General features: G+C 50.6%; 1 protein-coding gene across 3 annotated transcripts; it reads right to left on the bottom strand.

Annotated features, from left to right (window-relative positions):
* Positions 1-6,156: 6,156 nt before the first annotated feature.
* KIAA1755 lies at positions 6,157-55,734 on the bottom strand. Of its 3 annotated transcripts, none has more exons than XM_082746312.1 (14): positions 55,214-55,734; positions 44,105-44,302; positions 38,866-40,189; positions 38,080-38,268; positions 34,459-34,582; positions 32,388-32,481; positions 31,433-31,519; positions 30,024-30,140; positions 28,199-28,297; positions 27,111-27,259; positions 24,961-25,099; positions 23,411-23,533; positions 22,553-22,774; positions 6,157-7,848 (listed from the first exon to the last, which is right to left on the bottom strand). In XM_082746312.1, exons 1-14 carry the CDS (start codon positions 55,214-55,216, stop codon positions 7,834-7,836), a joined length of 2,883 nt encoding a protein of 960 aa, XP_082602438.1. In that variant the 5' UTR covers positions 55,217-55,734; the 3' UTR covers positions 6,157-7,833. The 3 variants fall into 3 exon arrangements, with proteins under 3 accessions (XP_082602438.1, XP_082602436.1, XP_082602437.1); XM_082746310.1 differs by lacking the exon at positions 6,157-7,848 and adding an exon at positions 15,272-18,591 and having other exon boundaries at positions 55,214-55,539; XM_082746311.1 differs by lacking the exons at positions 6,157-7,848; positions 38,080-38,268 and adding an exon at positions 15,272-18,591 and having other exon boundaries at positions 55,214-55,541.
* Between the last annotated feature and the right edge of the window lie 15,116 nt (positions 55,735-70,850).

The raw sequence follows: 70,850 nt of genomic DNA on the forward strand, positions 1-70,850 counted from the left end.
CTACTATAGTCCAGGCCCTGTGCTGGGTGTTTGGGATTCACTTAGAAGCACACCCGTCCCAATGCTCCTGGACACAGATAAGTCAAGACGCAGTTACTAAAAATGTGCAAATATGGCCAGCTCTGGGCTGGACCCAGAGGCCCAGAGGAGATGTGGGTGCCCAGAAAAGGTGCTAAACCCAACCTGGGGAGGAACATGATCAGGGAAGGCTTCCAGGAGGAGGCGATGCTAGAGTTGTGCATTGAAGTATGTGTAGGAGTTAGCCAGGCAGGCCAATGAGAACAGGAGGGACAAAGCCCTGGGAGAGTGTGCACGAGTGTGCAGTTTCCATAGGAAGCGGCTAGGAGGCCAGTCCTCATGAAGCAAGAGTAGGGAAAGATGAGGCAAGGGCCAACCTAAGAAGATCTTCCACTGGCCACCTCAGCCCTGATGTCCATGTTTCTGAGTTCCCCCAGAATCTTCTCTGACCCAGACTAGGGTCAGGAGATGCTGCAGGGATGCTGGGGACTGGGCCAAGGACACTCAGCAAAGATGGGGAAGCTGAAGGCCAGGCAGTTTCTCTGGAACTTTCTAGAACAGACCCCCGACCTCCTGGCACATGCATAGTTTAGGGGAGGCTCTTTTCTGAACCTGAATTTCCCATTTGGGGCTTCAACAGGCAGTAGGATGTTGATGTTTAGAGTTAGAATAGGTTGGAGTCAGTGAGGAACACTTATCCCTCATGGAGCTCCCAGTGCTGCGGGGGACTGAGCGACCACGCCTGTCCCCCTGGCTGGCACCTGTGGCTGCCTTGTCATCTGCAAAATGCTTCTGCAGTGTCCCACCTCCACAGATGTGCACATGCTGTGTACATCCATTCAATTGGGAGCCAACAAGACCCAAGAACCACACACCACAGGGATGGGGTGGTCATAGGAACAGCCTTGCATGGTCCCTGTCTTCCTGGAGCTTTGAACCTGGTTGGGGACACAGGTGCAAAAATCACCAGGGGGTTGCTGCAAAGAGACGTGGGCTCTTAAGGGAAAGGATGTGATTCTCTGAGAATAAAGAAACTTGACCTAAACCAAGGGTATCGGGAGGGCTTCCCTGAGGAGCTGACCGTCTGAGCTGAGACCTGGAGGAGGGAGTGGGACCACAAAGGCAGCAGGAGCAGCTGCCTGACGCTTCCCTGACCGAGGCCTCTCAGCCCGGGATGTCCTAGGTGAGGCGGGTCCTCTTCGGGACACCTGAGCAAGCAGATCCTCCGGGCTGGCCCCTGGTTTCCTCACAGCTGCAATGGTGTGAATGAGGCTCCGACTTCCAGCTGACTGTTGGCTCAAAGCATCCACCAAGAAGGGGAAACAACAGGTCTTCAGGCCTCTCCATGACCTCTGTCCATGTGATCAGGCGCTGCCTCCTTGCATCCTCCACAGTCAGATAATGACTGACCTGGGCTTATCAGCCCAACCTCCGGTTGCCTCCACATACAATGTCACATATGGGTTGCGAAACAACTGCCTAGTTCCCCAGAAGACTGTCTGTTCCAACTCCCAAGGCCCAGATGGCTGCTCTGGCCAGCCTGGGAAATGTCAGCCCCCGGGGGAATCTGACCTGCGGTCAGTGTTCTGAGGGCACTTCCAGAAATGGCTCCATTTCTGAAAAAAAAAAAAAGACCGTCTTTGGTGGTAGCAAACCTGCATCCTGGGCTCAGAACTGACAGCGCCTCGGAGTCTGTTCTTGGGCAATCTCTAATGGTACAGTGATCACAGCTTATCCTTCCGGGGCCTTCAAGCCTTCAGTGGGAGCTCCTTAATTTGACAAATATTTACTGAGTTTCTACTATGTGCCAGCTACTGTTCTAGGCACAAAGAGAGACAGTAGTAAACATTAAAAAAGCAAACAACAACAACAACCCACAAAAATCAAAACCCAAATTCCTGCCCTTATAGTGCTTACATTCGACTAAGGGTGTTCACTTCACAGAGGACACATAGACAAATGTACTACAACGCTGGTGGTGACAAGGGCTTTGCAGAAAAATACAGAAGGATAGAAGCTAGTAAACAAGACAGGGAGACGGAGAAAATATTATTCTCTTTAGAAGTAATGTTTGAGTAAAGATCTGAAGGAAGTATGAGAGGGAACGACATGGATATCTGGAGAAAAGATACACCAAGCAGAAGAAAAGCAAGTGCAAAGGTCCTGAGGCAACAATGTGTGTAACCTGTGGGGAATGGCAAAAGGCCAGTGTGGCTGGAGTCCAGTGATAGGGAGAGTGTGTTGAACATGCAGGAGTGCCTTTTGTCAGTGTATGTGTGTGTGTTTGGGAGAGAAACAGAGAGAAAGGAGAGAGAGAGAAACTTAGAGACTGTTTCCTTTCTTTCTTTTACCTCCCCCGCCCCATCTTGGCATCCTCAAGATTAAGAGGGGAAAAACACAGATGATTAAATGATTTAAATGTGCAAGTGAAATAACACCTCAGTGAGCACATTATGCAAATCTATGCAATTAACATCACAAATGAGGTGAAGCCACCAAGGCCAGGGAACTAATTTCTCTGGGGGCTCTGGCTCCATTCTTACCCCTCCCTGCCTGCCAGAAACTTCTCTGGGAGAACAGAAGAGGAGCGAGGGGATGCCCTGGGCCCTGGGTGTGTGCACCGTGGGACTTCACCTGCATTAGATTCCCCAGGCACCCCACACCTGTCAGAAGAGGTGACAGTTACTGCCCTATTTCTAGGAAGAGGAAATTGAAGCATAGAGAGAAGGAGATTAGGTCCCAGGCCTCCTGGGGGGTAAACGCAAGAGGTTTTTGTGGAGAATTTTCCTATTTGTCCCTCAGGAGGTTTGAGTTTCCGGGGTGGTGGGGGCGCTGCAGATTCTCCAGGCGTTTAAAGAAGGTGAAGTTTCTGGAAAGAGCCAAGAGAGTCATGCTCTAGGCTTTGTGGACCATACTGGATCGTGCCCTTGTGGTGTAAGCGGGCACGGTCGGGTGTGGTTGTGTTACAGTAAAGCCCGCTTACAAAACAGGCCGTGGCCCCACGTGAAGGCTCTCCTGGGCTTGTCACTCTAAGGCATCTGGTTTAGTCGGAACCTCCCCGGCCATGGAGCAGGGAGCCGCCGGACACCGTGTGACCCTGAACCAGTCCCTGGTCCCTCTGAATCTGCTTCTTCTTTTTTTCTTTTTCTTTTAAAGAATTTATTTCTTTATTTGAGAGAGAGACAGTGAGAGAGAACAGGAGCGAGGAGAAGGTCAGAGGGAGAAGCAGACTTCCCATGGAGCTGGGAGCCCGATATGTGACTCCATCCCAGGACTCCAGGATCATGACCTGAGCCGAAGGCAGTCGTCCAACCAACCGAGCCCCCTGAATCTGCTTCTTTACCTGAGCAATGAGCAGACATCCTAGGGGAGGGGGCAGCCCTCTGCAAAGCACTGTGTTCAGCACTATCTCTGCACTACAAACCACTCAGCAGTGGGTCCGTCACATAAAACGACCATTTCCTGAGGCTCCTGGGTTCTGTGGGTCAGGATTTCAGATCTAGCCCCATTAGGGACAGTTTGTCCTGATCTGTGATGTCAGCTGGGAATACTTGAATGCTGACTCAATGGCTGGAATCTGGAATTACCCAGAAGCAATCTGCACTTGCAGATCTAGCCATCAAGTGTAGCTGTCAGTGGGGGCTCAGGGAGGCTCTGGCCAGAAACCTCTATGTGGCCTTTCCCGGTGGCCTCTCTGTGTGGACTAGCTGCGGTTTCCTCACGGCATGGTGGCTGGCTTCCAAGAGAGCAAAGTGGAGGTTCATTTTTATGACTTCGCTTTGGAAGCCACGGAGCACCCCTTTGGCCACGCTCGGCGGGTCAAAAGAGTCACAAAGGGGAGGGACTATAGACAACCTCCTAGCCCCCCACTCCAGGAAGGAAAGTCAGAGGGATAGCTCCATGGGCGATGTCATGGTCATCTTTGGGAAACACAGTCTGCCACATACACGTGATGTGGCATCTGGGCCCGGGATCTCTTTCTCTGCTTCCAGGCAGCCCCAGCCCTGTCACCGGAAGCCCATTCTCCTCTGACCCCTCCCTCGGACCCAACTAAGACTTCTCCAGTCAAACTCAAGCCCATGATCCATCCTGGATCTCCTTCCAGAGCTGATCCTTGGGCTCTTCCTGCAGAGGGAAAAGTGGTTAAGCTTTTTTCTTACAAACAATGCAGGAAACAAAAGCAACCCCCCCACCCCACCCCCCACACACATCCGCCCTATGACCCTGGCATTTGCAGGAGGGTTGGCCAAACAGATAGGGAAATGTTGAGACAAAACCAGCTGGGAAATGCCTTCTCCAGCCAGAGGACACAATTCTGTGTTGAGGGCTGGAGCGGGGAGCGGGGAGCGGGGCTCCTGGCCTGGCCTGGAGAGCAGAGACTCTCAGACAGCGATTGGTCAAAATAGGGCCTCTGAATAGGGCCCGGAGCAAGGCAAGGTCACTGTGGTTCTGAGCTGCCTTCAGAGGGGGAAAGGATCATGGAAATCTGGGTCCCTGAGATTCTGGGGAAAGACGTGAGAGTCAGGCCAGCCCCCAGTTAGATAAACAACAGCTCCCTGGAATCAGATCTAGTAGATTCCCACCTTCTAGTCTGCTGGGGTCTGATCCTCCCTCCAGCATTGGGAGAAGCATCTGGGGGGCTCAGAGAAGGGGAAGGGCTCCCCGTACATCAGCAACAGAGCTGAGACTTGAACCCGGGCTCTGTGTCCTTCCACTGAGGTGGCCAAGCCGAGGCCTCTTAGGGCTCAGAATCTCTTATAAATGGATATGATTATAAATAATAACGTGAACTCCCATTCATGGAACCCCCAGGCGGAGCGCTACATGCCCCTCATTACCCAATCCCATGACAGTGCCGGAGGGTTAGGGGTTCTTCCTGACACTCCCGTCTTCTAGAGGAGGCAATGTGACTGACACAGGAAAGAGATGGTTGAGACGGGTGAGCCCCTGAGCCCAGCACCCACGCCCTCAGAGAGAGGGAAGTGGCCCGCTCTGACCTTGCTGGGCACTCGGGCGTAGTCCAGGCCCTTGCTCAGACACTTTGGCACTTCCTGCCCCAGGGTCATTAGCAACTAGAACCGCCAACACCCCCAGCTAGATGAGGCTATGTTAACAGGAGTTCCTGGGGGAGGAGGTGGTGTGGAACCAGGTGGCCCCTCCAGGCATCCCACTTCCGGCCATCCTATCTCGACCTCTTGGCAATTCGAGCCAGGATAATTGTCCCCATTTTAACAGATAGGCAAACTGAGGTCCAGAGAGAAAATCAGGGCACCCCTCTTCTGGATAGTTGAGGGTGGCAGGGGAGGGAGCAGAAGCTGCAGCCGGATCTTTGCGACATCCTGCCCACGTGGCTCCTTCCCCAGCGTGAGTAGGATGCCTAGGAATGATAGAAGAACAGAGGAGCCCCCAGCTCCTTCCCTGCAGACTTCAACTGATCAGATAGTTCCCATGACTCATCTCCACATCCCCACAGCCCCGGAGGCTGCTCTGGCTTCAGCCTTCCTACCAGTCCTGGGCAGTGAGGTAGCCACCAGGCCTGCCCCTCCCCTCCCCCACTCCTGGGATAGCATTGTCCTCCGAGGAAAGGCACCAGATGGGTGGGGCGATCATGTAATTTACTATCCAAACCAGAACACTTTGGGGAGCTATTAATAATTATGTGGGGAAAGGAGGCATTAACCTAGACTGTCTAAGACTTAATTAAAGTATTAAGTCTGACACAGAAGCACCGGCCACAAACTGGGGCGAAAGAGTTCATAGCAAGATATTTTTGAGAACACCTCAAGTCATACAGCGTGCCTGGGGATGGGGAGTTCAAATCTGCGTGCAGAGCTTTAGAGCACACCCTCTGAAATAAGACTGTCTGGGTTCACATCCTGGTTCGACTTCTTGAGGGCTGTTTGAGCTCAGGCCTTTTACCTAACCTCCCTGACCCTGGGTTTTCTCATCCATAAGATCAACCCACCCCCAAAGGACTGTTGTGAAGATGAACTCAGATAACATGCAGGTAAATCATCCATAACAATTTTGGCATAGATTACATGCTCAGAAAGTAAGAGGCCATTGTTGTATTATATGAATTTTATTGTTATTAACTAATGAGGCCAGGAACTGAAAGGAGTGGAGCTCAAGGTCTCGGATAGGGCCCTGCCCTATGCACAGTCCTGTGGGAATGAAGGCTTGAAGGACAGACCCAGAGCTGTGGAATTCGGAGATGTAGGAGGGCCTTTCTGACTTCGATGTGGGCATCACAGTGGGCTTCCTGGAGGAGGTGGCCCCTGGGCAGGGTCGCAGTCCAGATTCTTTGGAAGATTAAGGCCATAGGTCCTGTTTCTAAAGAGCTTCTGATGTCCGTTTGTCCCCATAGGAGCACCCAAAAAGATAGTTCACTGAAGTTCTGCTTTTTCTCTTCATGACAACTTCCATGCCGTATTAGAGATGTCAAGTATCAGAGTCTTTTCCCTCAAAAGTTCTTTTTGGGGTCCTTGGGCTCACATTTCATCAGCCTAATGTTTTGTCCCGGTTGCAAGCAACACAAGGCCCTAGAGCCAGCTGGAATGGAGCTCAAGAGAAAGAGTCTGGGCTCGCACAGCGGGGTGAAAGCGGGAAGCAGGTGAGCAGCCTGGCCTCGGAGGAGGGCTGGTGACTGGACCTGGGCCTAGGGCCCTCGCCGCCTCTGGGCCTCTCAGAGCTGGCTCTGGGCCCCTCAGTTGTAGTCACCGCCACCGAGGACTACTTTCCTGCCTTCTAGGGACACGTGACTCAGCGGCCTGCTGCCCTTCAAGTTATACAACACGCTCGATTCAGAACCTGCCCAGCATCTCGGATTCCCAAATTCAAGTCCTGGGGAAAGGCTCACTGGCGAGCTTGGGTCACATGTCTACTCCTCATCCAACTGGCTTCAGCAGCCCAGGCCCCAGGATTAGCAGGTTGGACTTCTGCTCTCAGAAGAGGAAGAAGGCTTTTGCAGGAGGAGTACACAGCCTGGGCAGAAGGCGTAGAGCTGGGGCAGCAGAGGCTTTGTGTGGAGGACACGGAGGGGCCGAGTTTGCATCAGCCTGGCTGTGGCTGGTTGAGGGGTGGCTGCTTCAGCCGCATTCCTGCGTCTGGGCTCAGTGGCCCTGACGTGGCCCAGAAAGGGAAGTCACCAGTGAATCAGCAACAGAACCAAAGCTCAAAGCCGGTTCCTCCCAACCCAGGCTTGAGTGTCTGGGGTGTGTGCGTTGGAGGGTGGGGGCGGAATGTGGGTAGAGGAGCAGGGAGAATGAAATCAAGAAATAACAGGCTTCACAGGAGCGATAATGACATTTTAACTTGAAAATTGCAAGGAGACAGGGCTGCGGAGGCGTATGCAAATTTCCATGCAGATGAGATGCAAATGAGCCTGCCTACTCTTGCCTGGCGCACCTGGATGTGGCTTGGTGACAAATCCTAACGGGCACCGCATGGCTGTGTGATTGATTATCAAGGCCAGCTGGGATGACAACTGCACTCCCTCCTTGCCCCCCACCTCCCCTGGAGCTGGGGGAGAGACCAGACTGTTTCTAGAGCGCCCTCTGACAGCAGACCCTGAGATGTGGCCGTACCTAGTTCCGGGACCCCAAATGTGGGGTACCGCTATTACTTTTATCGGCGCCAGCCTCCGTGGCAGACATCGTTAATCAACCGTTGAATTCTTCTTACTGAGTCAGCGGTGTGCTCTAGGCAGTCCCTACTAATTGATCAAAGTTGGCATTCATTCATTCATTCATTCATTCATCTAACAAATCTTGTGGAGTTCCTTCCCTGCGCCGAGGATATGTTGAACCGAGACTTTCAGTTCCTGCTATCCTGAAACTCACAGTTTAGAAAGGGATATGAGCATTAATAAAATATTACAAAACGGCAATTGAGATAGTGCTGTGATAGAGAAGTGCCTGGTTTTAAGACTTGTCCTCAGTGGCCAGGAAAGGCCCACCCTATGGCTGATATCTGAAGCATAAGGACTTAACCAATTGAAAAAGAAGGAGAAGAACATTCCAGGCCCTGACACAAGGAAGAACTTCTAAGCAGACATTGTCAACACTATACCTCCATTCCCATTCCGTATGATCGCTTTTTGTCTCTTTGCATCCCTTCTGTGACTTAAAAAAAAAAAGAAAAGAAAAGAAAGCTTTATTGAGGTATAATTCATATACCATACAATTCACCCAAAGTGTACAATCCAATAGTTCTTTATTGTACTCACAGATATACATAGTCAATTTCGGAACATCTTCATGACCTCCGAAAGGAACCTTTTCCTCCTCAAGGATTCATACCCTCCCACCCCACATGTTCAGCCCTAAGCAACCACTAAATTACTTTCTGTCTCTACTGATTTGCCTGTTCGGGACATTTCATATAAATGGAGTCATGTAACATATAATTTCTCCTGACTGCCTTCTTTTCCTTAACCTGAAGCTTCATCCCCGTGTAGCATGGATCAGTTCTTTTCCCTTTAGAAATTTTTTATCGTGATAAAAGGTATATAACATAAAATTTGCCATTTTAACTATTTTCAAGCGTACAATTCAGTGGCTTTAATTCCATTCACAAGGTGCAGTCATCACCACTATCTCCGTTTGCATCCCCCCGAACGGAAACTCTGTATGCATTAAAAAATAATTCCCCATTCCCTCTTCCTCCCAGACCCTGGGAATTTTTTTTTTTTTCCCCAGAGTAGACTCCATGCCCAGCACAGAGCCCAACATGGGGCTTGAACTCAGGACCCTGAGATCAAGACCTGAGCTGTTATCCAGAGTCAGATGTTCGACCAGCTGAGGCACCCATGTACCCCAGGCCCCATAACTTCTCACATACCTTATGTTTTTATGAATTTGCTTATGCTAGATATTTCGTAGAACAGAATCATACAATATTGGTCCTGTTTGTCTGGCTTATTTCACTTAACATACTGTTCTCAAGGATCATCCATGTCATAGCAGACATCAGAGCTTCATTCCTTTTATGGATGGATAATTTTCCGTCTTATGGACATACTATGTTTCTCCATTTATCTGTTGGTGGACACTTTGATTGTTTCCACTTTTTAGCTCTTATGAATGATGCTGCCGTGGGCATTGGTATACAAGTACCTGGCTGGGTCCCTATTTTCATTTCTTTGGGGTGTACACCGAGGAGTGGAATTGCTGGGTCATTTTATGTTGAGCCTTTAGAGGAATGCTCGAACTTTTCCACAGTAGTTGCATCATTTTACATTCCCGTCAGCAACACAAGGGCGTCAATTTCACTATGCCTTTACCAACATTTGTGATTTTCTGCTTTTTGGATGAGAGTCGTCCTAATAGGCATGAGATGATATTTTACTGTTTTTGATTTGCATTTCCCTAATGACTAATTATGTTGAGCATCTTTTCACATGTTCGCTGGCCATTTGTATATCTTTGGAGACATGTCTGTTTAATTTCTTTACCCATTTTAAAATTGGGTTGTTTATCTTTTGTTGTTCTTGTAGTTCTTCATAGATTTTATTATATATATATATATATATATATATATATATATATATATATTTATTTTTTATTTTTTTTTAGAGAGAGAGAATGTATGCAAGAGCCAGGGGTGGGAGGGCAGAGGGAGAGAGAGACTTTTAGGCAGGTTCCATGCCCAACACAAAGTCCAACATGAGGCTTGAGCTCATGACCCTGAGATCATGACCTGAGCGAAAATCAAGAGTTGATCGCTTAACCAACTGAGCTGCCCAAGCACCCCTGTAGTCCTTCACATATGTTAGATATTAAACCCTCAATATATATATGATTTGCAAATATTTTCTCCCATTCTGTAAGTTGGCTTTTTTCACTTTCCTAATAATGTCCTTTGATGTACAAAAGTTTTCATCCAGATAAAGTCAAACCTACCAATTTTTACTTTGTTTGCTCATATTTGAGCATCATATCTAAAAATCCACGGTGAAATCCAAGCTCATGAGGATTTACTCCTAAGTTTTCTTTTGAGAGTTTAATAGTTTTGGCTCTTACTTCTGGGTCATTGATCCACTTCCAGTTCATTTTTATATGGTGTGAAGTAGAGGTCCAACTTCCTTCTCTGACATGCAGAAATCTAGTTGTCCCAGTACTGCTTGCTGAATGGACTTGGCACCCTTGTTGAAAACCAATTGCCCGTAGATATATGGACTTATTTCTGGACTCTCAATTTTATTCCATCTGTCTGGATGTCTGTCTTTATGGCAATGCCATATTGTTTTGATTACTGTAGGTTTGTAGTAAGTTTTGAAATTGGGAACTGTGGGTTCTCCATCTTTGTCCTCTTTTTTTTTTTTTTTTTTCCCAAGTTGTTTTGGCTATTTGGGGCTGCTTGGAATTCAACCTGAATTTGAGGATCAGTTTTTCCATTTTTGCAAAAAAAAAAAAGGCTGTTGGAATTTTGATACAGATTACATTGAATCTGTAGATTGCTTTGGGTAGCGTTGACATTTTAACAATGTTAAATCTTCCTGTCTATGTACCTGAGATGTCTTTCCATGTTTTTAGGTCTTCTTTAATTTTTTCAGCAGTGTTTTAAAGTTTGCAGTGTATAAGTCTTTCACTTCCTTGGTTAAATTTATCCTTAGCTTTTATACTTTTAGATGCTATTGTAAATGGAATTGATTTCTTTTTTTTTTTTTAAGATTTATTTATTTATTTCAGAGAGAGGGAGAGTCGGGGTGGGGAGGAAGGAGGGAGAAGAGATAAGGTGGAGAGAGATAATCCTGAAGCAGACTTCCCACTGAGCGCAGAGTCTGATGCGGGGCTCAATCCCAGGACCCTGAGATCATGACCTGAGCCAAAATCAAGAGCTGACTGCTTAACCAGGTAAGTCACCTAGGTACCCTAATTTTCTGTTCAGATTATCCGTTGCTGATATATAAAAACACAGCTGATTTTTGTGTGTTGATCTTATATCCTGCAAATGTTAGCTCTAGTAGTTTTCTTGTGGGTTAGTTGGAATTTTCTGTATACAGGGTTATGTCATCTGTGAATAGAGGCCATTTTACTTCCTTTCCAATTTGGATCCCTTTTATTTCTTTTTCTTGTCTAATTGCTCTGGCTACAACCTCCAGTACAATGTTGAATAGTGCTGGTGAAAGCAGGCATCCTTGTCTTTTTCCTGATCTTCGGGGGAAAGCTTTCACTCTTGTACCGTTGAGTTTAATGTTGTGGGTTTTTCATAAATGCCATTTAGCAAGTTGAGTAATTTCCTCTCTCTGCCTGGTTTTATGACTATCTTTTATCATGAAAAGGTGTTTGATTTTGTCAAATGCCTTTCTGCATCAGAATGGTTATGTGGGTTTTTAACTTTCATTCTATTAATATGATATATTTCATTGATTTATTTCTTATGCTTAACTACCCTTGCATTCCTGAAGTGAATCTCAATTGGTCATGCTGTATAATCTTTTTTAATATATTGTTTGGTTTGCTAGTATTTTGTTGAGGATTTTTTATGTATATTCATAAGGTATATTGGTCTGTAATTTTCTTTTCTTGGGATGTCTTTTTTTTTTTTTTAAGATTTATTTGTTTATTTGACAGAGAAAGAGACAGCAAGAGCGGGAACACAAGCTGGGGGAGTGAGAGAGGAAGAAGCAGGCTTCCTGCCAAGGAGGGAGCTCGCCTGATGCAGGGCTCGATCCCAGGGCTCTGGGATCATGTCCTGAGCCTAAGGCAGATGCTTAATGACTGAACCACCCAGGCGCCCCACTTGGGATGTCTTTATCTGGTTCTGGTAATAGAACAGTGTTGGCTTCATAGGATAAGTTAGGAAGTGACTTCATTCATTTTTTTACAGCTAACTAATGTCCCATTGTTTGAATACACCACATTTTGTTTATCCATTCATTTGTTGATCAATATTTGGGTTGCTTCTACCTTTTGGTTATTATTAATAATTAATTCTAAATATTCATGTACTAATTTTTGCATGGACCCAGGTTTTCATTTCCCTTGGCTATCTTCCTCACAATGGAATTGCTGGGTCATATGGTATCTTCATGTTTAACCATTTAAGGACCTGGCAAACTGTTTTCTAAAGTAGCTGTGCCATTTTACGCTCCCACCAGCAGTGTATGAGGCTTCTAATTTCTCTACATCCTCGCCAACACTTGCTTTATTTGACTTTTTGATTCTATCCCTCCTAGTGGACGTGAGGTGGTCCCTCACTATTGTTTGGATTTGCATTTTCCTGATGGCTAATGACGTTGAGCATCTTTTTGTCTGTTTATTGGCATTTTTGTGTATCTTCTTTGGAGAAATGCTTATTCAGATCTTTTGCCCATTTTAAAATTATTTTATTATTATTATTATTATTACTATTTAGTTGTGAGCGCTTCCTACGTATTCTTTATACTCAATATTATCCTCATGGGACTGTACCTGCAAAGACTTCCAAAGACTGCCCTCGGGCTCCTGGGCCCTGCTTTGAGTAGCACCCTTTTGCAGAAAGCCCCATAGGCCTTGGCAGTATAAAATGCCCTGCAGGGTCCCCGTGTCACCAGGCAGAGGCTGACACTTGGTTTACAACTGCGCCTTGGCCTCCTTCCCTTTCTGTCCTGATTGCCTTTCAACAACTCATCTGCACCTGACCCTCATCTCCAGGTCTGCTTTTAAGGGAACTTGACCTTAGAAAGAGTTTGGAATGGTGGAGGAACCGAAATTGCAGTGTTGCCAGAAGTCAGAGAGAATGCGGAGATTGGGGGGGATGGTGAGGCTAAAGCCGTAGGCAGAGGCCTGACCACACAGAGCTTTGTGCATCACTGCGAGGGGTGGGTCTTTATCTGGAGAGCCACGGAGGGGTCACTGAGTGGTGTGAACCATGGCTGGACCTTATCTGACATTTTGTGAAAGTGCCTCTAGGTTCTGCGTGAAAGACACATGAAAGGGGCCCGAGTGGCTGCAGGGAGACCGTGGAGGAGACACAGGACAGCTGTCCAGGGGATCCAGGGGAGAGAGGGTGGAAGCTGGGATGAAGATAGGGAGTGTGGAGGGAGAGAGAAATGAAGGTTAGAGAGAGATAGGCAGGTGGATTTCCAGGCTATGGGGAAGTTCAAGGACAACTGGCGGGTTTCCAGCCTGAGCACTGGAGAGGTGCTCAGTGCACAGAGAGGGCGGTGGAATTGGGAGGGCAGAGCGGGAGTTCCATATGTGAGATGACACCAATTTACCATCAGCTGCTGGTCCCATCCCATTTCACAGTTGGAGCAAGTGAGGCCTGAGGAGTGCAGGGGTTCACCCAGGGTCCCTCATCACGCTCCGAACAGAAGGCGATGGGACTTTGGGAGTCCTGTTGCCTACCCAGAACACTTATTTCCAGAGGCCCCACTGGCTCCAGCCTCAGAAAGCCAGTTCTTTAGGTGGAAGGTTGTTAGGGTGGGGTTTTGAGGCTGATGGATTTATTCCAGGCTGGAGGCCAGTACACAGTCCCCAGAGGACAGAATGTCCCTGTTTTATGAGGGCAGCCTGTGCCCTGACTCCGACCAGCCACCCTGTCCGGGTCTGGCAGGCTAACTTGAGGGCAGGAGGGTGGGGGGGGGTGCCCACATCAGAGTGGCCGACAAGTTGGAGGCTTATCTGCGCTCCCAAATTTGCCATTAATCAGACCAGGGTCCAGATCCTGAGCTTTCCCCTCTTTGTCCTGTGACCCCTTTCCTTGTCATCTGAACTTGGTTAGGGCACCTCCTCTCGCCCGTCTTTATTCAGTCTTCTCATTTGTAACATGGGGACATCCCAAAGTATGACTTTTGTGCCCTCAGGATTGTAAGAGAACAGATGGATAAAAAAGTACCTTGTAAACTGTCAAGTGCCTTAACTTCTATTTCGGCTCAGTCTTACCTCTGCACCAAGCCACTGCCCAATGGGTTTCTAAGGCTTTGCTCCCTGACCAGACAGTCACCCCTCTGGAGAGGGAAAGAGGTCTGGGAGTTCGGGGATGCAGAGATCTTATCACTCTGGCCCGGGAGCCTTGATAAACCCATTGTGCTGGTGGAAAAACTGAGAGGTGGCCCTCTGCTCAGAGTCCTTAGGCTGTTAAGCTTAGCTTCAAAGGCAGGGCTCTCTGACTCTAAAGATGAGAAAATTCCTTATTCATTTAGTGACCTGATTGGACAGATAAGCCAGAGGGGAAGCAACCTGCCCAGCGTCATGTGGGCAGTCAGCAGCAGCGGGTAAATGCCGCTGGAGGTCCCTGCCTCTCGGGCCTTGCCCCTTCCACCACCTCGTGCCCACCAACCCCTCAAGCACGAGAAAGGAGCTCCCATCATGGTGAGCTAGACGCAGTCATGTCACTGGCAGACTTTCCACCAGCACGGAGGGACCCTGCACCTCCACTCCCCAGAGCGGCCTCTGAGGGGCTGAGGCTTGGCTGACACATAGCTCTGTGGTCACCTGTGGGGCGTCTCCTGGGGGAGACCACACGCCACAACCCCACCATGGGCAGGTTAGGGCAGAAGTCAATCAAAAAACTAATTAAGAAGTCCACACAATTCAAAGAGCAGGACGTTCTTTTGGAATCTCTTGGTGGCCTCTGGAGAAATTTCTTCCTTGATCGGCTGGATAGTGAAAGCATGGGCTGGCCGGGGTGGTGCCAGAGTACAATGCTGATGCTAGATACCACTCCTCAAGCACTTAGTATGCTCCAGGCACCTTTCCCAGCACTTTCCACATCAGAACTCATTTAGCACTGACAGCGAAGCTTGAGATCTGATTATCCTCATTGTATGGGGAAGGAAACCAAGGCACAGAAAGGTAGCATCACTTGGCCAAGGATGCACAGGTCTTGAGGCACAGAGCCCGGGCGGAAATTTGGTCTGTCCAGCTCCTGAGCCATGCGACTGACCACTTTGCCACACTGGCTCGCGGGCTACGGGAGACCGGAGGTGCCTCGCCCAGAGGACCAAGACCAGCCCAGCAGAGGCGGCTGGGGTACACAGCAGCGGCCAGGCTCAGCACGATTTCTGAGGGGACAAAGCGTGTGGCCTGTGCAGAAGCAGCAATCCGCCCAAACTGTCCCAAGATGAGTCCAAAATGTCAGCGTGGCCCCAAGTCCTGACTCTGCCACTTGCCGTGTGGCACTTCAAATGTCTGTTTCCTCCTCATTAAGATGGACTGAACTTGGTATTGGCCCCACAGGACTGTTGTGAAGGATCCAGGGAGCCCTGGAAAGCGTCTACTGTGCTTAGTCCCGAGGTAGGCACAAAGAAATTGCAGACGAAATGTTAGCTATTACTATTATTATTTATTATTTGCATATGTCATTATTCATCATTAGATTTCATTTCTGCATCCCCTCTCCCCACCATGCACTGCTGGATGTAGACGGGGTGTTGGGGGTTGGCTCTTTTTAGAGACAGAGGGATGCACAAGATGGCTTTGGGGAGCCCTCCCTTGTAAGGATTCTGGAACCATCCATCCCCCTCCCCATCCCCCCTCTTCCCTTGCAGCGTCTGTATTCTCGTCTCTCCAAAGTTAGTTTCCATCCTTGCACCCCAGGTGCCCTGGCTCCCTGCCTGTGGTCCCCACTGGTTGGATGCTGTTGCTATAGCAACAGCATTTCAAGAGCCTTCAGCCCCCCTCTGAGGCGACAGGCATGGATGGAGGTGGGCTCAGCAACTGCCTCCTGCATCCTCTGGCCAGTGTGGACGGAAGGCAGGAGAGTGGAACGTAAGAATGAAAGCTGGCCTGGGCTGGGGGGGCCAGCCCCGCTCGGACCCCAGCTCCAAGCGTTGCCCCACCATACCCCACCTCGCCTTGTCACAGGAGACACACCTGAGCTCTTGATTACAAAGGCAGATTCTAGCCCTGCCTTGGCTCCCAGGCCCTGATTTTAATTATCTGGGTGGGACCCCCTAGGAAGCTGCCTTTGATCAGCTCTGCTCAAGGCTCTGAGGCAGACAGGCCACAGAGCACATGTGAAAAAAATCTGGAGTCCTAGAAGATTGCTGAAGCCATCTTGGGCATTGAGGTTTGTGTTACTTTCTTTGCTGAGCCGTCTCCAAAGAAACACTCACCTTGTCCCCCTATGCATGCTCCAGTCCCGCCTCCCTCTCTTTCCAGAGCTGAGCTGAGTACCCACCCTCTGCCCAGAGTCAGGAAAATTCCAGGGCCAAGCCCCCAGAGGCCACCTTGTTAATGCATTCTAGATGGAGATGGGGGGGTTCACCCTTTCCCAGCAAAATGACCTTCAGTGGAGGTGCTAGCCAGGGTTACTCAGGGTGATGTGAAAGCCTGGCAGTCTTCTAGATACTCAAGAAGAGGGGTGCCTGGGTGGCTCAGTGGGTTAAGCCCTGCTTTCGGCTCAGGTCATGATCTCAGGGTCCTGGGATCAAGCCCCGTACTGGGCTCTCTGTTCAGCAGGGAGCCTGCTTCTCTCTCTCTCTCTCTGCCTGCCTCTCTGCCTACTTGTGACCTCTCTCTGTGTGTGTCAAATAAATAAATAGAATCTTTAGATACTCGAGAAGCAACAGGCAGGGCTAGGTAGAGAGAGATAGGTAAGGAGCTACATGATTAGGCTCACAGAAATTCCAGAAATGCTGAGGCCTAACAAAACCAGAAATAAGGGAACAAAGCAGACGACCCTGCCCTAGGCGTCAGAGGTGGGGAATCTTTTTATGACAGTCACATTGTGACCAGCAAAGAATAACTTGACCCCAAAGAAGAAGTAGGCTATTCAAGATGTTATCACCGGTCCTTACTCAAACCAAGACAGCACAAGAATGATAAGGCCACAGGGCCCCGATCAGTCCTAAATAAAAGAGTGTCAATGGGGACCCACATCGGCCTCCCTGTCAGGACCCCTCTCACTCCCGAGATTCCTTTGTCTGTGTTCTTGTTTAGTAAAACTCCACCTCATTACTCACTCTCCTTTGTCCCCAAAATTCATTCTTCAACTCCGTGGGACAAGAACTTCACTCCCCCGCTTCGCTGTGAGATCAGAGGGGCCCGTCCCCCTGCTGGATGGAGATGTGGTCTCCCCGCTCTCACCCACCCCAACCACCAGCACGAGGCTAAGACACTGGGCACTAGTAGCGTTGCCTAAAGCAGGGCAAGTGGGGTGGGGACCTGGGGTGGGGGGAGTGGAATTCATAGAGTCTGAAATGGGTAGGGGGGAGAGAAGACAGAACATCAGAGGGGGAGAGGGTTTTCTCTGGAGCTCCCAGGGAGAGGACCAGACCAGGAACCCTGGAGGGTGAGAGGATGGCCTTGTCGGTGGGAGGAGACCTTGAGAGCGAGCGAGCAAGAGAGCGAGCTTTCCCTGCCCTTCCTCCTTCTGGGATTCACTTTACCCCAGGCCCGCCCAGAGAATAAACCCGTCAGCCAGCACGGATTCACTTGACCACACACCCTTTATTCCTCCCACTCACCTCCCTTCTCCTCCACCACTGGTTCCTGAAATCACAGCCAAATAAACAGGCACCGGGATCCCCGTCCCGGATCAGAAGCTGAGCCCGAATCCCCCCCACTTCTGGCAACGAGGTCCCGTGGGCCCCCAGGGGCACCTTATGCACCCCTGCACTCCCGGTGGGTGTCTGGCTTGCCTGAGACTAAGACCTCTGAAAGGGTCTGTACCAACAGCTCTTTCCACCACGGGCCCCGGGGGTTGTGGAGTCGGTCCTGGGCTCCACCGTGTCCTGCTTTGCCCTCCATTCTCACTATTCTGATGGTGAGTCACGTCTTTCTAGAAGTTTCTGGGGCAGGGGAACAGGTTCAGCTTCTTCCCCTCTCCCAGCGTGGGTCAAACACACAGTGAGTGCTCACGAGCCCCAGCCGGGGCTCCCTCCTGTCGCTGGGCCCCTCCCCAGCCAGCCTGGAGGCCTGGTGCCATTGGTGGAGGTCCTAGTTAGAGGGAGGCAGGGGGACTCGTCTGGGGTGAGTCCTCCAGAGACGTCTGTGAGTCTGTCCCCTCCGAGGAGAAGCTGCCCCCAGTAGGCTGGGGGGTCTTGCTCTGCCTGAGGAGTCGCTGCCGGGAGAAGAGGGGGTCAAAGGGCTCAGGGGCTGGAAACCAAAAGGGCTCCTGGGGGCCTTTGCCTTCTTCAGCCTCTACGGCCCGACCAGCTTCCTGGGGCAGAAAGCCCACCTTCACATTTCTGTTCTGTCCCTCTCTGTGGGCCCGAGGCCAGCAGGGATTTGGTAAATGGTCCAGGCCCGGTAAGTCCGAAGGGGGCAGGCCCCACCTTCCTCTGGAAGCAACATCTCCATTCGGACCCTGGCCCTTGGGAGCTGCCCTTCTGACTTCCGGGGGTGCTGAGCGGGCCTTGGGCCCCTCTGGGCATGGGCAGTGGGCCAGGGCCTTCTTCAGAAGGGTCTGGATCTCCTCGTGCCTCACCCGGGCCTCCTCCCACAGGTCCTGGCCCAGGCCCTCCTGGCTCAGGGAGGCCACCTGCAGCCCCATGGCCGTGAGCTTCTCTGCAGGGAACTCCAAGGCCAGGCGCTGCCGGTAGCGGTCGAGGCGGCGCTGGTCCCTGGGGCTGGCCCTCTGGGCCTTGCCCAGCCTGAGCTGCCTCATCAGGTCCTGGCAGTCTGTGTGAAACCAGGTCATCTGGGGGCGACAAGAGAGGAAGTTGGGGTTCAGTCTAGGAGCAGGACATAGGATAGGGAGGCCCGTCTCCAAGCAGAGAGGAAGTACGGTTGGGATGAAGTCATAAGAAGCACCCAGTCAATGCCCTGGTTTCCTGTGCGTGGCCCTGAATGTCTCTGCTGCCAGCGAAGACAACGGGTCCCCTCTCTTCCCTGAGGTAAACACACCTGCCATCAGCTAACGGGCCTCAGCCCCCTTTGAAGCCTCAGGCATGGTCTCCTCCCCTCGGGGGCCCACAAAGACTCACCCCTTGCTGGGGCTCTGCCTTTCCTTCTCAAGAAAGGGAAGTGGTACTAGCGGATCATTCGGGTTCTCGGATGGTGGAAACACTGTCTTCACCCATTCTGAGTGGCACGGAGGGAGGCATCTCATGGGTATTTATTGAGCACCGACTGTTTGCCAAGCTCTGGGTAGCTCATGTATGATTGCACTGAATAGTACCAGCAGCCCATTTCACAGAGGGGGAAACCAAGGCTCAGACACATGAAATCACTTGCCCCAGGTCACGCGGCAAATCAGGAGGGACCTGGGACTTGAACTCAGATGCGTCCAGCTTTCCACAGATTTCTCTCTCAAGCCCGTCCTTGCACGAAGGAAACTGTTCCAGCAAGGGCAGTGCCCACACACTCACCAGCGAGACCACCAGCTGACCCAAGCCCAGGGTGGGGGTGTCCATTCCGCTGGGCTTCTGCCTCATTTTGGGATTCTACTGTCCCTACTTCACCCACAAAATGTCTGCAGGCTGCAAAGGAGCCAACACGTTCCCAGCAGCTCGTGAAAAACATAATCTTTCTCTCCATTAATTTAGAAGCCGACAGCGAGCTGTTAGCTGTGGGGATTGGAGAACCGTTTTCTCCAAGGAAACCATCTTTCCGCGGATTAAGGGAACTTGTCTTTAGATAAATGGCTTCATATTCGCGGCAGCACACGGAGCTCATGGCTGGGAAAGGGCTCCATAACTCTCTGTTAGTGGCACAATTGTTTTATTATTATTTAGTGCCAAAGCTGCCGGATGCACGCTCTCAGCCTGGGGCTGGGCCCAGCCCAGGGCTGTCTTGTCTGTCTGTCCGCCTGGCTGGGGCTCCATCTTCCAGGCTGGGCTGGGCAGGGATGGGCAGCACCTTTGCCATCATCTTACCAACCCTTTGGGGGTGTGGATCAGGATTCAGGCCCAGAGAGGAGCACGGGTCAAACAGCGAGATGGCCATGGTGGGATTCCAAGTCAGGCTCCCACCTCCTGTAGGATTTCCAGGCCTGTGGGGGGGGGGGGGGCGTGTGCGGGGGGGAGCTCTATCTTGCCACACGCCCCCCTCCCCCCCAGTCTTCCTTCCTCTGCCTCACTCCTCACTCTCCCTCTGGCCACTTGACCTCTATGGGGACCTGCCCCGTCCCAGGCACCTGGGAAGGATGAGGGCACAGTCCCGGGGCTCACCTCCCTGGGGGGTGATGAAGCCACAGGATCATTCCAGATCACAGTGAGCACCTTGAAATGAGACAAACAGGGTGACCAGAGAGATGGGCGGGGGAGGGGGGCAGACAGCCAGGCGGGAGGTGGGGGACATGTGAGCTGAGCCGAAGACAAGAAACCAGCAGGTCTCGAGGAAGAGCGAGTGAGAAGGCACAGAGTCGCTGTGAGTCTGCTCTACGGGGCTGATCTGGGCTGAAATTAGTAAGCAAGTGAGAGAAGCTGCCAGATGCCCTCAACCCGTGAGGCATTACCACCACTCCTACTGCTACTAATGATGATCCTATCGGTGTCGATAATAACAACACCAAATTAGAATACAGCCCCGGGGGCGGGGGAGGGGAGGGTTACTTACATTTCATTTCCTCCTCTCACTACCCAGCGAGGCTGGCCCCAGAGCCCGGGGACCTGGGTTGGAATCTCAGCTCTGCCACTTCCCCCTGTGTGACCCTGGAGGAGTTGTTTGACTTCTCTGTGTTTCCTCATGCATAAAATGGGCATAATCATAGCACCTGCCTCCAAAGGTGGGTGTGACAATAAGATGACACGTGAATGATAAGCAAGGCCACCACGTAACAGGAACTATAGAAGCATTGGTTACGATCACTGTTATGATTGTTATTCCTGACAAGGAGCTGAGACCCAGAGCAGTAGAGACCTCACTGAGGTCACACACGGCCTGTGCGGGCAGAAGCTGTCCCTGACTCTGAACCTCAGATGCGGCCACTGCTTGGCTCTCTCCTGTCAGCTGGGAGGAGGTCCCTTTGGTGCCACTGACCACATCCACATCCAGCGGCCCCACAGAGACAGAGAGTGGCCTGTCCTCCCTTTGCCCCAGGCGGGACTTGACCAGAGTCCCTCTTGCCGCCCTCCAAAGCATCCCGTGTTTTCTGTCTCCTGTGTACTGGGCCAGCCTGACAACTGGCCCTTCCCACACTCTGTGTGAGGGGGTGAGTCTGAGGGCACTGGGCCTGGGCCAGAACTGTGGGTTCTTGGCCCATCTGGGGTAGCCCGGGCTGTTCCCTTGTCCTCCTAAGCCTAGTTCTCCACCAAGAAAATGAGAGATTTGACTAAATGGATTTGGGAGAGGTGGGGGTGGGGGTCTTAAATCAAATCCTGCTTGGTCACTGGCCCACTAGGGAAACAGGAGCGAGAGACACTTCCGTCATTGGGCCTCCATTTACTCATCTGCAGAATGGAAACAATGTTGGCACCCCTCCCTCATAAAGATATGGTGAGATTAAGGGCACCTAGCTGGCTCAGTCAGTAGACCATGGGACCTGATCTCGGGGTGTGAGTTCGAACCCCACATTAAGCATAGAACCTACTTTAAAAAAATTAAATTAAAAAAGAACAAATAGAGATGATGAGATCAAGTCAAGCAAGGTTTGTGAAGCACTTGTCGGAGTGTCTGGCATGGAGTCCACAGTCACTAATGTGGACTCATCTCATAATAATCATATCACCATCATCATCATCATCACGCCTGTTGGAACAGGGGAATCTATTACCACCTGCCCCCGCATCTTTGGAGAAGAACAGAGAGTATCATGAATCCATCTGTGTTTAAATTCCAAATCTTCTTTTCCGCAGCTGTGTGGCCTTACACAAAGCCCTTTCCCTCTTGGGGCCTCAGTTTGCTCATCTGTAGAATGGGACCACTCAACCTTGCTTCACTGGATTACGAAGAGATGATGGACGCAAAGCAAAGGAGTTCTTCTTGCCTGTTACCCTAGCACTGCCACACTCCCATCCCCCAGAGGAGCCCTACCTTCTCCTCCCCACTCCTAGCCAAACTCTGGGTTCCTGGCAAAGACTGAGACCTCTGTTCTGAGGGTGCTCAGAGTAGCCTTTCGGGCCCACCTCTTCCAACGGCCCCTCCCTTCCCCAGCTCCCACCATCTGTGCAGGGCAAGGTGAGGCATGGGAAAGGCACTAGAATGGTTCCATGAGCTTGCTGTGTGACGTTGGCTAAATGACAGCCCTTCTCTGATCCTGTTTTCCCAGCTCCGCAACGGGGGGTGGGGCAAGATCAACGTTCTTAACCTGGTCTGACTACCTGCAGTCGTCCTAGTGAGCTCTCCATGGAGACGAAGTCTATGGCTTCGATTGGATTCTGGAAAACACCTGGAACCCTTCCCCTAATCCCAATGTTGGAGAAGCAGGTGATTCTGAGTGTCATCCGAGAGCTGACACTCGGGTCGCCAGGAGGCTGCCGGGTGTAGTGGGACAAGCTGAGGTCAGAGATCAGCCAGGACTGATTTATCGGGGTAACCTGTCCTCTCCCACCTGGCTCTCTTCCCACCTGGGGGAAGAAAATGCAGGTCATGCTCTCCTCCTACCCTACAGGGTTACAGAAGGAAGAGCCCAGGGCTGCACGGGGGCTGGTTGCTGTCCCCACCCCAGCTTGCAGCGGCAGAGGGCGGGGAGGGGTCCTGGCAGGCGGCCACAGGCTCACCTTCTTGCAGAAGAGATGCAGGTGGAGCAGCGTCTCCAGGTCCGTGCGCTGCCGCTCAGCTGCCATGTAGAAGTGGGTCAGCTTCGCCTGGAAGGCCCGCTGGGTGGAAGCGAAGGCTGCCAGCTCCGGGAACTCTGCTCCTCCCGCCGCGCTGCTTCCTCTGGCTGTGGCTCCCAGCTCAGCCACCTGCTTGGACAGCTCCAGGCCACGGCGGTACTGGGCCTGAGCGGGGAGAGGAGGGGGTCCACTCAGTTCCCATCCTAGCCGAGGCCTCCTCCAGAGGTCAAGAACCTCCACTGTCTGGCCGCTGGGTGGTGACACTTGCCAGACCTCTGTTGCCTCATCTGTAAAATGGGGCCAGGCCTCTGCCTCAGCAGCCCACTTGCCTCACTGGGACTCTGCTTAGAGTCATCTCCTTCTGGAAAACTTCCCTGACCCAGGGCCTGGGTTTGGGGCTCCTGCTGCATGTCCCCACATGTCTCCCCCAGTCCTTGCTGGCCTAGGAACTCCCTGAGAACTGAAAGGGGCTGAACTAGGGTCCAGTACATCAAGGATACAAATTCCTTGCCCCGACCTCCGAGTCTGACTGAATAGGTCTCAGGTGGGACTCTGGAATCTGCATTTAATGAAATCTTCCAGGGATTCTGAGAGAGGTTTTTTGGTCTAGTGATGATCCTGGAAGGCTTCCTGGAGGAGATAGCATCTAAGCTGAACCCTCTGTGATCTCAGCTGGTCTTCTCACTATCTCTGGAAGTTTCATTGTGCTCTCCAACCTCCACACCTTTGCCCCAGCCATGCCCTCCTCCTCCACTGCCCTCTCCATGTGCCCTGGTCCTGCTCCCAGTCTTAGGAACGCACTGCAGCCTGGAGAAAGAAGTCCTCAAACTCCATGTGTGCCTTCTCCACGGTCTCCAAGCTTCTGCCTTTGGGGGTCAGCGCTTGCAGGCACCGGCTCCCCTCCTGCTCCATCCAGTTGCTGACCTAGGGCAGGGGAGGGAAGTTTGGACATGGTGGGGGACCTGGGGGGATGTCTCTTAGCTGGTTCCCCAACTCCCTTGGAGATGAGGATCTTCTTGTCCTCAGTTTTTCAGTGGCTGGACCTGTGCCCACTGGCCTAGACTGACACCATCCCAGGTCTGGGCAGGAGCAACAGCTTGGGGAGGTTGGGTGCATTGTCACGTTCTTCAGCTACCTGAAGGGAAAGAGAGCCTGGGTGACTCAGTCAGTTAAGCATTTACCCCTGGCTCAGGTCATGATCACATAGCCCCAGGACTGAGCCCTGCCTTGGGCGCCCTGTTAGGCAGAAAGTCTACTTCTCCTTCTTCCTCTGCTTGTCCCCTTGATCCTTCTCTTTTGCTAACTCCCTCTCTTGCTCAAATAAATTAAGTTAAATTAATTACATTACATTAAATTAAATCAAAACAAATACCTAAAGGGGAGAATACTCCCCGAAGGGGACCCCAGAGGGCATCTGGCCTGGCCAACATCATGCACACTTGTTTGAACCAAGTCACAGGGTAGCAAATTTTGCTTCGTCTAACCACTTGCTGGCACCAATCATAGAAGAGGCGGCCTTGAGAGTAGTGAGCTCCCCACCCTCAGAGGTGTACAAACAGTGCCAAGAGGAAAAGCTGCCTTCTGTGGAGTAAGGTGCATAGGTGCTATGAAGTAAGGTGCTATGTACTCAGTGTATCAACTGGGCAATTCACTTCCCCTTTCTGGGCCTCAACTTATTCAGAGGAAAAATGGGGCAGACATGAGGAATCAGCAAGGGACAGCAGCTCTCCAACCCCTGAGCAAAAGTCCCCTTCTGATTCTGGGATGCCTTCAAGAGTATGTATTCACTCATTTTATCCTCAAAAAGCCCAGCACAGCAGGCACTTACATTATTCCCCACTGAACAGATGGGGAAACTGAGGCAGCGAACAGTGCAATAACCTGCCTAGGGTCATCATCAGTGGCTGGAGCCAGGATTAGCGCCCACGCTGTCTGCATGCTCCATAGCTCCAGCCTGGAGGGGTGCACTGGCTCGAGACCCCGGCAGTCAGAGCAGTGATGCCAGGGGCAGGCTCCGGGATCCCCAGGTGTGTGACCACAGGCAGGTGATGTCATGTTTCCCAGCCTCCACATCCTCATCAATGAGTGGGAGGAATCCCGGCATCCTCCCACATCCCTGGCAAGGGATGGGTTGGAAAATCCTGGTAGGTGCAGAGGCTCTGGCCCAGGGCTTGGCGGGGTAGGGCTTGGTGGTGGGCACCTAGAGAATGCCATGTCACGGTCATGTCACCGGAGGCCCGCCTGGCATTGAAGAATGGCCAGCCTTGTGTCCTTACGCCAGAGCAGAGTGCCTGCTGGGGCAGGACCTGGGGCAGGGTTTTCTCTGCAGGGAAGCCAGCCTCCCCTTTCACCTGGAGGATGGCAGCTTCCAGACGGCCCAGGCGGATCCGGAGCTCCAGCCTCCCCAGGAGATGGTTAGATGCACTGACTAGGACATGCAGCCGCTCATCCACGAGGCCGTACAAGGCGACAGCTTCAGCCAGATGGCTCCTGGGAGGCAGAAGAGGGGGAAAAAGGGGCCCCAGATGTTCCTCCCCACCAGTACCTGCCTGCAACCTCCCACCAATTCCATGGTTCTGGCCTGGGGATTCCAGCTGCTGAGTTGCTGTGTGACCTTTGATAGGTCCCTATACCTCTCTGGACCTCAGACTTGGCCTTCCAAGGGACTGGGAAGACCAGAGGACACAGCAGGAAAGCATATGACCCCTTCCCCTTCCCCGGGAGGATATGAAGTGGACTGGACAGATCTGGGTTCAAATCTTCACACACACCCCAAGCCGCGGAATCAGACTGAGTGCAGCGTGGACATCAGTGCTTTCTAAAGCTTCTTGGACAGTTCCGGGGGCAGCGAAGGCTGAGAAACAGCCCTCACACACTCAAACCTCCTAACACAGTGCCCAGCACACAGTGTGCGTTAGCGCTTATTACTTCTATTGTAAAGATGGTGAGTGGGCGTAACACACCCTCGTAGCCCAGCCTCCATTTTACAGATGGGAAAACTGCGGTCCAGAGAGAGGAACAGACTCTCATGCATGGCATTCTGTATTGAAACCTGGTGTGCAGCTTTTTAAATATTGACAAAGCCAGTGAGACATAAGTGAAGGGACGCAGACGGGAGTGAGGCGTGGTAACACTGCGGGGAGGGGAGGAACACCCCTCAAATCCTACCCCACCCTCTCCTGCCCTATGGGGTCTTAACTTGAGAAGGAAAAAGGAAAACAATGCTTTGGAAGGAAAGCCTGCTATCCTTGCTCTGGGCCTTCTCAACGGACGGCAGCTTCCCACAGATCGCTGCCCTTCCAGGAAGGGATGAGGGCCCAGGGTCGGTGGTGCTCCGGCTGGAAAATACCAGCCTGCCTGGATGGACCGAGAGAGGAAGGGGCGGGCGTGAGGGCGGACCGGGAGCTGCAGGGTCCTCCCCACAGAACAAGTAGGCCCAGAGGCTCATGTGGGACCACAGCGCCCCCTGGTGGAACTTCTGGGAGCCAACAGTCTGGAGAGGCCCACGGAGGACAGAGGAGCCAGGGTACCAGCCAGGGAGGTGGGGTCATGCTGGGAAGGACCGTGCGAGCCCCACCAAGCCGTGTGAGGGGCAGGGAGATGGCTCCAGCCCAGCACCAGGCCCCACATCAGCGTGAATCTGTCTGTGGCTGCAGTTCAAGGTGACAGGTTCAGGCTGCCTGGGTTGAAGTCCGGACCCCGGTACAGGTCAGCTGTGTGATCCTGGGAAAGTCACTCAACCTCCCTCTGGGCCTCAGGCCCCTCCTTTGTAAAGGGGGTAATGCTAGATTCCTCCTAGTGGGAATTAAACAAGTTAATATTTGCAAAGCCCTTAGGACAGGGCTGTGCTCATACTAAGTACTACTCAGGTGTTGGTTAAATAAACAAATGATTCTTGGAAGCTTGTGTAAACTTTGTAATTGTGTTTGTTCTAATGGAGATAAAATAGCTCCAATTACTGATGGATTTAATTACTGACTTGCACCCCCCACCCCGAAATGTAAGCAAACCAGTACTTTCCAGGAATATGTGTCTGTTGTTCTGTGGCTCTGACACCGCTGATGCCACCTAAGGTTCCCTGAGCGGGGCTGAGGAGCCCACCAGGGAAGGCGGGCCGTGCCATTAGAGCATTTCCCCGAGCCTCGGCCTCCCATCGGCCAAATGAGGATGGTACGGCCTTCACGAGGTTCTTCTGGGGAATAAACAAGATGGACCTTGAAGGGACACAGCCTAGTGTCTTAGAAAGTCAGAGAAAGTGCTCGAGGGTGACCAGAAGTGAGCAGGGGCTGTCTTTGGACACCTACCTGGGCTGAGGAGGGCCGGGGCTGAAGGAGAGGCAGCAAAGAAGGGACGGGGACCTTACCAAAGCCTCACCCCAGGATATGAGCCCTGCAAATGCCCCCATCCTAGATGTCCTTAGGGCCCCCTTGGTGGGTCCCCAGCTCCAAGTCCCCAGGGCCAGGGAACAAAGGTGGGTGAGGAAAACCCTGGCCGTTCATACCTGACATCGGGGTTGGAATCCAGCCTACCAGCTTCCTGCCGCAGCTTGGCCAGAGTGGCTCCCCCTTCCCGCTGGAGGCCCAGCAGGCCTGGGTCCCTCAGCACGGCCTCCATCAGCTCCTTGGACTTGCTCAGACACCTGGAGGCCTCCTGTCAGTGTAGGGAGGTGGCCTGAGGCGCAATCCCCACTCTCGCTCTACAGCCTTCCCAGGGCTCCCCACACCCAGATCGTGCCTGAGTCCCCCAGTTTGGTATTCAAGGTTCTGCAGAAAGTCCATCCTTTCTATCTCTAAAACATCTCCTCCAGCCATGCTTCCTCTCATCACCATGGCAACCTCACTGGTCCAACCGCCTCATCTCTGTGGGACACTCAGCCCAGCCTCTTCACTGGTCTCCCGGCAGCTCGCTGGCTCCCTCTGTTCTCCATATGGCAGCTGGAGGGATCTCAGAGGACCAAGGCGTTCATCCTGCTGCTCAGAACTCTCCGAGGCTTCTCTGGCAGCTTAGAGTCCCAGCCCAGCCCAACTCCTTGATCCAGCCTCCGAGGGGTTAGAAGATCCTCCTGTTGTTCTGTTCCTCTCCTACCCTGCTCCCACCGCTCTGTTCTACATCGGCCTCCATGCTCTTCTAGAACATACCAGAACAATCCCCCCTCAGCACCTTGGCGCATATTTGCCCTCCACCTGGCACAATCCCCCTCCTGTTCCCATCGCCGGCCCCTTGTCATTCTCAGGAGTCTGCTTAAATACCATCTCTTTACGGAGCCCCCCCCCCCCTTTCCCTATGGTTCTCGATCTTTCTTGGCCTTTGGCACACTTTGTAGCTACATATACATTTCTTTGTTTGCTTTTTAAAGGACTGCCTCTAGCACTGCACCCACGACACCCTCCAAAGGCAGGGACTAGTCCTTTTGCCCCAGGCTGGGGTCCCCAGGGAGTGATACACAGCAATTGGCCTATAAATATTAGTCCAGTAAATGAATGCAAAAGGGGGATGGTTGTGCCCAGCATGCTGTCCCCTTCACTGAGCCCCTTGGTCCACGGAATCTGGGGTACAGAGGGGCTTCCCCACCCCATGAACCTGGCTCACCTGCACCCCTCCAGGGGGCTCACTCTTCTCAATCTGGTTGATGGAAGCCTTTAGCAAGGAGGCGGCCCGGCGGAGGTCAGCAAGGAAAGGGTCCAACTTCTGCATGATGGAAGACCAGAGCCGGGGTGTCAGCCTGGACCCCCGAGGAGGGTGCCTGCCCACGCCAGGGGGACCCAGGGCGGGCATCAAGCAATGGTTCTCAAACTTGAGCTGCATCAGAATCACCTGGAGGGATGGTCAAAATCCAGACTGCTGAGCCCCACTCTTGAGTTCTTTATTGAATTCTTTCGGGTGGGGCCTGAGAAGGTACATCCCTAATAAGTTCCCAGGTGGTGCTGATACTGCTGGTCCAGGGACCACACTTTGAGAATCACTTGGGCTGGGAAGGAGAGAGGGAGAGGAAAGAAGACCCAAGGTATCCTCTGGGGGAAGGGGCAGGAGCAGATGTGGGAGGGCAGAGATAGGGGACATCCTCTGCTGGGTCCCCCTTCAGCCCAGCTCCACCACTGACAGGCTGTGAGACCTTGGGCAAGTTGCCTAACCTCTCTGTGCCTCTACTTCCTCCTCTATAAAATGGGTTCGCAGTCGTCCCTACCTTACAGGCTTGCAGGAGGATGAAACGGGTTCATGTGGGTGAGGCACTTAGTGTCTTAGCCATCATTATCATTAGTTTTATATTCTGGGACTATGGGCTAGATTTCATGAAAATAGAGTTCAAAGACCACTGGATTCATCAGAGGGGAACTGGGGAACGGTGAAATGAATAGGAAAGGAGATCGTTCAATATATACACCCTTCAGCAGCATTTTTGAATTTTGAACCCACTCTGCCTTTTCAAAAATGGGCACAGGCTCAACAGGAGAGGACCCAGGCCCCAAACAAGTAAACAAACCACTGCACGCGACAGTCAGTGGGGACCAGCGGTTCTCACAGGGGGGGTGATTTCGTCCCCCGGGGGACATCAGGCAATGCTTGGAGATGTTTTCAGTTGTTGTAATTTGCAAGGTGCCCCTGTCAGAGTGGGTAGTGGCCAGGGACAGTACAAATCATGCCACAATGCACAAGAGAGCTCCCCCCAAAAAGAAGAATTATCCAGTCCCAAATGTGAACAGTGCCAAGGATGAGCAGTAGGGAAAGTCGAGGGCGACATTTATGGGCACTGGTTTCCGTGCGATTTAAGCCTGGAATCTTCTGTGTGCTGTTGTGCTAGTCCCTCCCCACCACCACACACACACACCACCCTGTGTGTCCTCGTGTGTTAAACTGGACATGAAATGCCCCCTCCGCGGTTGTGCTGAGGAGAGGCTGAGATCCTGAGGGGAAGGAGCCCAGTGCGGGCTGTTTCCTGATTTTCCTCTCTCAGAAGGGAACATGTCTGCCTCCCCCGCCAGCCCCTGAGCTCTCTGAGTTGTGCAAGGCCCAGAACAAATGTCTGCTGATGTCTTTTCAGTTAACAACAGACACAGCCGTGTATACACCAGCCACTCTTCCAAGCTCTTTGCCCGCATTAACTCAATTAATCTTCACAACAGCCCCCTTGGAAACAGCTATCTTTACCGCCCCCTCCCCAATTTTGGACTAAAAGAAAAGGACTCAGAGAAGGCAGGTAACTTACTCAAGGTCACACAGCAGAGTGGGGAATGAAATCCAGGCACTTTGGGCCCAGAGCCTCAGCTCTTAATCACCACCCTCTGAACCCTCATCATAAACGTTTGTTGAATGTCTGGTTTGGAACCTGACAGGGTCGCTGGATCCCTGAAGCAAGAGTATGAAGGGAGGAAGAGGAGGAGCCTGGGTTGGGGGTAGAGGCTGTGAGGGCGGGCACCTGGAAGAATTGCACCCACTCGCAGTGGCAGTAGGGGAGGGAGCCCTCCAGGGCTGGGGGCAGCTGGCTGGGGTCCACGTGGTGGCCGAGAGCCTTCAGTGAGGTCACCACCTCTACCTGCAGATCAAAGAAGTCAGTCAGGAGGACTGGAGGATTCCAGGTGGGGACATATGTTTGAGAAGGGCCTGCCAGATCCCCGTCCCACCACTGCTCTACCCGTCACAGGGAAGGCTGGCCCTGGCTTTAAGAGTTGCTTTCTGGACCAAGGATCTTCTCTGGAAAGTCTGAGAAATCAACATTAAGAATGCAATCCTGGCCAAGAAATGGCACATCAAAGCACCTAACATACCCCATCTCTTAGCCTGTGCCCAGGCAGACATCACTAATCAATCACAGCACTGGCTCCCTCTAAGCCAGGCTCTTTCCCAGCACAGCTCTCCAGGCCATCACACAAATTGATTGATGCTGACTCTTTTCTTGTAACTTCTTTGGAATCCTTGTACTGTCCTCTGACAACCCACCAAGGTGCTGTCTCCTTCTTGGGGCTGATAAAAAAGTTCACCAAATCTGAAATGTCCTCTAAGACATGGAGGAGGGACGAAGTGGCTGCTTCTCCTGGGCACTAAAGATGAATGTTTATGCCAGGCCCAGCTCCAGATACCTAAGCTTGGGATCGGGTGGACTCAGTTTTTTTTGGACCCGTCTGTTCTCCTTGGTACTCAAAGTGTGGTCCACGGACCAGCAGCCTCAGCACCACCTAGGGGCTCCTAGAGATGCAGAATCCCACGCCCCATCCAGAACTCCTTCATTGGAACCTGCACTTTGACAAGGTCCCTCAAGGGATTCGCTGGTCCATAAAAGCATGAAATGCACATCCTGGCCCACAGTGTGTCTCTTTACAGATGAGGAGAAAGAGAAAGGAGGCTTTTAAAACCATTTCCAGAAACAAGGCAGAGGGCAGGGTGCCCACACCATGATTGTAATACATGCACCGATTAAAGAAAATGGCAGGCCTCTTTCCTGCAAAGCCCTAAATGATCTGAACCCGAGGTGCTGAGAAACCCAAGGGAGGGGGAAGGCAGGAAGATTGGGGCCGCAATACGCCTCTGTCTTGCTGCGTGGCCTTGGGCCTCAGTTTCCCCATCTGAAAAAAGGGAAGGAGGGGTCGAGGAGATGAAGCTTTTTAAATAGTCTTCATGCCACTGCAGGTCCGTCATGAGCCAGGAGCTGCTGGCATTGCCAGAGAGGGAGAACTGTATGGTTTGGAAGCACCTGTCGGAGAGGCTGGGGCTCAAAGTTGTAGCACCTGGCCTTGTACTTGCTGACCTCCACTAGGCTGACCTTGAACTTGTTAACCTTCCCTAGCTGCTGAATTCTGCACCCCAGCTCAGTTCAGCTCCCCCACTCACCTGGATGTCAGGCAGCATCCCCGGCTGGAGAGCAGCCTCCTCGTCCCCCAGGTAGAGCACAGCACCCATGGAGGCTGGGGCCAGAGCCTGTCAGAGAGAATCACTTCAGGGGGGCTCTGCCTAGACCTTCACTGAGCCCCCTGCTAAGATTCAGGCAAACAGGGTGGGTGGGGCTTGGTGGGGGGATGTGTAGGTGGGATGTTTGGAGGGTGAGTCATTGGGAGTCAATAGAATAGCAGGTCCAGGCTGTGTTACAAACGTCCTAGATGACCCATCCCCACTGGGCCTCAGTTTCCCCATTATAAAGTGAGGAGGGGAAGGAAGAAGAGATCAGACCATCAGGTAAGCACACGCCAACCTTCCACTTCCTCTGTTGCCTAACCCACTGACTTAGGAACCTCTTCCTCCGGCATTCTACGCTCATGAGGTTCAGGGGACCCAAGTCTAAGCCGATCAGTGTCCCGCATTCCCCTGGCCATGGAGATTGGTTGGGGGATGGCCGCCTGAGCTAAGGAGACAGAAGGAAACTTGCTGGGACCCCTGGGAAGAGAATCTCTCACTCTGTCCTACCGGATTTAAATGAAAGACTATGGGAAGTGAAAGCTGTTGGGAACCAGAGAGCCACCAAGGCAGGGAGCCTGGCTGAGAACAGCGCCCTCCCAGGAGAAACTGGCCAGAAGTGCAGAGACAGGAACCGGGTCTTGGAGACAATATTTGAGCCCCTGAATCAAGCCATACTTGGAAGTTGGATCTAATTTCCAGATTGTCAAGTCAAATGAACCAATGAACTCCCTCTCGCTTCAGGCCTCTTTGGGCTGGGATTTCTATACTGTAATTAAGAGTGTCTGCCTGGCGTTCCTGGTTCCAGTTCTCAGCCTCCTGGGCTCCATGAGCACCACAAGTCCCCTGGAGCTCCTAACACTTGCTAGGCTGAGGCTGTCCACTGCCCACTCACCTGGGTGGCCTGCAGGGCACTGACCAGACCAGGATGCGGGGGCTGTTTCCTGGCATCAATCACAACAGCCAGCCCCTTGGTTTTATCTTCAGGCCTGTGGGTGGTAAAGAGAGTTGGCAATCTTGCTGGATGAACCAGGCTTTCTAGGGGGAAGGACCTATGGGGGCGGGGAGACTGGCTGCCAGGAGCCTTGATTTATTGGTGAACTCTTCCTCCTACAAGACCAACTAACTGCCAACGCCCACCCCACTCCAGGAAGCCCTCCATGATCTCTCTCCAGGTGGAGTCCATTGCTTCCTCTTCGGTGTTCCCACAGTACCTCACACAGCTCTCTCTCACACCCTATAAGCCACTGTCCCCACTGCAGTGGACGAGTCGTCCAGCATTGAACCCATCCTTTCCCCGTGGGCAGAGCTCTCGCTTTCTTCAGGAATCCCACGTTTGGTTCGGGAATCCCATACCCTCCGTATAACAGGTCCCCCAGGGGCTGGTTTCCGATTGGTGGAGGCCAGCAACCATGGGGGCACTTCTGGGAAAGAAAGGCTCTCCTTTACCAGTTTCCTCCTAAGAGCTAGAAAACGGAGACCAAGAAAGTTACATTTCCTTATCAGTGAAGACATTTGGAACTGGGATTTGTTGCTCGCAGCCCGAACATCCTCAGTGGTTCCCGGTGTACGTTTCGGTGATGACCTTAGGATTTCCCAAACTGGCCCAGTTGTCAAAACTTGTTAAAATAATCGGTTCGTCACCCCCGCCCCTGCCCCATCCCCCCAGCAGATCCAGGGTGGGGCAGGGAGGCTGTTGGAAAAATAACCCCCCGGGGAACTCCAAGCCTGAAGTCCAGCCAGTTCACAGAAAAAATGGAGGCGGCCAGTGTGGTGGTGGACTTGTGGTACAGTGTCTGGAACCTGGACAAGATGTTCCATCTTGCTGAGAGTCCATTTTCCCATCTGTAATGGGGATCATAGTGCTGACCCCATGGGGCCGGCTGTGGTGAGGACTGATGAATTCATTGGAGTGAGGCACTCAGTGACTGTGCAGGGTAAGAGGAACATAAATGTCTGATTTTGTCATCACCCTAGAAGGGGAAACTGAGGCACAGAGTGGCAACATGGCAGACGGTGAGAAGAGGTCCCGCACCTCGCCTGCCTCCTGCTGTTCATGCTGGGAGAGCCGTTTGCTTCCACACAGGCCTGGCCACCAACCTGGGGGGCAGGCCCCGATGCGAGAAGCGTCTGAGTCTCTAGCGTGGCCTAGCGTGAAGCTGGGGCCAGGACTCCACAGTTTACATTGGTCCCCAGAGTCCACTTGGCTGTCCCTTTTTTTTAAGTGACACTCAGAGAGGGGAGGTTACTGCCCCAAGGTCACACAGCAAATTGGTGGGATTCCAGGACTCTGTCTAACACACTGACCACTTCTCAGCATGAAAAAAGTGCGTCCCATCTCCTCCTCAGGCCAGAACAGTCACACCACCTTGGAGAAGACAAAGAAAAATCTTAATGGCCAGCAAGTGGCCATGATAGCTCGCACGGGGTAGAGCGTATGGAGAAGGTTCCAAAGGGTTCCGCCAGTCCTTCCATCCCCTACCCCTAGCCACACAGCCTCTAGGTTGGGTTGGGGTCTCTAGCACAGTCCTGAACAAACACCACCTCTGAGACCCTCCTGGCTGGGGGCTGGAAGGCTAAGGAAAGGATGGAGGCTTTCCCCAGCCAGTCCAACCTGAAGTCACGCAGGTGCGGGAGTAGAGGTCTTAGAAATCAGCCTGGATCACCCACTAATCGTCATCAATCTACATCACCCCCGTTCTCTTCACCACACTGATGCTCCTAAGAGTTGCTCATCCATGCTCTGCTCCTCGCACGCCATCCATCTCCCGCAATGTGGGAACCCCCGATGGCAGGGACTAAGTCTGTCCTGCTCCCCACCTCCCCCCAGCATCTGGCTTGGGACTGGCTCTGGGAACAGACGACTGGGTGAAAGGGCACGGTGTCTGCCCATTCAGTGCCCAGCCCGGGACTCTGGGCCAAGAAGTCAAAAGGGGACAGAGTGGCCAGCTGGCCCAGCCCCTTACCTGGGGACAGTGCACAGGTAGGAAAGCAGCTTGGTGACTTCTGAGGTTGTGCACCACGGTGCCTCCCAGACCCCCTCAGTGGTTGACACCAGAAGCAGGGGCCTCCCTGCCCTGTCCCGACCACCTGGAGAAGGGAGGACACAGGTGAGCAGTGAGAACCCCAGGTCTCTCCACCTCGGATGTCCTTTCTCTCCTCCCTCGGCCACTCTGAACTCTGAGTCGGCCTTCAAGACCCAGCTCAATAGCCACTTCCTCAGAAAGCTGTCTTTGACTCCGCCCTCCATTCTGGACTCCCTTCTGCACAGGGCACTCTGGGACGTGCAGCTCAGGGACTCGACTTTGGAGGCACGTGGATGGGTTCAAGTATCAGCCCGGCACTGACTCACTGTGTGTCCTTGGGCTAGTCGCTGGGCCTCTGAGCCTGTTTCCTCATCTGTTAAATGGGGAGCTTACTAGGTCATTTCGAGGGCTAAATGAGATGGTCCTGAGGAACACACGGAACCACGGGCTCAGTGACAACCACTGTTACACGGAACATCGCCTCTGTCCTCATCTCTGCCCCCGGCCCAGGGCTGCCAGCTCATGCTTCATTCTTGCAGACTTTTACCCATGGGTTCTGTAGACTGCTTCCCGTTCCAGGAATCAGGGCTGCCTGGCCCACTGTCCCCACAGGGGCTGAGAGTCCGAGGCCCAGGGAGTCAGCGCAGCCTCGCTGCACGGTGGTGAGGGGAGAGCACAGAGGAGGGAAAGAGGCTCAGGCCTCTGGAAACTGGGCCTGCCTCACACCCTGGGCCTGGAGCCCTGCCCTCCAGAGTCACCTCACGCAGAACCAACTTGTAACAGCCACCGTCCGCTCCACATGGACACGACCTTCTACAGTATGTAAGCGTGCAAGACCCTTTATGGCTCAGGAAGTCTTAGAGACAAGCTTAACAGCCTTCATAAGTGCTGTCTCACACAGGGGTGCAGACCTTCTAGAACAGTCTTTCCTTCACGCACATTTGCAAATTTGACATAATCGTAAAAGATGTCCGACCGTGTGTGTCTAACTTTAGATCCTCTTGAGATCATGGGTTGGATTTTTCTTTTCCCTGTGATACTCATTTATAAATTTCAAAAGGAAAAGCATTTCACGGGGGACAATATGGGAAATTTGAATATGAACTGGGTGTGTTGAGTAGTATTAGAAATTATATTTAGTTTTGTTAGATGGGCTAATGGTATTGCAGTTCTTAGGGAAAATATCTTCAGAGCTGAGAGAGGCATGCTGAAGTATTCAGGGACAAGATATGAAGATCTTTCACTTACGCCAAAATGTTAAGACTTATTAAATCTGAATAATGGGTAAGTAGGTGTTCCTTACAATACAGTCTCTGCTTTTTTTTTTTTGGTATGTTAGTATTTTTTATAAGAGAAAGTAAAAAAATGTGAAATGATTAAATATGAGAAAATGATATAACCTACAAAGTCAGAGATGTCTGCCCATGTTCCTCTGAAATCCTCTTGCAGCCACTGGGGCCGTCAGGTCAGGCAATGCTGCATCATCGTCCCCAGGCCCATTTTCTTGATAAGGAAACTGGAGCCCGGCGAGGGAAAGTGGCTTCCCAGTCTCGCACAGAGCCAGGTCCCTCACCTGCTTGAGTCATGCTTGATCTGGCTCTTGACCACCAGGAGAGATGAGCTCCTGTCTCTATAGATCCATGACTGGAGCTCAGTAGAGGCTCTGTGGGGTGCTGCTCCCCTACTCTAAACAGCTCGTGGCTCCCCATGGCCTCTAGGAAAAAGTGCAAGTTTCTCCACTTGCCCCTTAAGTCTCCCCAGAGGTTGTACACTCTTCCAGGCTCATTTCATTCATTTTGTGTTATCAGCTGTATTGTGTTCTTCCTACACCCTCCCACTTCCATATGTTGAAGTCCTAATCCCCAGGAATTCAGAATGTAACTGTATTTAGAGACAGGGTCTTTAAAGACAGGATTCAGTTAACATGAGGTCATTGGGGGTGGGCCCTAATCCAATATGACTTGTGTCCCTATGAAAAGAGGAAATGTGGACACAGACACACAGAGAGAAGACCACGTGAAGATCAGATCATCATCTACAACTAATAGACTGTGTCACCCCTTGCCACCTATGGCCCAGCCAGAAAGGGTCATCTGTCATTGCCTAACCTAGGCGGATTCTTTCCTCTTCTTTCCTCCTTCCCACCTCCCACCCCTGTCCACGCGGTTTCTTCTGCCAGGGATTCTCTCCCCTCCCACTTCTGTCTGGTGAAACCCTCCTTATCTTTCCAAGCCCAGTTCAGATGCCACCTCCTCCAGGAAGACCTCCTCTCTGCCCTCTGTAGAAGCCCTTCTCCCACTGCAGCCTCCTACAGCAAATGTAGGCCTTTATTCAATCCTGCAAAACTGAGGGCTCCACTCATGTGTCCTAGCCCTCAGCACAACATGGTATAGGTCTATGAAGTAAAATGGATTTTCAAGACAGTAGGTCACAAAAAGCCCTGGGGTCTTTCTTGCTTCTGGACATTTGCACATTCTGTTCCCTCTGTCCGGAACACTGTTCCCACCCCTTCACCCGGATAAAACCTAGTCATGCTCTAGGACTGAGCTTTCTGTTGCTTCCTCCTTCCTCCCTGACCTCTCCTCGCGCCTAAGCCTGGGCCAGGGCACTCATCGGTCCTCCCACAGCACCCTGTACTCCTCCACAGTGCAATTTGTTTACATTGGATTGTAATAACCTGTTGAATTTTCTCCACCCTGAGAATATAGACTTTTTGAGAGCAGAGCACACATCAGTCTTGTTCCGCCCTGAATCCTCAGTGCTAAGCCCAGGGCCTGGCTGTACACAGCAGGTATTAAAGAAATGTTTGTTGCAAAGATGAATAAATATTCAACAGAAGGGATAACATCCTCTCTACTGGATGCTGGTAAAACCCCACTCGGATCCCTTTGTCAGGCTTGATACCCACCCCCCAGCGGCTGTTGACTGCTGGCTGTATTGGCTCACAGATGTCCCGTTCTCTAGAGAATTGCCCTCAACTGAACTGGATGCTCACCCTGCATCTCAGGCCCCGCCTGGGTTGATGACCAACAGACCCAAGTGCACAACAGACCAGCCCCCTACACCTTAAAATGGAACCAGCTCTGCAGTAATATTCATGTCCCAGACCTTCACGGGGTCAGACCCCATTGTCACTCAGCTCCTCCCCTGCCCTGTCCTGCTCTCCTCACTCCCCTTTTCCTGAGAACTACCTTCAACAAATCACTTCTCCAAGAATCTCTGTCTTAGGCCCTGTTTCTAGGGAACAGACCTAAGACACCCATGCTGGCTGCCTCACTAAAAAGTAGGATGGATGGTTGGATGGATGGATGGATGGATGGATGGATGGATGGATGGATGGATATCTAGAAATTGCTTTCATATAATCTAGTTCCTTCACTGGAAATATGAAGAGCCTGAGTCCCAGGGGCACTTGGTCCAGAACACAAGCCTCCAGGACCTTCCCTGTCTCCTCCACACCCGCCAACACCAGGATGCTCAGAGACTCCCCACCCCAACACACCCTCACCCCACCCCACCACCCTCCTCTCCACCTCCAGCTGCCCTATGATCCCCGAGGACCTGGCAGACATGCTATTCTTGACTGGAACAGCTCCACACTCAGAGCCCCCATCCTCGGTTCAGGCCCTGGGGTCTCCTCATCCACAGCGGGGACTCTTCCAGGAGGGCCTTCTGGAAAGCCAGCCTTTTCCCTGGTGAGTGGGCCTGAGTCAGCAGCTGGGCCAGATGCTTTGGTCTGAGTTGTCCCAGCTGGGGAAGACCAACAAAGAAAAGGATATTAAGAAGAATCTGGGTTTCCCTGGAGGAAATGTCTTCTCTGGCATTTTCTGACTGATAATAAGAGCTTATGGCTACTGGTCTCCTACCTAATGTGGCAGGTGTTATGCTAGGCTCTTTTTTTTTTTTTTTAAGTTTATTTATTTATTTGGTAATCTGCACACCCAACGTGGGGCTCAAACTCACAACCCTGAGATCAAGAGTCATGCGCTCTTCCAATTGAGCCAGCCAGGCAACCCTAAGCTGCTTACTTTTAGTGTGTCTTTGAACCTCAGAACAACTGTGTGAAGCAGGGGACACCCACACTGTACCAAGAAGGAGTCCTTGACCAAGGTCAGCCTGCCGCTGTGGGGCCGAACTGACTGTGGACTCAGGACGGCTCAGAATAGTCATTCCAGTCCCCTGAGACTTCAAGCCTCTTGACATGCTCCCCGTGCACTAAAACACTGAGGCTGAACCATTTTGGGGGTGGGGGGGAGGGGTCTCTGTCCCTGGCATCCTGAGCCTCCTTGTCACCTGGTCATGTCCAGAGAATAGTCCCCTGTCCAGCCGAGCGAGTGGGCACCTTACCTTTCCCCAAGCCCTTGGCTCGGTTGGGTTTGGGAGAGTAGAGCGAACACAAGACTTTCCAGGGCCCGTCGTGCTGGAGTGAGGCTTTCTCTGGTGGCCCCGGGGCTTGCCTTTGCCCTTTCAAGAAGGAGAATCTAAGCCCAGGAGTGGGGGACCTGGAGGAGGAGGTGTTCTGACTGGAGCCAGGTCCAGGTTTGGAAAGTCTCAGTTTGGCCCTCTCTTCCACTGGAGTAGCAGGAGAGGAAGCTGGGCACAGATGCAGGGAGGACTCTTGCTTTGGGTCAGGCCTGGGCTGGACCATATTTTCTGGGTTTGCCAGATGTCCCTGCACCTTTGTGGAGGAAGCCAGGTCTTCTGAACCACCTGCCTCGAGGCCAGAGGCCCAGGGTAATGGCTTCTCAAGGACATTGAGGTAGGGTTCCCGGGGCTGCTGTTCTGAGTCATGGGTGTGTGAGTCAACCTTATGGTTGATCTTTCTCCTCAAGTCCAAAATGCAGGGCTCCTCTTCTGAGCTTGCTGCCTTCTCACAAGCCCATTTTTTCAAGGAAGGTCCCCCACTGGTGCCCGAGAGAGGTGGCGTTCTTTGAGAAAAAGGGATTTGCTTAGTTCTGGATAATTCCTCCGATGCCCCCAAAGGACACCCATGGGATGTCTCCACTTCCCTACTAGGAGACCCTCCTCTGCTCTCCAGAAGGACCACATAATCTCCCTCCAAGTCCTGGCTGGCCACATGGTCCATCCTGAAGGCCACCTCCCCAGCCCTGGCTGGCTCCACTTTGATGAGTCCTGGGTACTTGTTTCCATAAGTCCTGCCCTTGCCCTTGGCCAAGCTCTGGGCATGCAGCTCCTGGAAGCCTGGGGACTTGGGCTGGGGCAGCTCCGGAGGGCAGCTCAAATCGAGGGCCTCTAACTGAAGGGACCCCCAGGCCAGGGAAAGGACATTCACTGCTTGGGGTCTGTCATCCACAAACTCCGGGCTGGTTATCTTGGTCCAGGGCACAGAGACAATCCCATCTTCTGAAGCGACCAGGCAGTTGTGAAGGGGGCTTCCCTCAAAGTCACTGTTGATCGTCTCCAGCCCCGTCTGGGTGAAAAGTATAGGGTAGGACGACACGGGAACAGGCTTTGTGTCCACCGTGCGGAGGTCCAAGGAGAGGCATTTGATCATGATGCAGACGGACTGCTCCTCCTGGGGCTCGACTTGGAGGTAGAAGTCCCCTTGGCGTAGCAAGAGAGGGTTGAGGGGGGCCAGGTGTACCACGACCTCACCCCCCAGGCACAGAGGCCAGCCCTCATGCAGGAAGAGGCAATGTGAGTACGGGGCCTGCGGACAGAAGGGTGATGTCAGAGAATCCTACCCCGGAAGGACCTGCCCATGGGGCTGATGGAATCTGGGGCAGGTCAGGGATGGGAACAGGGAGGCAAGAGAGGTGCCTACAACACAACTCTTAGGGCCCCATCTCAGAGTCTCGCAAGTCACACAACCCCTAGAGCAAATGCCTCTCTTGCCCCATCCTAGTCCTGACCCTGACCTTAAAAATGCTCGCTAGCCTTCTGGCCCAAGGGAGAAAAGCTCTGAGTGGCAGGTGCTACTTTGCAGGTGCCTTTCCCATGAGGATCGTTCTCCTTGGGTCACGGTCCCTTCTCCCCATCCACCCCAGATTTCTCTCAATCCAAATCAAGTCTGGGCCCTTCATTCAAGAGCCAGAGAGACACAGGTTCCAAAGCATGAATCGCTAATTTGTGCAGATTATATAACCACTTCAAGCCTCAATTTTCCTATCTGTCATTCCAGGAATGACCATATGTATCATACGGCTGGGTTGGTACGAGGATTAAGTGAGATCTTATATACGTGTAAATAAAACCCCCACAGCACAACGCCTGGTGTACACTAAGTGGGCGTTCAATAAATGTTAATTTCCTCTCCCTTCGACATTTGCCCTTTGAAAAATTGTGGGGATTTTCCATTAGAAAATGAGTCAGTTACGGCACTTACGCCATTCTCTAATTTTTAAGGCAGAGAGATTACAGAGTGAAGTCGAAACAATCCTGGGTGAAAAGCCAGGAGACATGACCCCACCACTACCTTGTTGGATGACCTTGAAACAAACAAACAAGCAAACAAACAAAATCATTCCACTATTCTGGACTTGAATGTTTATTATTTACTGGTTTGTGATTTATTTATTTATTTATTTTTCTTCACTGAGTAATGACATGGCAGGTGAGGAAAAACTTTAATTTTTTTTTTTTTTTAAAACAGGAGGCACCAGCAATTCTCTGTATAGGTGGGACACAGCAAGGCATCCCGGAACCAGTTGGACCTGACCTCTCTTGAAGATTTTTTATTTATTTATTTGACAGAGAGAGAGATCACAAGTAGGCAGAGAGGCAGACAGAGAGAGGGAAGCAGCCTCCCCCCTGAGCAGACAGCCTAATTCGGTGCTCAATCCCAGGATCCTGAGATCATGACCTGAGCCAAAGGCAGAGGCTTAACCCACTGAGCCACCCAGGCGCCCCAGACCTGATCTCTCTTGATGGAGCCCCTCCACCGGACTGCGCAGGACCCGCTCCCACAGCTACACAATGTGGCAACAACAGAAGCAACACCCCCACCCTCCACGGGACGGACAGGTATCTCTCTCTCTCTCTCTACCTGGCTTTTGGAAAAGAGCCCTGTGGCTTGAGTAAAACCTAGATAATCTTCTATAATTTGGATGTGTATGCGGGGGGGGGGGGGAGTTCCAGAGAATGACACTGAGGTTCCTCTTAATGAAGCAGGTGCTTCCCAGGTTGATTAACTGGGGCAAGAACTGACTGCCCTTGTACCCCGGGTGGGTAAACCAGTCCCCGTCAGGGACGTTGTAGATTTGGCTGCCGCAGGAAACCTTCCTATCCACAAACCCCTCCAGTCCGCGAGATCCTCCACTACTTTCACAGAGCGTTCTGCTGTTTACAACCTGCTTTCCTTCGCCTTCCCATTAAACGAGGCCGAGCTGCCCAGCAGTATTGTGCAAACAGCAACGCACCACAAAGACAATGGTTATGATCAATGTATTTGAATCTCACAGTCACTCGGTGGGGCAGGGAGTTCAGGCACCTTTATCTCCACTTTACAGATGAGGACAACTGAGGCTCAAGGGGGTGAAAGAACTAGCTCATGGCCACACAGCTGAGAGCAGCATAAACAGGACTCGTGCCTCGGCTTTCATATTTGGAGGCATCTGTGTCCCCACTGAAGTCCCACTGGACTTCATCTAAGGGTGCTGGCTGCCTCCAGGTGCTGGTCTTTATCAAGGCCAACTTTGGGGCTGGAACATTCCTATTTTCAGGGGAGAAAGAAAAAAGTGGGAAAGTAACAGCCAATGGCTACCAAGTACCTGCTGAATACCAGGCTCTGTGCCAGGCTGTGTGTGTCCTCTCTGGGACGTGGGTACTGTCTTATCCACATTCCTGCTTTCCCATGAAGGAAACTGAAACTCAGAGGGTGATCGCCCAGCTCCGCAGTCATGGAGCCTGACTTTGAACCTGGGGCACCTGACTCTTGCCGCCATACTATTAATCCTACCCCGGGCTCGGAAGTGACATGAATTCACCTAAAATTATAATTAAAATCTCCTATGATTAAAAGTAGGGAAATTGGGGTGCCTGGGTGGCTCAGTGGGTTAAAGCCTCTGCCTTTGCTCAGGGCATGATCCCAGAGTCCTGGGATCAAGCCCTGCACCGGACTCCCTGCTCAGCAGGGAGCCTGCTTCGCCCTGCCCCTGCCTGCCTCTCTGCCTACTTATGATCTCTATCTGTCAAATAAATAAAATCTTTTTTAAAAAATAGGGAAATTAAAACGTTGTGACCCTTGTTCCTGGAAGACATGGGGAAGGAGACCATGCAAATACAGATTTAAGGGCCGAAAAAGGGAAGAGGGGAGTCATAGAGCTTGTCGTGGGGAAGGAGTTGGGAGGGGCAGGTTATGCACAAAATAGTGTCAGGGTGGGTGAATGGGAGCTGGCAGCAGGTGCTTGGTGAGAATCTTCCTTCTGCAATAACAATGACTGTGTATGCCAGTTTCTGCCTTCCAGAAGCCACACCAAGCAAGAGAAACGAAGGATCGTAGTCTCCTTCTAGTTCTTACCATCTCTAGTTCTGGCTCCCAAACCTGAGCTTTTAGCTGCCATATTCAATTTCTTGCTACCCCTGAAATTATGTGCATGGTCCTCACTCTTATTTTTTGCTCCTGATGCATTAGGTCTCCCAGGCACATGAGCCAGCGGGAGCTTCAAACCTCTTAGCGATGCTTGAGGCTGGGACAGCGGGGGCACAGTTGGCAACCCCGTGAAGGGTGTAGACGAGTTCCTGCGACAGGCATCTGAGGGCTTGGTCTCCAAAGGCCTGTCCCCACCCTTAAAACAGTCACTACCTCTGACCAGAGGCGTAGGCGTATGATGTAAGCCCGGCCAGCCCCACTATCCCATTTCTCTGGCTGCAGCAACTGGTCCACTCCAAGCCTGGCCAATCAGGATCTTTTCTGGCATCTTTTCTATCTGCAGTTGAGGGGGAAGAGTTCTTTTTCCTCTCCAAGAGTTTCTCCTCTCCAGGACGGGAGTTGATCCCAGTCTTGGAGGGGACATCTAGCCCATAAGATTGATGCTGGCAAACAAGGAGAAGCAGAGACAAGAGACAGAAAGGGATTTGATTGGTGTATCAACTTGGGGCTGAGGCCAGATCACCTTGAGTAAAGATCTATCATTTGCAGCCAAGTAAACCTACCTAAAATACTTTTCTTTCCAATTTGACTTAGAGAGTCCTCCCTGAAATCTGGGTTCAAAGAGGTCTCCTGGGACAAAAGTGAGTCCTGAAGCCTCTAGGGCTCCAGGAAATATCTGGAACATTCTCTGCTATTTCTACTGAAGCTGACCCACTTCAGCCAAGGCAGCTTGGTGATGCCCACAATGCCAGCCCCAGGGCAGGCTCCCAAGGGTCATCCCACCTTTTATCCAGGATTTACTCCCCGCTAGCGAAAGGATAAACGTGACTGACTCCTAGATAATCAGAGAGCAAAGAACCAAGCGAGCTTCCTGCTCCACTGGGGGAAACCAGGGGGAGGATGGGAACCATCCCACATCCTCAATTCTTGCTCTGGGACAAGACACGCACCAGCCCACTTCCTTCCCTGCTCCCCTCCAGGCCTCTGGTTCTGGGAGAGCTTGTCCCCCGGCCCCACCCTCCCTCCCAAACTTACACAGGCTGCTTCTCGCACTTGCTCACACAGGCGCTTGGCAGGAATAAGGAAATCCAGAAGGCAGGTCAGCCCATCCCCTTGGAAGTCAGAATCCAGCAGACGGAACACCTGCCCCAGGATGGTGGGCGCCGTGGCCTCAAAAGGGGGATAGAGGCCTGCCAGGGCATGCTGGATGGCTGCGTCCAGAGATGGGGGGTCCTGTGGGGGATAGGAGGAGAATACGAAAAGCAAGCATAGCAGTAATAATTAGGGTAGTGGCCACTTCCCATGATCCTCCAGGCTCCATATGACTAAGGCTGTAGCCAACTCGCTGACCTCCTCTGCTACCCTTACCCCCATTCACCCTCTCCAGCCATATTGGCCTTCTTCCCTGTTCCTCAGGACCTTTGCACTGGCAGCTCCCTCTGTCTAGAATACTCTTCCTCAAGACATCCTCATTCCCTCCCCTCCTGTGGTCCTTGCTCAGTGCCATCCACAGGCCCAAGGTGGAGGGGAGGAATGGTGGGGGGCCTTCTAGGTCGGGGCCAGAGGGAACAGGGAGGTCCGCAACCTCCAATCCCACCATCTGGCAGACCTGCACACCTGCAGGTTGAGTCTGAGCCATCAGTGAAGACCAACCTGCAGGCAACATGTAGGTGCATCAAAACGCAGGTGCATGAACAATAATAAGTAATTGCTGGGTTTTTTTTTTTCAACACCAAGTTTTGGGGTGGTTTGTTACACAGTAATACCTGATTGATACAAATTAATATCATTGATACATGAGCTCACAGATTCAGACTCACATGATGAGCTGCCTTCTGGGTGCTTCCCCTAGGTGTCCACCAGGCACAGATCATCAACGCGTCAAACCCAACTCAGTATGTCCCTAAATCCATCCCTCCCCCATGTCCCTACGTCAGTGACGGCCCCACAGTCCAGTCAGACTCCCAGGCCAGAAATCTGCGCATCCTTCTGCCCTTCCTCTTACCTCCTCCGTTCACACACAACCCGCAGGCTCTTCTCACCTCCAGCAGCCCACCCACCAACTCGGCTCTGCTCCCCCGTCCCTATCCTGACCCAGGCCTCTGTCTCTTCCACGGAATCCCTTCCTCATTGCCATCCAACCTTCAGACTGCCTCACTTCCAGCCATTCTGGACCAGGAACCCGCAGTGGTCTTTCCAAACACGAACCTGACCTTGGAAGTATCCACACTGCCTTCAGGAAAGCATCAGCCTCCAGGCATTCAGGTTCCCTGTGATCTTGGCGTTGGCCTCGCCTCACAGCCCGTCTGTCTCTCTCATTTTGGCCACAGCACTGCGTGCATTCTCTTGCTTATCTCCAAGCCTCTGCACACACTGTCCCTTCCTCCTGGCGTGCCTTCCACTTCCACTCCCCTTCACCTGGCTGAGTCCCTCCCATTCTTCAAGAGTCAGGTCACCCCTCATATCTCCCATAGGATTCCCCCAGACTTCCCTCCCCCACACCCTCTGGGCCAGGCGTCCCCTTTCCTGGGCTTCTGTGGCAGCCCTATCATAACGGTTCCCATGCTGATTGCCATCTCCCTCCAAGACTCTGGGCTCCCTGAGGACAGGGCTGGTAAGCAGAATAGTGGCCCCAAAGATGCCTGTGTCCTAAGCTCCGTTACCTGTCAGTCTGTTTCCCCATAAGGCAAGGATGGAATAAACATGACAAATCAGCCCTCCTTAAGATAGGGAGAATATATCCTGGATTAGCCAGTGGGTCCCATCCAATCCCATGGGGTCTCCAAAGGGCGAGAGGGTGCAGAAGAAGTGAGAGTTGGGGGGAAATGTGACATGGGAAGAAGGATCTGAGAGACGCCATGTTGCTAACTGTGAAAATGAAGGAAGAGCCCAGGAACACAGGCTGCTCCTAGCTGCTGGAAAAGGCAAGCAGGTTCTCCTCTAGAGTTTCCTGAAAAGAGTACAGCCTGCCAACACCTTGATTTGAGCCCAATGAGACCCGTGTTGGACTTCCGATCTATAGGATCCATAGAACGGTATGCTGCTTTAAGCTACAAAGTCTGGGGCCATTTGTTTTAACAGTGCCTGAAACTGTCACAGCGACGGGGGCATTGATGACTCCTCTTCCAAGGGTCTCCCATTCCTGGCACAGGGCCTGGGCAAAAATAGGTACTCAGTAAATGCCGTGGAAGGACAAACAAAATGTCCCTCTCTGAACCACAGGTTTTTCCATCTGTAAAACCATTTGGATAAGACCAGAGGTTTCCAGTCTGGTATAGTAATAGAACCCATGGGTTATGATTTTCAACTCTTAAAATGCCTGATGGAAGTCATTCTGGTTGGCCCAGACTGCTCACAAGCTCCGGGGCCATCTGTCACTGAGAGATGTAAAGCAAGATGAGAATAAACTAGAATCCAGCATAAAGACAGCTTATTTGGGGCAGAAAAATCATTTTTACAAATGAGGTCCCTTCAGACAGGGAAATAAAATCAGGGATTGGAGGAGAAGGAATATGGCACTTCTCCATCCCAGCAAGAGGCCAGGGCCAGGAGGCTATAACACAGGGGCCGCTAGCCCATGGTCATTGGGCCAATGTCAGGGTTGCCACTCTGCCCCCGCACCCACACAGCACTGAGCACAGGGTAGGGTCTCCATCACTATTTGTGGGAGGAATGAATATATGTCTACAGCCCCCATTCTGAAGGAAGAAGGGTCTTGCCACTGACACAGCATCAATGCAGTGGGGGTGACTTATCACAGGTTCTTGACATCAAAAGTGAACATGGCCAGAAGGGCTATTTTCCCCTTTGAGGTACAAGACAGGGTCGGGGTGGGGGGAGGGGCGTCTTGAAGTTGACAGAACAGAAAAAGCCTCATCTGGCTTGACCAGTTCTTCTAATGCTCTTCCCCTCTAAAGCAAGGTCAAACCCCTAGAGTTACCCCTCACCCACGCAATCCTGAGGAGAGCAATGGGAATGGGGACCCTGAGTTAGAGGACTCCGGCTGACGTCTGTGAATATGTGGACACACTAAGAAACCACCACTCCACCCAGCCTCTTCTAGGGCACTCGCTTTCCTAGGTTCCACGCCACTGGGCCACCTTGGGCAGGTGCCTTCCCTCTCTGGGCCTTTCCTTGTGTGCACATTGAGCTGGGTTAGGTTTGTTTCATTTTGGTTTTGGAAATTTAATCATTCACTCACATCTTCATGAATTTTAGCATATCCAAATACCATTTGTACTATTAGCGCTAACCGCTTTTTTTTCCCCCCAAGTCACTCACCAAAAATACTTACATAATTGTATTTCAAACAGAGACTTTATGCCCCCATACGGGTTAGGAGAAGGCAGCCAGACTGCCCAAGTTCAAATCCTGCTCTTACCACTTCCTGCTTAGGTGACTTGGCAAGTTGCTTAGCTTAGTTCTGTCTGCCTCAGTTTCCTTACTAGGAAAAGCGGGGGCTCATAATTGTATGTGCCTTAAATGGTTGAGCAAGACCGAATGACATAAGACACAGAAGGTCTCTGCACAGGACTAGCTTTTAGTAGGTGCTCAATCAGCAAGACCCATCACTGCTATATGCTTGTGGCCATTACTATAGTTATCTTTATGTCATTGCTTTATGGGGAAAATTGGTATCAGCTGGCATAAATGGAATGGAACTTCAAAAATAAATTGTTGAGGGCGCCTGGGTGGCTCAGTGGGTTGGGCCACTGCCTTCGGCTCAGGTCATGGTCTCAGGGTCCTGGGATCGGGTCCCGCATCGGGCTCTCTGCTCGGCAGGGAGCCTGCTTCCTCCTCTCTCTCTGCCTGCCTCTCTGCCTACTTGTGATCTCTCTCTGTCAAGTAAATAAATAGAATCTTAAAAAAAATAAAAATAAAAAAAATAAATTGTTGATGCGTTGGGTGGTTTTGTATTATTTTATTCATATATATATATATTTATATCTATCATATATATTCATTATTATAGCCAGAGGGTAGACCTTACATTAGTATATATTACCATAAATAATGTAATATTTAACTATATAATAAATACACACTGATTATATAAAATATATTTCATTTTCACTGTTCTAGTTCTATAAAAATAAACTATTTTTTTTAAAAGAAAAAGGAAGCAATAAGAACAAATACATTTTCTAAATTAGGTTCTAGGACATCTGGTCACTTCCTCAAGGCTCATCGAGTTTCTCTTTCGTTCTTTCAAAGCAAGCTTGCCATGTATTAGAAAGGTAGTGAAGATATCTTATTGTGAGAGGTGGGTTTTCTCTGGGGGTCCTTAGAATATCAGAAGGAAACTCAAAGGGCCTGAGTCTCCTAGCACATGACTCCTGTTATTTAGCTCCGCTCTGTGACAGCCTGTGTCCCAAATGTGGTCAACCTTGGATCAACCATCTCTGCCTTGATGTGCCTCAGTTTCCCCATCTGTAAATGGGGATTCTAGAGCCTAGCCTATCTTGCTCAGATGATTCTTCTGCAAATGCAGGGAGATGATGGATGCAGGGGTCCTGAGAAGAGAAAAAGGTGTTGGTGCCTTTTTTTTTTTAATCTTTTTTTTTCTTTATTCCTCCTGTCAGATGAAGCTAGAGTCCCAGCCTCTGTGTGAAGCCATGTCCCCCTCCTGACCCCTTCCTGAACCCACTGCTGTCACCCGAAGAATAACAACAACTTCTGGGCACCTGCTGTGCATGGGGCCTTGCGCTCACTCACATTCTCTTGCTTAGCCACACAAAGGTCCTGGGGCAGAGAAGGAACGTCCTGCTCTGCCGATAAAGAAGAGGAAGCGGATCTTGTCCAAGATCACGGAGGAGGAAGACAGAGCCACGATCCAACCCTGTCTTGGCCAGTCAGGCCCACCCTTTTCCCCTGCTCCCTGGTGCCTGGCCCACCATGGGGCCAGCAGCAGCCACCAGCCTTCAGGGTGGCCTTCCCAGCCGCCTGTCCTGCAGTGTTTCAAGCTGTTTACTTCTCGCAGACTAAAGCTCACAGATGGGATGCCTTTGGCTTTCACAAATGGGCTCACTGGCTGCACACTCTAACGATTTAAGGGGCGGCCAGTAAAAAAACAAGAATGTTCCAAGTTAATGGGACTCCAAGCTCTTGGCCAGAGCATTACCTGCTATGGGCCTGAACCCCAGGGGTTCATAAGCTGTCCAAATATGGGCATAAGCACACAGTGTGGAGCCCGTAGGAAGGAAAGCTGGCCCCTCTCCACTCAAAACCAATCAGGCAGCCCAGCCTGGGCCCTCAGGAACCCAAATACTGCTGGCCAGACACGGGCCCCTCAAAATGATTTCCGTGAAACTTAATCGATGTGTTTCCATTCCTCCCCAGTGAGCGCAGCCAGGCTGGGCCTTTAACTGTTCCTTGCCAGGAAGCAGCGAGAAGTTGGAAAGGGAGAAGCCAGAGCCGGTCTGCAGCCCTCCAGCCCCTCCCCAGAAGCAGAGAAGGAGCCCCCAAGGGGGCCCACAGACCCTGCTGCGGGGCTGGTGCCTGAAAGATGCTCAGGGGCCTTCTGGATAGACCCAAGGAATCTGTTATGGGGCTGGCAGAAAAATGTCTGTCCCCAGCGGTTCCCTCTGGGCATGGGAGGGTGGGAAGAGGTTCCTACACTTCTGTGTCAACACTTTGCACTGAGCCTCCATTATTTTTTTACTAACACACAAGTCTGATGTCGTTTTTACCTATGTGCCTTTCCCCGTGAGCACTGGCCAGATCAACATACAAGGTTTCCACCACCCCGGAAAGAGGCTCCCTGCCAGGCAACTCCCTCACCCCGGGAAGGAACGACTCTTCTGATTACTGGAAGTTTCTAAAAGAAAAAATTCCCAGACAGTGTGATCTCCATGCTGTAAAAAGGTGCGTAAGCCAAGAGGCCTTGGAATGAAGTGTTAACAGCCGTCACCCCCCGAGCGCCGTTGGGGGCAGGGGCCTCGTAAGTCACCCTTTTTCATTTTCTTCATAGTTTGCTGGATTTTCCGACCATTCTGTAACCAGCCTGTGTAGCTTTTATAAACAAGAGGGGAAAATAAAACTGTGATTGTGTGTGTGTTTTAAGGCCTGTTCCCTTTCTAAATGGTCTCACCAGTTGTTGTTAGCTGGGCTTTCTGAGGTGTGCCGAACTCTTCTTAAAGGCCCAGGTTTGTCCATTGGCTCCACCAGACAAAGCTCTGAGCATCACTGAGCATCATTCCCTAGCTTGGGAAGAGCGAGGGCTTCGAAGAACTGAGGTAGGCAGGGCCCCAGGGCTGCTGTCATCCCCTGCTCTCCTCCATGGCATGCCTAGGGAAGGTGAGATTTCACCCTTGACTCACAGGGTGACCATGGCCTCAATTTCCCCATCTGTAAAATGGGTGCATTGGGCTTATCTATCTCTAAGGATGCTTCCAATAGGGTCACTCTAGAATTCAAGGTATAATCAGGTGCAGGAAGGTTTGGAGCTGGGACACGGTTTCTAAATGGGATCAGTTAATCCCCAATTGATGGGAAAGTTTAAAAAGATCTGGTCTCATCCATCTCTCTACTCAGCCCAGGAAGAATCCAAACCACCAGCCACAGGCACAAATGCTCACAAGAGACTGAAAGGTGACATGGAAGACAGAAGTAGCTAAGTGCGAGAAAATAACCCCTCTGGCCCCTTGGTGAGTGTCCCCTGATAATCAGCCTCAGTGTCGGGGAAGCAATAGGGAGTAGTGGGGACTGTGGCACACGTCCCATCTCATCGGCTCCAACCCAGTGTTGCCTTCACCCAGCATTACTGGGTCTGCTGACATTTTAGTAAAGTTTCCCAGTGTTCTACAGGTTAGCCACACCAAACACATCTGTGAGCCAGATAGAGCCCAGTGGATATCAGCTTGTGGCCGCCAGGTTCAGCTACCTGGGACGTTCCTCTTGAACTTCTCCAGGCTGGAGATTCTAAAAGCAGTATTCTGTGGCTCTGGCTGCCAGGAAGTTGTTGCTCATGTCCAACTAAAACTTCTCCTGCTTTACATCCTTTTTATTTGTGTGTGGGTGGAGGCATGAGTGAGAATTGACTCCTTACTTAAAAAAAGAAATAAAAGTAGAAGAACCTTTTAGAAACTGGAAAAACAGCCCAGATGCAGTGAACTGAAAAACCAGTGGGTGTTAGAAGACCCACATTTGAGACCAGCTCTGTCATGGCTCATTGGTGTAACCTTGAGCAAGTCACTTCACCTGTCCAGGGCTAAGTTTTGTGTTTGTTCTTTTCTCTCCCTATCCCGTTTGTCTTGCCCTGAGGCTCACCATTCCCACCCAAAATACATAATGATAATAATAACAATGATAACTAGAGCTTCTTACTGAGCAAGCTTCTGTATCAGGCTTTATCCTAAGCACTTTTCATTATTTTATTAACATTATTTTATTTCATCTTCCCAACAATTCTATGGGATTGGTATTTTTTATTCCCATTTTATGGGTTAAGACACTGAACCCAAGGCTTTACCCTCAGTAAATGGTAGAACTGGGTAGAGGTCTTCTCCCCCTTCCCCAGGCTGGGCTCTCCTTTGGCCACTACAATGGCCTTTTTAAAAAAAAAAAAAAAAAAGACTTTATTTATTTATTTGACAGAGAGAAAGACAGCAAGAGAGGGAACACAAGTGGGAGAGGGAGAAGCAGTCTCCCCGCTAAGCAGGGAGCCCGATGTGGGGCTTTATCCCAGGACCTGGGATCACAACCTGAGCTGAAGGCAGACGCTTAATGACTGAGCCACCCAGATGCCCCTACGATAGCCTTTTAGCACACAGATGTGATTGTGACCCTTCACTGCTCAACAACCTTGAGTGGCTCCCCACTGCCTTACCCACTCAGCCCACCACTAGTGGCCATCAGTCCACAGCAGCGTACTTTTCTGCTTCTTCCAACACACTTGATGCTCTAGCCCGGGGCTTCCCAATCACCCACATGCCATATGCAGAGTTTTTCTGGCTGTTTATACATCTTAATTTATTTTGCTTTATATCAATTAGTATTTACTTCACATTCATCTTCTTGTCAATTCATTTCCAACTTAAATCCATTGATTTTTATTTATCATCCTGTGTTTGTGTTGCCTAAACCACTTCTGCCCACTCACGAAGATGAACAACTGTAAATAAAAATGTTCATCTAGGGGCCCCTGGGTGGCTCAGTGGGTTAAAGCCTCTGCCTTCTGCTCAGGTCATGATCTCAGGGTCCTGGGATTGAGCCCTGCGTCAATTTTGTTTGAATCCTCAGCAGGGAGACTGTTTCTCCCTCTCCCACTCCTCCTTTCCCTCTGCCTGCCTCTCTGCCTACTTGTGATTTCTGTCTGTCAAATAAATAAAATCTAAAAAAAAAAAAGTTCATCTAAAGTCTCCCCACCCTGGACCCCTAGCGGGTGCCCCACTTGGAGAAGAACTGCTGGAGCTCGCACTGTGTCCCTCTCTAGGCTGGGTGAGCTCCTTCCCACCCTTCAGAGCCCTGCTCAACCCGCATCTCTTTGCTTTTCATGACACATATGCTTCCAGGCAAAGAGAGGGACTCCCATCGCCTGTCACCCAGCCTCAGCAATTTTGCACTAGAAGCCCCCCAGGACAGGAACCAGAGCTTACTCTTTTCGCACTCAGATCCTTACACAGGGCCAGACACATAGCAGGTGCCTTGGAGAAGCAGGCACTTTGGCAGTGTTGAATAAATTAGATTCAACTAGCTTTTCTCAAAGTGTGGGAGAGGCTGGCAGGGGACCCATGAGATGAGTTGGGGAGGCCATGAACTTGATGTGAAATCCCAGAAAGTTATCCCGACTCTTGTTTAGTCCTCCTGAGAACACCAAAGAGAAAGTCTCAGTTCAGTGCCAGGATATCTTAAAACACGTCTCAGACACACAGTGATCACTCCTTCTAATGAAAAGAAAGCAGTCCTCCCGCTTGGAGTCATCTAGAGCCAACCTCATTGAGCCAGAATTTACCAACACAAATTTGCCCTCACTGTAGACATTTTTACAGTTATTTTGTGTTTATGATCGTGGATACTGATTTTTCATGGTCATGATATAAAATGTCTTAAATATACCTTTAAGTGTATAAGGTAAGCTGATTAAAAGAAAAATATTAAGCAAATAGTAATTTTGATTTTGTTCTTTCTTCATAATGTCTTATCCAGCAAGTGAATGTGCACACATTATTATGATAGAACAAAAAGTTCAGGAATATGAAACCAAATAAGCCCAAAGTGCCTTTGTCATAAGACACTCTGGCACTGGGCTGTGCCAAGGCACTAGGTAGCCTTTAATCAAATCATCCCAGGCAAAGAACAACTGTGGTAGAGCCGTGAAGGAAAGATACATAACATACTAGAGTGGGAGTCAGGGAAATTGGGAAAGGCTTTCCTGAGGATGTGATACTTGGGTGAACATTGATAGGATGGATAGGAATTCTTCAGGTGAAGGGGTGCCACCCCAGCAGGAACAGCATATGCAAAGGTCCTGTGGCAGGAAGGAACATGAAAGATAAAAGACTCTGAACCAAGGTCAGAGTGGCTAAAGTACAGAGGTGAGATCAGAGAGGTGGACAGGTAACAAAAGTGGGAGAAAAGTCTGTTCATCGTGCATATTTAAGAAAGAGTTGCTTAGCCTTTTCAGAGAACCACCCAGGGCCTGCCTCGTAACCTGAGGGGCTGGTGTTCAGCAAGGAGTTTCTGGATTCTAAAAGTAATCCCTGAGTTCAGTCCAAAACCAGGGAAGGTTTAGCAAACACTGCTTGATGAAGGTTTGGTTCTGGGGTGGCCTGGACAGCTGAACGCACATTCAGAATTCAGGCTGTCCTATCTTCCACTTCCTGGTTGGGTGACCTTGGGCAGCCACAGAAGTTCCTAGAGCCTCAGGTCCCCATCTGCCGGGTGAAGATCCCAGCAGGTCTATTTTTAGGGCTGATGTTTGTGACATGAGCTCCTGAGGATAAATCCCTGGGCACAGTGCCTTGCCCATAGGGAAAGGTGAAGAACCACGAGTTTATGACGAACTCTGTCAAACAGCTAGGGCAGCAAGGTGTGTCGTACACCTGTCCTGCTGGTGTGTGAACCTAGCAGCCTGGTTTTGCCATATGTCTGTGGCATGGATGCAGATGGACGTCCTTATTTTGGCAGTGGGGACAGCCGGTGGGTCAGCCGTGTGTGTGTCAGAGGGCACGTGTGTTCAGCCGTGGGAGGCAATGGGAACATACATTGCTATGCTCTGTGCGTGCGTACCCGTCTTAATAGAATTCTTGTGCACTGAGTGAAAATCCACACACATTCAGCATGGCCCATCAGTCATGGGGTTAAAGCCTTGGCCTGTCTTCAGGACTTTTCCAAACCCCAGTGCTCCCGTGAACCCGCCTGGGGCTCCTGGGCCTATTGGGAGCTGGGCTGCGATTCCCTGAAAACAGACTTTTCTTTCATTCCCTGTTCCCAGATACTGGCACACGTGCATGCGCGGACACACACACACACACACACACACGCACACACACACACTCCTCCCAGAGCATCTCAACGTTAGGGAGGGGCCAGCCAAAGAAGCCACAGTATCGAAGTATTGCTCTCTTTCCTCTCTTTCTGCTAGGCCTACCTCCCCACCCTGTTCCCATGAGACTGCCTCACATCAGGACTAGGAGCACACCTAGCGTTTTAGCCCTGAGTCTAAAGTGAAAAACCACCCCACGTTTTGGTAAGCAACTCCGCCCTCTCCACTGGGCACTGGGCAGGAGGGGGGCTTGAAGCCCCATCTCTGTTTGCACCTGTGTGAGGACAGTGGGCATACCTGACCCTCAGCCCCACGTCGAAAGCACAACACCACCCCTTGTTTTATCTAAGGCCCAAGGGCTAGGGTTTCAGCTCTGATCTGTGCCAGGGATGGGGCCACATCTAAGTTCACAAGTCATCCAATCTTAGCCATCCACATCGCTCCTGGAGAGACAGGGCCCAGAGAGGAGAGAGGACATGACCAGAGGGGGCTCCCCACACCTCCACCCCCATTCTCCCATCCCCGCTCCTGATGGGGAGCAGTTAACACAGACCCTTAGCGAGGCACTGAGGATCATAGCATGAAAGGTTGGGGTCCGCCCTGGACACCCGCACCAAAAGGGGACAGAGCGAGGTGGTCCAGGCCTTGGCAGGCGTTACCATGGTGACGGGCTGCTCCTCTCCGGGGCCGCGGGATCAGTCGGTCGGTCCGTAGCTCGGTCTGTGGGGCACCGCCCCCTCCTAGCACTGGAGCGAGTGGAGCCGTCTGGCCGGGGAGGGTAGGCCGGGGACACAGGGAGAGGGCCCGACGGAGCCGGGGAGACTGGAGGCAGCGCGAGTAGAGCGGGAGCCGCCGGCCGCCTCAGGGGCGGGTCAAGCTCTGCTCCCCGCGCGGGACGGGGCGGCGCGACAGCGGCCCCTTTGTGGCGGCGCCCGGCCCGCGCCCCGCCTGCGGCGCGGGAGGACGAGCAGCCACCCCCCTTCCAGGGGCTGCGCCGCCGCTGCCGAGAGCTGCTGGGCCGCCCGCCGCCTTTCCGCCCGCTCCCCTCCGCCCAGCCGCCGCCGGTGCACCGACGGCGGTGCCAGGACTCCACGGCGGTGCCAGGACTCCGCGCCCGCGCTGCACCCACCGCTGGGCGCGCACCGCTTAGGCTTCAGCCCTGGGTTCGAGTCTCCACCTTGTCCGCTCGTCAGTTGTGGGAATAGGCAAGTCACAAAGTGTCTTAAGCCTCAGTTTCCTCATCTGTAAAATGGGGATGATGCTACCGAAGGGGCTGATGGTGATCGTACCTGCTTCTTAGACATGGTGGCAAAAATTGGCATCTATCCCAATGCCCTGCCCCTGTGAGCCCACACCGCCCCCACATCAGGATGGCCCAGTTCAAGACTTAAACGTGATGGTAACTTCTCGAGTTCTTGTCTTGTTTCTTGCAGATAATGACTAGCTTTGTGGTCTTGGTCAAGCCATCGTTCCTCACCTTTGGCGGGAGACCAGAAATTAGATGATTTCTGGCTGGGTGACTCTGGGGCTCCTCTATTTATTGAACAAACATTGTGCCAGGAACTGTGACAGAAGTCAGAGCCTCTGCCCTCAGGTAACATATAACCTAGTGGGGAAGATAGGCAAGATATCTTCCCCACGTGGGGAAGATAAACAGATACAAATAATGGTTGAGTGTGCTAGCTGCTAAGGCAAGAGACAAATGTGGACCTTGAGAACTGTAGGGGGACCAACTTGGAGCTGGTGGTCTAGGAAGGGACAGAGAAGCCTAGATCTAAAAAAGGGGAAGGAATTAGATGAAGAGTGGGGGAGGGAAGATGGTGGAAGAAACAGAGTTCCAGGCAACAGCATGTGCAAAGGCCCTGAGTTACCATTAAACCGAAAGAAACTTGAAATCAGTGAAGAACTGAAAAAGGAAAAGTATAGTACTGAGAGTTCAAGGTCAAAGCCCAAGCCTTATTTTTAGCTCATCTCCCACCCCCATAGGTTAATCAGTCTTTTAACAGCAAGAACGTGAGCTAAGAACCCCATCCTCCTGTGTAGCTTTTAAGAAGTCCCTTCATATCCCTGGTCCTACATTTACTCATTGTTAATTTGGGACTAATAATCCCGAATAGCTTCACTATGCCCCACAGCCCAGAGGACCCCTCCATGGCATGTATTAAGCAAGCAAATAAATGTCTCCCACATGCAGGGGCAGTCTCTTTTGGCATCACTACTCCAGACATGAATTTAAGAAAGAACTGACTAGTTGATGTCAAGTGTAGAGTTCCACTGGGAATTGGCGGTGGGGGTTGGGGGGCGGTTTCCCAGCTTGGAGCCTGCAGAGTCCCAGTTTTGCAGTGAAACAGAACTGACATGACACCAAGCATTCTGGGGTTGCAGGCGACAGAGACTGACTCTGAGTTAGTTTCGCAGAGAAATAATGGATTAGCAGAGTATTGGGAGCTCACAGAATCAATGAGAAGACCGGGATCCCACCCTCTGGAAAGCACAGGAACCAAATGAGATGCTCCAGGGGTCTCCTTGTGAGAATGAATGGCAAACCCTTGAAGACTGATGGAAAGACATCAAAACACCCCAAACTAGAACTTTCTATATGCAGGTAGTAATTGTTATGTAACTGTTATGAGGTAAATTCTATGATTGTCCTTATTTTATAGATTAAAAAAAAAAAAAAAAGAGGTACAGAGAGGTCAGGTAGCTTGCCCAATGGGGAATAGGTACTGATTGTGGAGCCTGAAATTACATAAGGTTATCCATTTCCAGAAATTATGTTATTAACCACCTTCCTGTGCTACCTGAAGGAATCCCAAGCTATGTGTCACTCTTTTCTAGAATCAAAGACTTACATTTTTTTTTTAAGATTTTATTTATTTATTTGACAGAGATCCCAAGTAGGCAGAGGGTGGGGGATGCAGGCTCCCTGCCGAACAGAGAGACTGATGTGGGGTGCAATCCCAGGACCCTGAGATCATGACCTGAGCTGAAGGCAGAGGCTTAACCCACTGAGCCACCCAGGTGCCCCTTAAATGAAAGTCTCTAATTCGGTCATGTGGCAAGGTAGCATAACAATGAATATATTGGGACTAGTTTATCATGTAAAGGGCAATTAGGTCACACAAGAAGGGTAGGAAAGGGTCTGAAATAGCTTATAAACAATGGTGCTCATCACAGCCCATCCCTTGGGCCTCTCAACATCCCTTGTATGTTTATTCCAGTGCACACTCTTCCCAAAATACTCTTTACCGGCATAGTACTACTCCACGTACAGCCAAAAATGTACACACACATACCTACACCCTTGTATGTTTTGACTCCGTGCTGTGTGTGACCTCAAAGAAGTTCACCTTCCTGAATCTCAAATCCATCCTTCTAAGACGACATATGACTTACTTCCTCATGGGACTGTGGTGGGGATTAAATAAGTCAATGAATGTAAAATGCTTTGCACTCTGTCTGGTACACAGCAGAATTAATAGATGACGCATAAAATGGTGTTGTTTATGTAAGGGACCAATGGTTGTGAAATCAGCCTCCAACTACACAGGCTTAACTATTGGTTCGATTTGGTTCGTCTCTCAGGGACTTTCCAGAGAGGATTTTCCAAGGACTGTCCGATGTATTTCCTCTCTCTTTGGCAAATGATTAACTGAATGAATCATGTTCCACTTGCTACACCAGATTTGGGGGAACTCATCACTGCTCTGACATAGGGTAGAATGGAGAAAGTGGGGAAGCGTGGTAGAAGTGGGTCTCTGCCACCAACCTGCTGGGTGGCCTTGCACAGATCCCTCCTCTTTGGGGACCACAGTTTTCTCAGCAGAATCTGAAGGCTCTAATCCTCTCCCCATGAGACTTTTGTGAGAATCCAATGAGGTGGTGATTGAAAGAGCCTAACTCAGTGCCTGGCATATAGGAGGTCCCCAGCAAATAGCAGTTGTCCCTGTGACTCTGAGACTCCCAGAGCCAGGTTTCTGGTTGTCAGACTATCTCTCCCCAGAGACAGTCTCAGTTGGGGGAAGAGCATTGCCTAATTCAAACAGAATGTCATGGGATTCCAAATTGATTCATTCAGTATTTATTCGTTCCTTCTGTAAGGGTAGCAAAATCCTGGCTCACCTATGCATGTTCACCTCTTTCCTACCCACGGTAGGCATCAGGAATCCACCATGAACCTTTTTGCAGAACTTAGAAGCAGCCTTAGAATCCTCAACACAGAGCCCAGGCCGCCACTACCCATCAACAGGGCTGGAGTTAAGACAACGCTTAGCTTATCTGCTATTGGTGGTCCCTAATGTATAAGGAAGATTAGCATTGAAAAGGCACCAGCTCTGGAGGCGGAAGGCTTGGCTTTGAACCTTGCCTTATAATTTCCTATGAGCTGTTCCAGGAATGAGTAGGTACCGAGGCACTGGATCAGCCATGGACTGTGCCGCTTAGATTTCCCTTCAAGAGGGATCCCATAGCAGTTCAGTGAGCTGTGGATTCCTCCAGGATACAGCTTTTGCCCATCTCCCCTTCACCCTCATGGGCATCACCCCCGGTAAGTTTCTTGCACTTCCACCTCTGTCTTTGACATCTGCTGTAGAGGATTCCACTAACACCACACTGAGCTGCCTAAGTCTGGGGTGGAAGGGACTGTGCTCCCCTCTGGGGTGCTGAGAGTAAGGGGAAGCGTGGAGATTACGGACAGGGTTGGGCGAGAAGACCCAGAACAGGGAGGCTGAAGATCACAGTAACATAACCTATGGCCTGCCCTAGATGAAATTGACCTTACTTATCAAGGACAGACGTTCAACTCAACAATCCTAAGACCACAGCATTTTTTCCCTGCATCTATATACTAATCCTAGGGAAGAGACCTTGGTTGGCCTTGCTTGGATCCCAAGTCTATTCCTTAGCCAGTCACTGTGGTCAAGGAAAGGAGGATATTCCGACTGGTCAGAAGAGACTCTATGCCCACTGCTGGGCGGGAGCCTATCATGGTAGCTCTACCAGAACTGCATGGAGTGGGGGACAAGTTCTTCCAAGAAACCAGAAGGAGAGGAATGGAAACACAGCCCAAGCCAACAAAATCTTTGGGGATCATTGCCCAGTCCATAAACAGTGGGAAGACAAAAAATGGAAACAACTTGGTGTTGTCCCTCAAGGACCTTCTCTTCTTGCAGGTGAAAATGTGATGTTTAGGTGAGTTTCCTGAGACCAGATTTTGGGACAGGAGTGGAAGAGAGATGGGGATACATGGATACCTCACACACTGTCCCACCCTCTCCTAGGAGGCCCACAGTCTGGTGCACAGGGACAGAGAGGGAAACAACCTATGAGAACAAAAGCCCCTGAGACTTAAAGCTTACCTTGTTCGTCTGTCCAGATTGACAGCACAGAGATCCACCCACAGAGGGCTGACTCACACAGTGTGACACTCCCCAGCCAGGACACCAACCTGTCATGTTTGGACTGTCCCTAAAATTGCTTCCTGGTGGAAGAGCCTATGATATATAGTCAGGGCTCTGAGTTCAAGTTCCTGCCTGCCCACTAACTCCCCGGAGGTTTATGGGGGTTTACTAAATTCTCCAAATCTCAGTTTTTTCCGCTATACAATGGAACCAATAATCTTTGCTTTGCTTCCTTCCCCTGCCTGTTGTGAGACAATAGCCACAAGCACTGGTCATGTCCTGCAAGAGACACAGATGCTTTTATTGATCACCTACTATATCCCAGGGACAGTGTGCTGAGTCCTGGGAGTAGCAAGGTGAACATGACAGATAGGACCTACCCTTGTGTAACTCACAGTATAGTAGGAGATCAGATCTTAATAATGAAGCATGATACAAATCGTGGTATGGTTATTCAAGAGAGAAAAAGCACATATCAAAAGAATCCAGTAGATTCTAAAGGTCTGGGAGGGCTCCCCTGAAGGCTTAAGCTGAAATCTGAAGAGAAAGAAAGAATGAACTAATGAAAGAAGTCAGGGGAAAGCACAGTCAGGAGGAACAGCATATGCAAAAGCCCTGTGGCAGGAGAAGAATTGGAGGCAGAAAAGAGGCACAGGGAGAGGAATGGAAACACAGCCCAAGCCAACAAAAGCTTTTAGGGACACAAGATGAGGTGGAGGAGGTTTTTGCCTTAGAGCCCTGAAAAGCCATGGGAGGAAACTAAGAAGAGAGTAATGTGATCTGACTTATTTTTCCCCAAAATTCCTCTAGCTGCTGGATGAGCCGACAGTAGAAAGTAGAGGTCGAGGGAGTACAAGAGGAGGCAAGGACAGCCATCAGCTAGAGGCCTGTCACAAAGGGTTGGCAAAGGTTCAAGCTCCAAGGACAGTGGAAACTGAGAACCAATGCCCCATGGCAGAGGCCACTGAGGGCCATCCCACTCCCTCCAGCCCATCCCTCAGCCCCCACCTGGGGTTTCTCTTTTCTTCCCAGTCCAGCCCTTTCTTGTTATTGTAGGATAGACTCCATCAATGACTCATCCAGGACTTGGGTTTCTCATTCCAGCCACCTCCCCCACCCCAGCTACTTGGAACTCCTCCGGGCCTGTGGAGCTCACCCCTCACCATCTGGAAAGGCAGCCAAGAGCCCCTCCAGCTCGGAGGGGAGTCTAAGAAGGGAGGAGCTGGGACTCTGCCTGCTCAGGCACCATCCACACTTCCCTGCCTCTGTGATTTTGCTCATCTTCTTCCTCCTGCCAGGGGACCCCCTGTCTGCAAGACCTATTCATTCTCCCAGGACCACCTCCTCCAGGAAGCCCTGCCCCATGCACCAAGGCAATTGTTCCCCTTATGCTTCACACCTGTCTTTTCATTCACGCCTCAGGAGCTCGCCTCTTCATGAGGGAGGCAAGGAAGTGCAAAGTTGGGGCTGGGACACACAGATAAGGTAGCAGCCTACAGGAGCAAGCCAGCAGCACCCCCAAGAGGAGGAGTCAGAGGAGGTTTCCTGGAGGGAGAAACATTTTCACCTGGGTTGTGAAGAAGGAATAGAAGTTCACTAGGGGAAGAAAGAAGAGAAGGCATTCCAGGCCAAAGAAACGGTGTGTGCAGGGGGTGATTGCGGATCATTTATGGGATATGTGAAAGGGGCCTTGTGCATTTTTTATTTTTTTTTTCAAAAATTTTATTTTTTTATTTGACAGAGAGAGAGAGCACAAGCAGGGGGCGCAGCAGGCAGAGGGAGAGGTAGAAGCAGGTTTCCTGCTGTGCAGGGAGCCCCAATGTGGGGCTCGATCCCAGATCTCTGAGATCATTCATAACCTGAGCTGAAGGCAGATGCTTAATCTACTGAGCCTCTCAGGTGCCCCCCACCCCCACACACATACCGTGCATTTTTTAATGAATGAACATTTGAGGAGTGCATTGAGAAATTCACTATAGCTGCATCAGTTTGCAAACTGGGGATGTATGTGCCAAACGTGGCAAACACAGGCTTTAAAAAACAAAACTGAATTCGTTGTCAACATCTAACAACAAGGAGGCTTCACATAAATTTCTGGGCAGCAGCCTCTCCCTTCGTCCACTTCAAGCATGTGGTACCCAGCTCACCAGAAACTCCACCTGGATCACTTCGCTCATTTGCACTTCCTGGGTCACTTCCGCACCCTGTGGACATTCAAGTTCGCATCCCTGATCCAGATGAGGCTCTGAACTACGTGAGGTGCTAAGCGGGCCAGGTGCACAGCAGGTGCTCAATAAATACTGGCCGGGTGGATGGGTAGTATGATTCTAACACATGACCACAATATCTTAGGACTCCTGCCTTTCCAAGGTGGAGCCCCTCCCGTGTGGGCTGGATGGAGACCCTCACGTTTAAAGAATCAACTGTGGAGGAAGTGACGGGATAGGACTGTTGTGACAAGGTCATAAAAGACATGTGACTTCCACCTTGTTGTCGCTTGGATTGCTCACTGTGGTGGAACCCAGCTGCCATGGTGTTAGGACGCTCAAGTGACTCTATGGAAACACCCATGTGACAAGGAATGGAAGCCACCTGCCAGAAGTTAGCACCAACTTGCTGGCCATGTGAGCAAGCCACGTTGAAAGTGGACACTCCAATCCATCCCAGACTTTGGATGGCTATAGCCCCAGCTGACGGCTTGATGGCTGCCTCGTGAGAGACCCAGAGCTGAACCCCCCCAACTAAGCTGCTTCTAGACACCTAATCCACAGAGAGTGTGGAACAATGAATGTTTATTGTTGTTTCAGATGCTGGGTGCTGAGGTAATATGTTACATAGCAATAGATAAATTAACACAATGGGTGGTTGGATGGATGGATGGATGGATGGGTGGAAGGATGGATGGACTGATGGATGGGATGGATAGAGGGAATGGGTGGCTAAAGGGGGTGTTATGTAGGAAAAGAGATTCTATTAGGAAAGCAAGGGGAGGGGTTCAGATCCCAACTGAGTTTTGTCATCCTGGAAAGCCAAAAGAAGTTTGTAATCCAGGAGTGCCACAGTTCTATCTAAGTTTTAGTGGTTCACTCAGGCAGACATGTAGAGGAGAATGGATAATGAGCCTTCAGGCTGAGAGGTAAGCAAGAGGCCGTGTCAGTTATCCTGGGGAGACAGATTGCCTTGTGTCTCCAAACACAGATTCCTCCAACAGCAGTCCCATTCCAATCTTTGTACCCCATGGTCCGGCCTCTGTCAGTCCTCAGTCCTGAATGGCTCTCTGGGCTGTGGAGGAGGTCAGGACTTGAGCATTTCTCAGAGACCAAGTCATCCTCCTCACTCAGAGTCTTCTTTGTGTTGAGGAAGCAGTTGCTCCCTTGACCAGTGGGGGCTCAGAGTAGGGCCGTGACCTTCAGGAATCAGAGAGGGGGGGCCAAGGAGTCAATTTGCTGTGCAGACCCCACTGCCCCCTAGGCATGATGGAAAGCCACAGCTACCAATCACCCATGAGTTAGGTCAAACCCAAGATCCAGTCTATTGAGATTGTTTGAAATGGCCCAGCACGTGTCTCAGGGAATGTATTTGCAAACAAGTCTGACACATATGAGAAGCTTTCATGCAAATCAAACTACATTGAAATGCCATTTCTCATCTATTAAATTGGCAAAAGTTCAAAAGCTTGACAACACATTTTAGTGAGGCTTTGAGCAAATAGGCACTCCCACACATTTATTGGTAGGAATGCCAATTGATAATAAGCCTTAAACAAGGGAATTTGATGGTATCTAGCAGAGTGACACAGACTGTAGCCTCCAACCCCAGGATTTTTACTTCTAGAATTTATTCTAAGAATATAATTCCACAAATACAAAAACAAAAAAACAAAGAAGCCCAACAACTTATGCATAAACTTATTCACTGAGGTATTAATTGCAATAGCAAAATGTTGGAATATCCATGTCCATTTATGGGAAACTGAGTGAATGAACTATGGTACCAAATAAGGGAATGTTATGCAGCTGTAAAAGCAGGCAGGAAGATCTCTATGAACCTATCTATAGGGAGTAACTTGCAGCATATGTTGTTAAGCAAAAACACAAAATAAAAGCAAAATGGACTGTATATGATATACTACTTTCCACATAAGAAAAACTCCTTGAAAACCATTTATTTACCTGTGTACTTATTTATTTAATTATGCAGAATTTTATCCAGGAGGGATAAATTGAAAACTTACTGAAAATAGTCACTCATAAGGAGTTGGTCGCAATGCATTGGAGAAGAAAGAGATGGCAGCAAGATTTCTCTGGATAGATTTATATACAATTTTGACTTTTTAACTACATAAACACTGTATATTTTTGAAAATAAAATTAAATAAAAATATGAAAACCTAAACCCAAAACTTAAAAACAAAGAGAACAAATGAACTTAACTGTATTTCAAGTAAATAGTATAATCACACACAAAAAATAATTCAAGTGACTTTGGCCATAGGATTCTGACTCCTGACCCCTTAGTGAGGCATACCTTATGGATAAAGAGAATGGCAAAGAAATCCTGAACTTTAATTAGTAGTATTTGACAGAGGCATTGGTATTATAATTTTGAAGCTACTATCTGCGTTGCATGATTGAAGAAACGAACAAATATATTGATGATTTGGGAACCCAGGTCTTCACTATGGGAATAGGAAGTTAAAAATATGGAATGGGGAAAAGATCTGTGGCTCTGAGTTTTAACTGGAGATATCAATAGGAGCTCATGTTTTTAAAAAACATGCACGCACGGGTGCCTGGGTGACTCAGTGGGTTAAGACTGCCTTCTGCTCAGGTCATGATCTCAGGGTCCTGGGATTAAGCCCCGCATCGGGCTCTTTGCTTGGCGGGGAGCCTTCTTCTCCCCCTCTCTCTCTCTGCCTGCCTCTCTGCCTACTTGTGATCTCTCTATATATATATCAAATAAATAAATAAAATCTTAAAAAAAGAAACACACACACACACACACATTCCCTAACTCTGTCCACTTCCAGGGCCAGGGAGCTACAATAGTGCCCCCACTGGCCAGATCTTGGTTCCTAAACCCTGATCTCCACTAGGTAAAACCCACGTCCTTAGATAAGAGACTAATTTCAAGGACAGGGCAGAGAAAGTGCAAGGTGAACCTGAACTATCTCGTGTCAGAAAGCAAGGAAGCACTCAAAAATGATGAGGCCAAATTAAAGGATCCTACTTAAAGGGGCGTCCACTAACCAAAGTTCAGACAAGTTGATCATCAAGGAAGAATGATGTGGTTTTTCACTGCTGGAGAGAGAAGCAGGAAGTAGAATGATCTCTGTAGTAATAGGTTAGAGCCAGAGATGGTATGAACTAATGCTTAGCTTAGTAAAAATATCGATGAAGATTGGTAGATTGATAGATACATACAGAAACATTTAAAGATATGTGTGTACACAGGAGTCAGTATATACGTATATATATTGCCTTGCTCCATCAGCTGAAGGAGGTTACAAGAAATCATACCCCAGTAGCAATGAGCACACCTAGCACCCACATCTTGGCTTCTAATACCATTCTCCAATAAAAGAAATCAGAGGGTAGAAGTAGCTGACTCTAGGACCAGGGTAGGAAATACACAAGATAAGCCTGGTGAAAGTAAGGAAGTGCCAAACAACAAACCGACAAAACCCACGATGATGGAAGTATGTCAAAGAGACACAGGAACCCACTGAAAGAGCTTCTAATGACCAAAGGTGCAAAAATTTGAGGAAGAAAAAAATGGAATTATTATATTGATATAAATACAAGTGAATAAATAAGTGGGAGAGAACAGACAAATCTCCCATGCAGAATTCCAAATAATTTGCACAGATACTTCGCTTTTGAAAAATGGGACATAACACCTCAGTCCTAAAACGAACTTCATTTCAAAGAGCACAGTATGGAAAGGAGGGAAAATTAATTTTACAGTATATCAACCTAACAAACACTACCTCAGCCTGGTGATCAAGGTCAACATCAAGACTGGTGATATTGATAGTAGATACTCTGGATATGCTTTGCAAGGACAGGGTAATTAAGTGGCAGACTGTCTTAAACATCCTCCATTCTGACCCTATCTGCCTTGCAAAAATGCCCAGAAAGGGCAACAGTTTTCTCTGACACCACACAGCATGTCCATGGCAGAGTCAGGATTAGAACCCATCATCCTGACCCCTAGCCCAGGGATCTGCCCCAACTCTGAGTGCTGGGAATGGCAGGGACTGGACAGGACTCTTTATAACATCGTCACAGCAGCCACAGGAAGACAAGGGAGGTTCAGAGGGTTAGTAGAATGACCCCACATCATCTTGGAGTGAAAGAGCCACCAAAAAATAGGAAGCATGGTTCCCCAAGCCACCCTGCCCCCAAGGCCACAGTGTAGCCTGATTTAGCCCCATCCCTGGGAGTCCCAGCACTGGTGTTTCCTTCCCCAAAACACTTGTTCCCTCTCCCTCCTTTCTCACAGTGACGGCCCCTTCCCTCTGTGGCTCCACTTCAGGATCTGGGGCCACCCAAATAGACCCTGGACCTCTACCTAGGGTAATGCGGTCTGGATAGGGTGAAAAAAGTGAACAGATGGTGCTGTGGGGGCGGCAACAGGGAGGGGGTAGGGTCGTGAGAGAACTTGGCCATGAAAGAGCTCAATTGTCCTGTGCAGCTGTGCTTGCTTTTCTCCTCCTTTCAGTCTACAGCCCTAATCGGAGAGGGGCAGCCGTCTTCTCTGTGCCTGTCCTACCCCCACCCCCAGCTCTCCAGGGGCCATCAAGCACCACTTTCCCCTTCTGGTTTCTTGTCAAAGCAGTATCTCAGGTCTGCAGAGCAAGAAGGGGTCTTGGAAGCCATGGTTTCTCATTGCTGCCACATCAGAATGGCCTGTGGGATGCTCTTCATACAGATATTTCCTCTTCACCAGGATCAGAACCCCCAGGGCTGGGACAAGAAATTGTATTTTTAATAAACACAGCTGGTTGGTGAAACACCTGGTTACACAAATGAGAGAATCTGGGGACTTCCTGTCTGGAGAGGGACACGGACTTGCTCAGGGTCACAGAGTGAGTTTTATGGCTAGACCCAAGCTGACTCACTCATTCATTCATTCATTCATAAAAACACTCATTCAGCACTGACTATCCCAGCCTATCTGCTAAGGATTTACCAGAGAGAGAGTTTTCTCCCAAGGTGTTCACAACAAGTAAGCAAGCAAAGAAACAACAAATGTGTCCTTCAAAAACATGACGATAGGTACTGCAATTGACTTGTCCAAGGTACTGCAGGAGCCCACCTGGAAAGGATACTTACCCCAGGCAAAGGGGCACAGTGATCAGGGAAGGCCGCCTGGAGGAGGTGAACCTTTAAGTTCCTGGAAATATTTATGCCAAGAAGGAAGGGTCTCCAGGCAGGTGGGTCAGCATGAGCAAAGGCTTGGAGGCAAGCAGCAACATACCTTATGTGGGCAGCCCATAGCAGTTCAATGTTACTGAAGCCTAAAAGATAAAGCAAGAAGCGCATTCACTGATTACATCTGTTGAGTGCATACTACATGCCAGACCCTATTCAGGCACAGTGTTTGGGCACACTGAACAAAACAGACAAAATGTTCACCCTCATGGACCTTCCATTTCAGTGGGAAAAAGAAAAAGACAAACCAATAAGCAAATAAAGTTTATAAATGTTCATGAAGTGACAATGTGCTAAGAAGGAATATAAATCAGGGCAAGGGGCTGGGGTTCATATTATGTAAAGGGCAGCCAGAGAAGGCCCCTTGGAGAAAATAGCCATTAGTAGAGACTTAAAGAAAGTAAGGCAGTGAGTCACGAAAAACTGAGTGAAGCAAATTCTAGGAAAAGGAAACAGTAAGTGCAAAGGTCCTGAGGCAGGAGATGGATGAGGCTGGAGAAAGGTTGGCAGGAGGAACTTACATGACACACTGAGACTTTTCTTTTTCCTTCTTTTCATAAAGTATAGGAACCCAGGAAAAGTTTTAAGTGGAGAAATTTCCACTAGATTTCCACCAAATTTCGATTTTAAAATTCCTTCTAATGGCAGATAATGATTAGAGAGGAACAGAAGTAGATGACAGCAGGAAGAACAGTGAGGAGTTCACTAGAGTGGTCCAGGTGGCAGAAAATGGTGGTCTGGGCTGCCATGGGAGGGTATGGGAGGGGTGAAAAGAAGACAGGAAATACTAAATGAATTATCCAGAAGGCAAAATCCACAGGGGGAAAGGAGGCCCAGGATGGCAACAGGTTCCTGGTGGAATGCCACCTCTTAGATGAAGCAAGACTGGGAGAAGACACATTCAGTTTGCAACTCTGAGCCTGAGACTCCTGGGGATGTTCCTGTCCAAAGGATGACAAACTTGGGCTCCAGAGAGATCTGAGCTGGGGAGGGGGTTGGGGAGCTAGCAGTGTAAAGAGTGGATGGAGAGAACTTTGACACACTGGTCATTTGAGTCGACTCATGATTATTGAGTGTGGAAGGAAGGGCCCAGGATGGAATCCCAGGAAACCCCAGTGTTTAAGGGATGGAACAGAAGCCCACCAATGAGACAGAGAAGGATTCGTCTAGGTCCCCAGGAGAGCGAGGAGCAAGTTGGAGTAAGCCACGGATGCTTTGAGGGGAGAGAGACAGACAGTGGTAAGTCTGCTCAGAGACGCATTCAATCAAGGGCTAAAATATGTACATGGGAACTTAGCCAGGCACTAAACCGACTGACAGCAGTCTCAGTACACGGACGTGAAGCTGTCTTCAAGGTCAAGCTCCTTATCCATTGCTGGGTAACGAACGACTCCACCAACTCAGCGACTATGCCAACAAGGGACATTGATGTTTGCTGGGGCTGCAGTCACCTGAAGGCTCAACTGAGGCTTACAGATCCACTTCCAAGACTGCTTGCTTAAGCGTCTGATGAATGGTGCTGGCTGTTGGAAAAAGGCATCAGTTCCCCATCCTGTGGACCCTTCCCCAGGGCTGCCTGAGTGGCCTTACAACATGGCAGCTGGCCTCACCCAGAGTCAGTGACTCTGAGAATGTGGAAGCCACAATGTCTTATGGCCTAACTTGGGAAGTCACACACAGTTATTTCCTCCATATCTGAGCATAGTCCTATTCTGTGTGGGAAGGGACTCTACATGGAGGTGGGAGTCACTGGGGATCACCTTGGAGGCCAGCTTCTACAAGATGAAGACAGTAAGAATGTAAGTCCTGGTGGTATGTTTGGTTTGTGAAAGTCTTTAAGAGGTCACCCACCTACCCGAGCACAGAGTACCTCTTTCATGGAACATCTCTGAGAAGACATGCTTTTCACTGTTCATTTCTTTGTAGCTTACATGTTTCTCCTCATCTAGGAAATATATTTGAAACAAATAATTATCTGGTGGCCGAAAGGAGTGCCCATTGAGTTTGGGAAAAGTTCTTTCATTCCTTCAAACAACAAATATTTTCATTGAGTTCTTACTGTGTGCCAAGCATTGTTCTTGGCACTGGAAACAGGGACGTGAGCAGAGCAAAGTTCCTGTGGTCATCATCTATGAGTCTGTAGGGCCACCATAACAAAGTACTGGAGACTGGAAAGCTTACACAAGCAAGAATTTATTTTCTCACAGTTCTGGAAGCTAAGAATCTGAAATCAAGATGTCAGGCTGGTTGGTTCCTTCTGAGGAAGGAGAGGGAATGGTCTGTTCTAGACCCTTCTCTTTGCCTTGTGATTGGCCATCTTCATGTTCACATGGCATTCTTCTGTGTGTAGGTGTTCAAATTTCCCCTCATTTTATGAGGACACCAATCATACTGGATTAGGACCTACTGTAATGACCTCATTTTAACAGCTTTACCTCTATAAAGACCATATCTCAAAATAAGGACACATTCTGTGATACTGGACCTTAGGACCATCACATATGAATTTGGCAGCAAGGATGCAGTGGACAGGCACACAGTTCAACAGGTAACCCTGGCCTTATAATCTAGTGAGGGAGATAGACAAGAAGCAAGCAAATACATAATACCTCCAGGGGTTACAGAAAGAGAAAAAGCAGGGCACAGGGATGAGTAGGCCAAAGGAAAGGTGTTGCTCATATCTGTGGGGTAGGAGGTTCCAGGATCTGAGTGGGGAGGGTGGCCTGAGGGCAGGAAGTGGGAGTCTGACCCTTGGAGACAAATGGGGCTTTTGAGGAGGTTTGGCTGAAGAGGAGAGGAAGGGCAGTAGCTGGAGGGAGGTGTGGGATCAAAGAGAAGGTTCGTCTGATTTTCTGTTGGAGAAATTTGTGAGTTGAGAAGACCAAAAATTTCAGAAAGGGGGAGGACCAGGCCTCTTCTGGGAGCTGAGAGAAAGCGGGGAGGAGAGAGGGAAGAGGCAGGTGTGTATGCCTGAGCACTGAGAGGGGGAAAGGAAAAGGAGGCCACTTGCTGAGTGGGAAGATACAGGGGATAGGAATGGATGAGGAGCAAGCAGCCTTAGGGTTTAGCTAAGAGGGACACAGGAAGCTCAAGGGTGGGGGCCTGCCCCTTGGTTCCTCCCAAACACCACCAATCTGTGCAGCCTTTGGCCTTCCCGTTTCCTCCCCATTTCCCCCAGGACCCTGTGATGACAGGCTGTGGGGCTCTCCCTCCCTACCCGCTGTCCACTCTGATCAATGGTTGCTGTGTTCTCCCTGGCTCTCCTCCATGTGTCCTCAGTCACAGAGATCACGGGGCCCATGGTCAAGGCAGTCACCATCTGGCCAAAGGGAAACTCTGCCTCCACATCCCTAAAGATATTTGAGATTCTTAAGAAGCTGTGTTTTGTCTTTTCACATCCACTGGCCCCTGCCCCACCTTTTGAAAACCCTCCAGTGACCCCATTGCTCACAGAACAGAAT

The sequence above is a fragment of the Mustela nivalis genome, assembly GCF_964662115.1.
Source record: "Mustela nivalis genome assembly, chromosome: 8".
In the NCBI taxonomy this organism is placed as follows: domain Eukaryota; kingdom Metazoa; phylum Chordata; class Mammalia; order Carnivora; family Mustelidae; genus Mustela; species Mustela nivalis.

Bases quoted from the DNA above. Each gene is read 5' to 3' on its own strand.
- KIAA1755 (XM_082746310.1), bottom strand. The intron at 32,482-34,458 runs GTAAGGGGCTGG...TACCACCCACAG, and splicing joins TACCTGTGCACTGTCCCCAG to GCCTGAAGATAAAACCAAGG. The intron at 27,260-28,198 runs GTGAGCCAGGTT...CTACACTGACAG, and splicing joins AGCCCCCTGGAGGGGTGCAG to GAGGCCTCCAGGTGTCTGAG.